General features: G+C 32.8%; 7 protein-coding genes and 1 pseudogene across 10 annotated transcripts; 5 read left to right on the top strand and 3 right to left on the bottom strand.

Annotated features, from left to right (window-relative positions):
- Window positions 1–2,812: 2,812 nt before the first annotated feature.
- Window positions 2,813–9,582, top strand: LOC129900255 (myb family transcription factor PHL7-like). The gene is made up of 7 exons (XM_055975185.1): window positions 2,813–3,063; window positions 5,813–6,032; window positions 7,468–7,544; window positions 7,629–7,671; window positions 7,809–7,866; window positions 8,052–8,121; window positions 8,822–9,582. Exons 2-7 carry the CDS (start codon window positions 5,822–5,824, stop codon window positions 9,359–9,361), a joined length of 999 nt encoding a protein of 332 aa, XP_055831160.1. The 5' UTR covers window positions 2,813–3,063; window positions 5,813–5,821; the 3' UTR covers window positions 9,362–9,582.
- A 3,939-nt stretch (window positions 9,583–13,521) lies between these two features.
- On the bottom strand, window positions 13,522–14,120 carry LOC129901620 (proteinase inhibitor PSI-1.2). The gene is made up of 2 exons (XM_055976866.1): window positions 14,004–14,120; window positions 13,522–13,859 (listed from the first exon to the last, which is right to left on the bottom strand). Exons 1-2 carry the CDS (start codon window positions 14,047–14,049, stop codon window positions 13,660–13,662), a joined length of 246 nt encoding a protein of 81 aa, XP_055832841.1. The 5' UTR covers window positions 14,050–14,120; the 3' UTR covers window positions 13,522–13,659.
- A 7,308-nt stretch (window positions 14,121–21,428) lies between these two features.
- On the top strand, window positions 21,429–23,691 carry LOC129900458 (myb-related protein 330-like). Its single transcript, XM_055975433.1, has 3 exons — window positions 21,429–21,772; window positions 22,081–22,210; window positions 22,886–23,691. The coding sequence occupies exons 1-3, from the start codon at window positions 21,640–21,642 to the stop codon at window positions 23,460–23,462; spliced, it is 840 nt and encodes a 279-aa protein (XP_055831408.1). The 5' UTR covers window positions 21,429–21,639; the 3' UTR covers window positions 23,463–23,691.
- Window positions 23,692–31,277: 7,586 nt separating this feature from the next.
- LOC129900095 (uncharacterized) lies at window positions 31,278–34,351 on the top strand. Its single transcript, XM_055975057.1, has 6 exons — window positions 31,278–31,355; window positions 31,427–32,058; window positions 32,142–32,215; window positions 32,333–32,673; window positions 32,830–33,012; window positions 33,395–34,351. The coding sequence occupies exons 1-6, from the start codon at window positions 31,278–31,280 to the stop codon at window positions 34,349–34,351; spliced, it is 2,265 nt and encodes a 754-aa protein (XP_055831032.1).
- A 471-nt stretch (window positions 34,352–34,822) lies between these two features.
- On the top strand, window positions 34,823–35,632 carry LOC129900093 (secreted RxLR effector protein 161-like). Its single transcript, XM_055975056.1, has 2 exons — window positions 34,823–34,999; window positions 35,093–35,632. Exons 1-2 carry the CDS (start codon window positions 34,823–34,825, stop codon window positions 35,630–35,632), a joined length of 717 nt encoding a protein of 238 aa, XP_055831031.1.
- Window positions 35,633–43,499: 7,867 nt separating this feature from the next.
- LOC129898608 (TMV resistance protein N-like) lies at window positions 43,500–55,385 on the bottom strand. 4 transcript variants are annotated; one of them, XM_055973204.1, is made up of 6 exons: window positions 54,906–55,257; window positions 52,401–53,487; window positions 49,213–49,506; window positions 47,298–49,111; window positions 44,765–44,885; window positions 43,500–44,486 (listed from the first exon to the last, which is right to left on the bottom strand). In XM_055973204.1, the coding sequence occupies exons 1-4, from the start codon at window positions 55,121–55,123 to the stop codon at window positions 47,390–47,392; spliced, it is 3,321 nt and encodes a 1,106-aa protein (XP_055829179.1). In that variant the 5' UTR covers window positions 55,124–55,257; the 3' UTR covers window positions 43,500–44,486; window positions 44,765–44,885; window positions 47,298–47,389. The 4 variants fall into 4 exon arrangements, with proteins under 4 accessions (XP_055829179.1, XP_055829180.1, XP_055829183.1 ...); XM_055973205.1 differs by lacking the exon at window positions 44,765–44,885 and having other exon boundaries at window positions 43,500–44,259; window positions 44,349–44,486; XM_055973208.1 differs by lacking the exon at window positions 44,765–44,885 and having other exon boundaries at window positions 54,906–55,385.
- LOC129900092 (uncharacterized mitochondrial protein AtMg00810-like) lies at window positions 44,181–44,675 on the bottom strand. Its single transcript, XM_055975055.1, has 2 exons — window positions 44,371–44,675; window positions 44,181–44,259 (listed from the first exon to the last, which is right to left on the bottom strand). Exons 1-2 carry the CDS (start codon window positions 44,673–44,675, stop codon window positions 44,181–44,183), a joined length of 384 nt encoding a protein of 127 aa, XP_055831030.1.
- A 2,407-nt stretch (window positions 55,386–57,792) lies between the features above and the next one.
- LOC129900332 (TMV resistance protein N-like) lies at window positions 57,793–59,737 on the top strand (annotated as a pseudogene).
- Window positions 59,738–62,928: the final 3,191 nt, after the last annotated feature.

Here is a 62,928-nt window from a genome sequence, read left to right as displayed (position 1 = left end):
CAATGAACTAAAAATGAGAGAAAAATCCTCTATTTATAGACAACAAAGGGTAGTGTGAACATGTGCTTATTGTGGGTTATCGGAAAAGTCACAATCCTTCACAAAAGTCACAACCTTTCACAAAAGTCGCAACTCTTTAAAAAAGTCATAATTTTTTAGAAAAGTCACAACCTTTCGAAAATGTAACAACCTTTCATTTTCCATTCACACCTTTAAAACCCAACATTATAATTAACTAACATCATGAGTTTCTATGCATTAGTAATGCAATGGGTTAAAATAACACGGTTAATGACACAATTGTCCCTCAAAATCTTTTCCACATCCTTTCCATGGCAAACAAATATTTTTTTAAAAAATATTATGCAATGCTTTTTTTTAATGCATCTTAGGCATATCATAAAATAAATATCAATTTGAGACACAAAATCATTGATTAGTCTCAAATAAAATTGTGTTTGTAGTGTTTAGACGGTTGAAAATGATAACCAGTTCCAAATAAGCTTTTTATTAAATTTGATCAAAAACTTATTAAGAACCGGCTATCATTTTCAACCTCCTAAACACTAGATCAAGTGTGATTCAATAAAATTGATAGGCTAAAGCTAACTTCTAATAAAAGGTCCCAATTTTTTTTAATCCGTACTCACTTATGTATATTGTGTAATACTTTTATAAGGTGTAATATTTTTAAGTGTACAATAAAAATCTGATAGTAATAATGCTATTAGGGTTATTTCAAGTTAATAAGCCAGCCGTGTGTATGTAATTTATTACCTTAGATCTAATTGCATAAGACATTTTATCTAATAATATGAAGATTTGAGTAGTTTACTTCAAAAGTCTAAAACATTTTTACTATTGCAAAAAAGAAAAAAACTTTTTTCCTTACTTTTTTTATAAAGATTTTGCACTCTCTTTTTCTTGCAAATTTTAATATTTTTTTAAGTAAAAATAAACTGATAAACCAATATTACAAATTTATTTTGGGATTATAATAAAAGCTTTACTAGTCTCTACTATCACATAATTCAATATGGTGTCATCATATGCATAAGATGATTTGGACTTTGAAGTTTATGATATTCATAACGATCTTAAATTAATTTATACAACATAAAAGAGTCAAAAGTATCCCTAATGTATGAAAAATGACTCACAAATAACGTCTTTCAACTTTTAGATCTAAAAATACCCTCAACCTTTAATTTTTGGATTAAGAATACTCCTCAAATAAATTCTGAATTTGAATCAGATTTTGCTCTTTAAAATAGTATGTGATCTATTATGATTTGTCACCTTTTAAATTTAGAATCAAATAAAATTCACTCACATTTTAAACTCACCCCGCTAACTCCTGACCCATTTTTCCTTAAACCCTCTTGGCAGTAGTTGACCAAACACTTTCGGCTTAAATTTTTTAAGAAAAATTGTGAATGTTCTCAAAGGCTCATTACATCGATAAGTTAATCACTTAAAATATGTCATCTCCTTTAATTATACAAATTAGCATCAATAAGCCGTAAAGCCTCATGTTTATTCCAATTGACAATGATGTGTATAATTAAAAGAGATGACAAATTTTATATGATTAACTTATCTATGTAATAAGCACTTGAGAACAAACACAAAAATATTTTCAAAACTTGAATTTATAATGTCTAATAGGAACTTCAGATATTCAATCGAAATAAATCGTAGTTCAAATGTCTAAATGAAATTAGTTGACAAATTTAAAAAGTCATCGATATATTAAACCTTATTAAAATACAGATTATAAAGATAAAAATAACTTACAAAATAAATATTTAGAGGTTATAAACTGTATGAAATAAGAAGCTATAGTTGTTAACACTATACCATACTCTATCCGAGAAGTTCAAATGTGTCGAAAAAAGGCTTAACAGTCGAATTGTTTACACTGAATTAATAAATACAAGATATTTATCTTTGTTTGCAAACATTTTTTCTCAAATACAGAAAATATACAACAATCATAAAAAATCAAAATAATGATTTTATTAATCAAGATTGTGAGTACAAAATTATTTTTCCCTTGATTCTTTTCTATTAGGATTTCTCCATGATTCGAGAATCATTAGAGACGTATTTCTCGAATTAGGATGATGAGGGCCTTCATGAGATTTCTTTGATCTCCATGAAATGATTTTATGGATCTTCTTGAGTATTTACTCGTCAAGAGGAGTCCGACCGCATACTGATCCCTCTTTGTGAATATTTCACAAATTTATGGAATTTTCAAGATGTTTCTTCAAAGGAATACATTACTTTTATATATGCATGAACTAGGCTTTAAGATAGAGAAGTTTCCAAGAATCCTAACTGAAATTGAACTCATAATTTTAATGTCTACAATATCGCATATATACTTTTATCACCTAAAAATGATTAAACAATATGCACTCTTACTTTAGTTTATAACTTCTAAGATTATAAATGATTGAATCGAGGGTAAATAACAAACTAAATAAAAACTTTCCAATGAAAGTGTGTCAACAAGGAGGGTGAATAGAAACAATAATAATATTTTATTTAGTGTAATCTGGGGGTGGGGAGGGGGTTATGAAGATGTTAAAGGGAGGATAGTACACTTATTGTCAAAATATCTTTTTTAAAATAAGTAGAAAAAATAAAAATAAAAACACAAACAAGAAGTTGGAAAATGAAAGAAAAGCATTGGAGAGAAGAGTGGTCCAAAAGAGCCAATTCCAATCAAAGAAAAAGCCAAAAATTGCAAAAGAAGGACTTATTAAAATGATTCATGATCACAATGTGCCGGAATATTACAAAGTTGATTCCGGGCCGGCCCAGACTAATTAAACAACAATGTCTTTCTCAGCTGGGGCAATCTCTCCGGTCAACTAATCCTGCCCGCGGTCAGTTTTAAGTTTATTTTACTCGGAGCCCCTCCTTACTTTTCCCCTGTAATAATCTTTTTCCTCAATAAATTTCAACAAATTCAAAAAAATCGCTTTGTAGTGAAAGAGTGAGTAATTCGAAGATCGCATCGAGGAAGAAGTGTATCTGCTATTATCTATCACTGTAAGAAGCTTATATCTTAAGAAATTGATCTTCTTCTGTGAGCTCGTTTGTTGGTATTTCTCAATTTTTTGATCTTGTTTTTGTTTTGTTTTGTTTGGTCAATTTCTTGATTTTTTGTTGTGTTGTGTACTCGATAGTTTAAAGATTGAATTTTTATGTTTTAATTCGATGAATTATGTGGAGTTTAGACATGTAATTTAGGGTTATGGTAGATAACTTGAGTTGACTACTTTTTCGTTTGAAGCTTTGGAGAGGAAAATTTCAAGCATTAATTGTGTTATGAGCTGAAATGTAATGTTTGATACAAGAATTGAGTTAAATTAAATAGTTGGGGAAATGTAATGTTTGTCACGTATTGAAATTTGGGGTTGTTGTTCTTGTATACTCCTGTACTTTATCTACAACAATCACTATGATTCAGTTTCAAACTAATTTGGTGTTGGGATATGAATTTCTCTAAATTCATTCCATACTGTTTGGGCTCGTTTCATTTAAATACTCAATTTCAGAGAAGGCGAAAGGCGCATTAGCATAAATTCGCGTTAAGATGAAATGCAATATAAGATACCAGGGGAGACTTGACCACGTGGCGAAACTACTAGTCCTAATATATAAATTTAGCTCATTTGAAACCGGGAGTGTTAAGTTTCAAAGAATCTCTAGTTTCTAAATTTACTAGTAAAATGAAATAGATATGTAGAGTATAATGAGCATGCTCACTGAAGGACATTGCTAAGAACAGTAGCGGATCCAGAATTTTCATTTAGGGGATTCAATTTTTTGGGATTGTTTGAATTTTTGGGATTAGATCAACTCTTTCAGCACTTTTTTTTAAAAAAAAGTATAATTAATAGTGAAAAATTGGGTCAGGCTAGTGGTTGTTCCAGAAATTAAATGAAAAAAAATAGCTAAAAACGTAATGGTCACAATGAGGTTCGAACCCTGAACGCAGGGACACTTAGAAAGGCACTTACCACTGCGCTACACACTATTTCTTGTTCAAGGGGTTTAAAATTAATATATGTACATAAATACAGAAAATTTACCTTATATACAATGTAATTTTTTACCGAGGAGGTTCGGGTAAACCCCCTCCCGCCCCTGGCTAAGAAGCTAAGAAGAAAAGGATTAGGTTCTGAATTGAGCTACACAGATGGAGTAAGGCGAGAGAAAAGATTGGGAGAGAGTATTATTGATCTGATCATGAATGAGCTTTACAGTGTAATGAGCTGGCTTATACCCTTAGCCTCTTTTATTTTTACAAAAGTAATTAATTTCATTAAAGAAGTGGCAGCAAGGGCCCTTTATACTAGTAGTATATTATTAACCATCTTTTAACAACCCCTTAAAAGCCTTATTAACAAACTATTAGGTAAATGACTATTGTAACCCTTATATCTTCTTAATTGGACTATTATACCCATCTCTATTTACGTTTACAATCAGCTTATAACATTCAGATAAGCAATGTCAACTAGTTTCGAGTTGAGTCATAGTGATTATTGTTGTTGATACCAGGGAATGTCGTACTTGTACACTATTATAGACTTGTCGATTTTGGAGTACGAGGGCGAAGTCTGATAGCAACAGTGGTGGACTCAGGATTTTAAAGTCATGGATATTCGACCGGCTTTACTAGAGTTGCTATAGGCACAAAGTATTAGCGAACAACTATTTGAAAGTTGATGGTGCAAATATTTAACAAGTAAACTATAATTAATATTATAGCTAAAAAGATTTTTGTAAAATTTTCCTTGGCATTTACATATCTTAAAAACATAAATAGTCTCATCATTGCTTTCACTGAATTCATTTCCAAAATCAAAAGTCATCGCAAAATTATTAGCTTTAGAATTGCATAACTTGAAAGTTCCTAAATTTGCAAAAAACGATTTGAACTATATTTAATTGGTCTGTCTCTCAGTCTCCGAAGTCAAATAGAAAAAAGTAGAGGAAGGGGGAATCACCTCCGTGGAAAACCCAACTGTTGAGACCACCGAGAGGGATAAGAAGAAAGTTGAAGTTTCATCGGGGAAAAGGAGCTCTAACAGAGGAGTAAGAAGGAGGTTGTTGAGGAAGTAGTAATTTCTCATAGAAAGGACAAAAAGAAAAAAAAGAGGTGGTTGTTTTGGTGTAGAGTGGATCTGAAAATTGGGAAAGAAAGTAAAAATAGAAATGAGAAACTAAAAAGGAAAAATATAAGTAAAAAGAAAGGGAAAGAAAAATCATCATCTGAAAAAGACAAATTGCTCGTGGGGAGATTTGATCCCACAGCACGAGGAAATAAAAAGTTGCTTCATCTGCCTTATTAACCAATGTGCCCACTGACTTTTTTGAGTCTTTGGCTGCTTACTCATATTTCAGCATTTTGTGCCTCTATAAACATATAACTCCCCAGTCAAAAGCAATTGGTGCTCAAGCCACCGCTGAGTTCCATGTGGGTCCCTGTAAAATTTAGTACTTTGATGGTTAAGTCAATTTTAGTACATGATGAGTTAACTAAGGTATAGGAGAATTAGTTGGTCAGAGAATTGTTAAAATAAATGTAAAAAGGGGGTATCTGGTGACAATTTTTTCACGTGGAATCAAGGAAAATCGGAGCGATTTCAAGATGACTAGATCTTTTGCTTCCCTGTGTATTGAATTTCAGGAAGTAATGCTCTTGTATTTGTTTTGCTGATTTTGAAATTCTTACAGTACTTTTGAAGTCTCTATCTTATGATTGATGAATGCTTCATTACTTTTGTAGATAAATGAAATGTATCAGCCCAAAGGCGTTCCCAGTTCAAGCTTAGCCCACAACAATACTGCTGTCAATAGTCAGTCATTAGACTGTGGTGGTGGCTCAATGGACCCGACCAGTGGAGGCAACAACAATCCTAGTCTTGCCTCGAAGCAACGTCTGCGTTGGACCAATGAGCTTCATGAACGATTTGTTGATGCTGTAGCACAACTTGGTGGCCCGGATAGTAAGTTCTGGAGTTCCACTTTGTTCAGTCTCCTTGCCCCCTCCCCACCCCCGCCCACCCACACAAATCCCCTCTCTCTTGCCTATGGACCACAATGGCTAAGTCGGAGTGACTTGGGATGCTACCTTTTGAATAGTCGGGACCATTAAAACGGGTGTAGGGCCCTAGCTGCATATACCGAAGGGTCACCAGCAAAATATACAATGTATTTAGGTCAAATATTATTTTCTGTTCATATATATTTAAACTCCACGACATACCCAGTGAAATCCCACCAGTGAGGTCTGTGGAGGGTAGAATGTATGCAGCCCTTACCACTCCCTCATGAAGGTAGAGAGGCTGTTTCCGAAAATTTTGACTTCGTTGCGGACTCTGGTGCACAAGATGCTTCCGCACAAGCATATACAAATCATAAATAACCGAGGGTAGATTGCTACGTAAATGCAAATGTGCTCCCAAGAATGAGGGTTTGGGGGGGGGGGGGGTGGCGGAGGGGAGTCAACTTTCACTTGACCCCACTATTGGTTATCCTTCCATATATTTGCTCAAGCCTTAGTTTTATGCTACCTATCGGGAAAAAAGAAAATGACAGCTTTATTTCTTTTTGGTAATAAGCTGTAAATATTACCATACAAACCAAAAATGAATACACACTTGATGCCTCGACTACCTTCTTGGAAGGGTGCAAGACAAGCAAGCCTCAAGAACTAGTTAGAAAGCTTCTCAATCAGCCAATTACATTTCCTAGCTTTGCTTTAATCTTCTTGCAATTGGAGATATATGATCGAACTATGTTAAATTTGCAAGGTGCTATAAGTTTCAATTTGTATGTTTATATAAATTTGTGATCTCCATCAGTTAATCATTAAATTATCCAGATTTGACAACTGCCATAACTAATAAACCTTTTTCCCAATTCATATTTACATTTTTCCTTTTCTGAATGTACCAAAACGTCTGACAATTCAACTAAAAGTACTACTACTCTAATATAACTTCTTCAAGTTTCAGAATTCATATTTATTTTAGTTATCAAAATTTAAGCTTTAATTTTGATGATTTCTCTTTCAGACTAAAATCTCAGCTTATATAACATCTAGTCCACTGCAACTACTACTTATATAATATATAAGTCAAACTATCTTATACTCCATGCCAGTCAAACAATGTTAAAAAAATAAAGGACGGAGGGAGTAATAAGTCTTTGAGGAGTGTACAAAAGTATCCAGTATTTCCTTGTGTTTAGTGTTTACATGTGGTGTAGGGGAAGTATGCAAGAAAATCCAGCCTTTCCTTTGGATTTTTTGGCCCTGATACTGTAACTGCTGTCCTGTTAGGACCTCTTGTACTTCTGACGTACCTCCTTGGTACTCTTCATTAATAAAATTAGCTTTCCTTATAATAAAAAATTCTTAGATTCTTTTCTATCGTTCAGGAGCTACACCGAAAGGCGTTCTTAGAGTCATGGGTGTACAAGGGCTTACCATTTACCATGTAAAAAGTCATTTACAGGTAAACAGTCACCATATTTGTATAACCTATCTTTCGGGGATGTGTTCTTGTAACTGACTTGCATTTATTTTCCTGTTGATTCAGAAATATCGACTTGCTAAATATCTTCCAGATTCCTCATCTGATGGTAGGTTCTGATGGAATCCAAAATCTTCATGGTCTTTACTCCTTATATTTTGAACCTAGCTTGATTATTTGAATGTGCTGAGGTTGGGTTTCTAGTAATGGTAACTTACTGATGTGGCTTCGTCTTGTGATTGCAAGGGAAAAACTCTGACAAGAAAGAACCAAGAGATATGCTTTCAAGTTTGGATGGTTCATCGTGAGTACATTTTCCTTGTTGCTTGTGTAGATCTCTTTTGAATGCTCACTAACTGAGAATGCATCTGCACTAGTCTTGTACACTAACATGACCATTTTAGACAGTCTTTGTTTGAAAAAATCTAAGTGGTTTGTATTTTTAAGGATCTTAAATATTTGACCTGAGAGAGAATTGTTTGTTAACAGAGGAGTGGAAATCACTACGGCTCTAAAGCTGCAGATGGAGGTGCAAAAGCGATTGCATGAGCAACTGGAGGTATGTTCTTTTAATGCTTTTTAGATAATTGGTATGGTTATAGGGAAGGGGAGCCTTGGAGTAACTGGTAAAGTTGCTGCCATGTGACTAGGAGGTCACGGGTTCAAGCCTTGGAAACAGCCTCTGGCAGAAATGCAAGGTAAGGCTGCGTACAATAGACCCTTGTGGTCGGGCCCTTCCCCGGACCCTGCGCATAGCGGGAGCTTTAGTGCACCGGGTATGGTTATAGTCCCCAGGAAGGCATTTAATTGGCATTTAAAGGAAGGCAGAGGAGAGTTTATTTTTGCTGCTTGTGTAGCAAGAATGTTCCTTCTCTTGTCCTATGGGAAAATAGGCTTTTAAAAGGTGCAAAAATAATAAGCAAATGATAAGCACCGACTTCTAATTTTTGCTTCAACATTTTGTTTTCAACATGCCACTTAAACAAAGACCTGCAAGAATCTTTTCATCACTCACCTTGTCTCAAGAAAATTGAAATGTATCTCTGAGTATGTTGAGTCGCTTAAAATGTGGGCTTATATTAATGCTAGTCATGAAAGCAGAGCAATGTACTAACATGATATACACTAATCCTTGTATTGTAGATGAAATGGTATAATGTAACAGAAAGTATACCAACTTTTCTTGGTTTCTAGTGGTGGAGATACTAAAGTTTTATGCTTGTAAGTGGTAACCTCCCCCTTTTTTCTTACGTTAACAGGTCCAGAAACAGCTACAACTTAGAATAGAAGCCCAAGGCAAGTATTTGAAGAAGATAATCGAAGAGCAACAGCGGCTCAGTGGAGTTCTTTCAGAAGTTCCTGGTTCTGGGGTCACTGCTCCTCCAACTGGTGACAATGGCCCAGAATCTGATAACAGGACTGATCCAGGGACTCCTGCACCGTCATGTGAGTCTCCTCATGTTGATAAGCCTGTAAAAGCGCATGCTCCAACCAAGAGCCTTTCTATGGATGAATCATTCTCCTCACATCATGAGCCTCTCAGTCCAGACTCTGATTGCCAAGAAACTTCACTAATGGAGAGCCCTAACGGTGAGAGGTCGTCAAAGAAACAAAGAGTGGGCACAAGTGCAGCATTCACAAAAAACAACGTGGCACTTCCACATCAGATATTGGAATCAAGCTTGAGCCCACCATACCAGCAACCACATTCAGTTTTTATGATGAGGGACCAATTTAATCATACATCAGGATTATCTCTTGGCATCGAGGATCAGAAAGTTTCTGGTAGCAACATATAGTTTTTCGACGCCCAGATGCTGCTTGTGCAACATGACTTCAATTCATCTAATTGTGTAACCTTTGAATATATATATATATATATTACTCATTTGGTCACAGATACACTTGGTTTTTAATGTAGTAGGTTTAAGTTGCTCTTTCATCTGCAGGGGCTTAGCCACTTCTTTATGACAAATATAGCGGCAGTTTTTATTTATTGCTATATTGGATATTCTGCATTCTTGAGGCTAGTAGTTTTGTTTATTTGAAAGTTTGCAGTCTGTCTACACAGCTTTTGTCAATGTCAATGATGTGGGACTGCTGTTAATATGCTGGTGGTAATTTTATGTCATTCCTGCTGGACCAGTGGTGGCGAAGGGTGTTGAAGGTTTAATATTTACGTATAAGAAGTTATTTTCCCTATTTACATAGTAGGGTATTCCACTGATCGCTCTTCACTCTATATGGCCATGCCTTGTGCCGCTCATTAGCTTTATCACAGTTTATATGCCACGCCTCAATGTTGCAGGTAGCTCCTTTATGACTGAATCTGCCTATATGTGTTGTGGGGTAGTGTAAACATTTGGTGAAAATTCCAAATGTATGTTCCTTGTTTTTTTTTTATGTTCGCCACATTTTTAACGTATTTTTCATCTCTCTGTATTTGTATTATGAGGATTCATCATGAAATTGATGAAAGAGGATCATGACAGGTGTGACATTGATCACAACTAGCATAGAAGAACTCTACCTATGATGTGAAGCTTCACTCAGTAATATATAAGAAGATTAAACTTTTTTAGCTTTTGTAAAAGCTTAGTCAAGGAATGTCAAAATTCCATGACACATTAAAGATTGATCACCTCAGGAGCATACATAATCCCTCAGGCCTTATTACATTGTAGTAAATATTTTAGCTTAGGTAGTTGCCTTTCAACTAATTAATAATCAGTTCCAGTACAAATGAGATCACCATTCTCTTTGAAAAGTTTGCAATTTTCAGGCAAAGTGAAACAGTTGTGACAGTAGGATTCAATCAACTTATGTCGTCCATAGCGAGTTGGGCAAACCATGTAAGCTGCATCACTGATGCAACCACGAGGACATGACTTTTCCTCATCTGCCACTTTGCTTCCTACTACAATTTGTGTTCCTACAAATGCACGCCCATCTTATGAATTATAAACCTCCACACTACCTACATTGAACGTTTATATCAAACTAAAAAAAATTAATTACCACCAGAATTGTTAAAGTGACAATACAACAACAAAATATCCAGTTTAATCTCACAAGTAGGGTCTGGGAGGGTAGGATGTACGCTAACCTTACCCCATAACATACCCAATGTAATCTCATTGGTGGGGTCTGGGAATAAATGTGTATGTCAAAAAATATGTCTTACATTCATCGATTTGATGCAAATGCCCTATGTCGGCTTGGGTAAACTTTTACCACCTCGATGCACATGCACTATCAAGTTATTATAAGTGTAAAATTTTTGTACATTATAGTATGAATGTATTCTAACTCTTTTTAGCAAGTTATCAACCTTACTTTTCAAATTACTAATCATTTATTAGGACGTTTATCTATGGTTATCTTCTGGATCACCTAATAGTATATGTAAGTTAATTTTCTTAGAAAATAGCTTGATATAACCCGTTAAGTACACTAATAATGTAAAAATTAATCAATATATTCCGTTATTTGTGTATATAAGTTAAACCCTCTACGTTAATCTTAGGGTCCTAACTACTACCTTTCATTCTATTTAAAGTAACATATAGTCAAACAAAAACACAATTTGACATTACAAAAAAAGTATTTCACAATAGCACAATCAAGAAGATTAACCATGTTTTGTCCAGAGCTATATCCAATTTCGTTATATATTTATGCAATAACAAAGTATCACTTTTAGTCTATATATTAAGAAAAGAACACAACTTGTGATGATGCCTCTTAGAAAATTTAAGCTAGGTGAGGAAAAAGTGTATTGGACATATAATTAATTAGTTGATTTCAGAGATGATCACTTTCTTTGTTAAAGAAAATTTGAATCTAGAAGAAATGCGACTTGAACGACCATATGATAAATCAACCTGATGTATATTTCTATATGTTTTTAGTTACAGAATTAGTGAAATTGGCTTACCAAGCAAAAGGAGGAGAGCAAGGAAAGCGACTTTGTGAATAGCCATATTGCTTTCTCCTGAGTTGCTTTAGTACTACTTTGTGCATAGAGCATGTTATACTATCAATCTGTTTATAGTTGATGAATTATCTAAAGAAGGAAAAAACGAAACACAAGAACATCTGAGGACTTTATTTCATTCCAAAAATATATTTATTTTTATCGGATTATAAATACGCGTCGAAATATTTTAATTGATAAAGTACTGGCCCTGTTGATACGATCTACTGAGATTCAAATTAATCCAGTGAACAAGCACTCATCGTTCAATTGTCAAAGCTGTTTTTCTCTCTGTTTGAGCCAATTACTAGGGAAATGTGTCTTTAAGTTTCATAAAGAAGTTTAAGAAATTGAATTTCGAAATTTGATGATTTAATTGAAAGACCAACAAGTTTGGCAGCCATATATTGGTCTACCTTGTAATAACAAGTGGTATTCACTCGAGGAATATTATTAGAGACATTGCTAAAGTACTTTTTCTGTCTTAAATTATTTATCATAATTTTTTTATTCTCTCATTAAAAAAAATATTCATTATATATGAGAGTTTTTTAATTGTTTAACTTTCATTTATGTCTTAAGATACCATCTTTCTTCATTGAATATTTACTCTATTTATGTGTCATATTTTCATAGTTAAAATGTTTGTACGTAGTTTTAAAAAATAATTACTACTATAACTAAGGATAAAATGAAAAAAGAATAGTTAATTTTGTCTTAAATTTTTAAAATAAAAAATAATTTGAAATAATTAGTTTTAAAAGTTATGATAAATAATTTGATAATGAAGAGTAAAAGTTGCAACAATTTCCCTCCACAGTTAACGTTAGGACTGAACCAGTACTATTACAGCAATGTGGAAATTAAGAGTTAACAATATCCACATGGACTTAATTTATTAACCATGAGACTGAAATTTTTTCAAAAAAACATAATTAACAGGTTGTCGATTTGTTTTTTCATATTATTTATTGCACTTGTAGGGATATTTCTTACTCATTTTATTTGTTCATTTTAAATTTTGCACTGCTCTTTAAAAAATAATGATTAATATGATTATTTTATTACAATATTTATATTAATTAATGTATAGTTTTAAATTTTGAAAAATAATTTGACAAAGAAATAATTAATGTTGAGAAAAAATAGAAAAGAAATAATTATTTTTTCTTAATATATTAAAAATGATAAATAAATAAAAAATATTTTTGAAATCGTGAATAAGTAAAAGTCAATGAAAGGCAGGCGTAATAAATATCTTTTTATACTCAAGTTACCAATTTTGGACAAGACACAGTTTAGTGAAGAATACACCATGACTTTCCTTTCTTTTATTTCCCTCATTAGCAATAGTATGCAGCACTTTCATGTCTTTTTCTTCTTTGAAATAATTCACTATGAGAAAGTTATGTTTTCACTTTCAATTGTCATATTCATTAAGTTGTAGAAGTCAAAAAAGTAGTTATTTAAGTGTACGTCAATTAGTTAAAAGAAGTGGTCACTACTCATGAGATTGTGTCAAACAACTATCGATGTTGGTTCCCGTTTTGTCATTTGGCTTATGTTCTTTATGTAGCATTCAGACCGAATGACTTTATGAAATTAGGTCGATACTTCCACATATTATGGATAAAGTACGAGACGTGTAAAAAAAAAAGGAATATTACTAGCATATGTTAATTAAAAAGAATTTTTTTTCGACAAACAAACTTTCTCGTCTATTAAAGATGTCTAACTTTCTTCTCTCATTTCGAACATAAATTCGTCTAATGTAGTAACATGAATCCTTTGGAGGCTTGCCCACTGTCATGAGTGCCGCACGAATATATCTCTTGCTATAATATTACAAAAATATGAATTATGATCAGGAGAATTAAATAACTAATTGAATTTTGAAAATTTACCAATTTAATAAAAGATTCACCACTAACTGTTTCCATATAGTACTCCAATATAAGATGACTAAGATATTCATATGTCGAAAAGTTTAATTAAACAAGCTGCGAGTGGAAAATACCACACTCATTACATATCACAGAGTATGAGCCTATATATAAGCTCAAGCTTATTACACAAATATTTATAGTAGCTAATATATAGCAATTAATTGACAAATCCTTATTAAGTTCCAGTACATTTTACAGATCCATTATTACGGAAAAGTTTGCAACCTTTTCTTGCAGAGCAACAGTTGACACATACTTGTTTAATTATCCTGTGTCCACTTGATGGGCAAACCATGTAAGCTACATCTGGATCGCAATTCCTAGGACAAGCCTTCCCATCTGCTGATTCCACTTTACTTCCTAGTAAAACTGTTCCTACAATTAAACGCAATCATGTTAATAATTAAATAAACGATTTGTTCACAGACACAAATTTTTCAGAAAATTAATTATTTATGATTTGACATAAAAGATACGGAATCATGGTGATATCACAATCAAGAATTAAGAGTTTATTACCAGAGAAAAGGAGGAGAACAAGAAAAGCAGTTCGGTGAACAGCCATGATTAATTGTCTTGACAGAGTTATTTGCTTTTAATTTGCATATTGGAATTTAGATGTTATTCTATATTGTTATTTATAGCGAACGATTCTTACTAAAAAACAAAGCAATAAATAGGAGTAAGAGACATTATGACTCAGTTGGTATTCATAATTAAGTAGAATTCGTCATATTTAACTTGCCAAATAAATTTATTCAAATACACACTCGAAAGGATAACGAATGTAAATTTCCTTGAAAATAAAATAGTTGTAGTGATGTTTCATTCTAAATTTAGATAATGTCGATATTTGACTAGATGGTATCACGTCAAAGCTTCCTACTTCCTCCGTCTCATTAAAGGCATCGTATTTCTCATTTACTCGGTTACAAACAAATATATTTTCTCATGTACCATTTCATTTATGCTTAGTAAAATATTAATTTTTTAATTAAATAAATATTTATAATTAAATTTTAAATTTTCTATTTATTTTTTTTAAAAAAATATATATTCAATATCATATTAATTAAGACAGAGCCTAAGCACGGTGCCTTGTTTGAACCAAACTATCTATATTTTATTTGAGATGGATGACTCATTTGCATATACTCCAAAACTATGACAAGTATTAAGATAATAATATTATGTAAGAAGCAAAATGACAAGATACGTGGCTTTTTAGTCTACAACGAAAGATCGGTAGTTTTGTCTGTATTTGCTCTTTTTGTGGTAATCTTTCAGTTTTAGCATCCAACATATCGAACACCCAAGCATATGTTCTTTATATTGTCTCTTCAATGAAAATGTTGATGGATCTTGCATATAGAAATTCATAAAATTCTCCTCGATCAGGTTATTTAAAGAGATTTATGTATGATGTGATGTGTGTGCGCGCAAAGATCCAATAGTAAAATTAATTAATTACCTTTAAAATTGTAAATAAAGAAAATTAAATTGTAAATAAAGAAAATTAACTATACTTAATAGTTTTTGTATTATGTCACGGTCCAACCCATCGGGTCGTGCGGACACCTACTCTAATATCTAGGTAGGAGAAACTTTGATCTCCAAAAACGATTATAATATGTGAAAAATAAATGAATTGTAAGATAACAGCTTGAAGAGATTTGAAATTACCATATATTAATTTTCAATTCATACTAACACACCAAGGAACTAGTCTAAACGGGCACAAGAGTTTCTAAGAATACAACCTATAAAAAAGAAATAAGACACAACTCTCACCACAAGGAAGGAAGAATAAAAGTTGTCGGAGATCATCATCATTTTTACCTATGAAACACCATCGATCCAGCAACCAGACTATGCTAAGTAACATAGCAAAAGTAGTATCATTAGTACAATCAACACGTACTGATAGACATCATCGGTTGATCAGAAACCCACCACACAAAATAAGGTAAATAATTGAAAGAAAACATGCAATAAGAAAATGCATCACCCCAACTACTCTAGTTACCACTAGCACACTTGAACTCAACCCTTGACTTATTCCGCTACGGACTTGATAATTTATCATAACCCTCCCACCCCCAACCTTCCAAAGCTTTTCTTTGCTATCTGAGCATAGCCTAGCCCTTCTATCCCATAGAGGAGTTTCTGAAATACAGGTCATCACTAAGTTTGCCCATCATTATAACATGCAATCATAGGACTACCGCAGAATCAACCTCTAAGTTGCCAAATCCCAAGCTAACGAAATATCAACTACTCTCCACTTGATCACACACATCATACCCGATTATATGAAATATGCGTAACAACCACAACATAGTAAAGCAGACGATACACAGTCATATTACGAATATAGCATCACTCGGACTTTCAATTGTTAATTTGAATTAGCTTACACAATGAGCATGACCAATCACAATTCAACAACCAAGTAATGATTCTCTTATGGAACCCACACCCAAATTATTAGTGTATCGGCGTGGTATCCAATTCAATTATAGTTAGTGTACCGGCGTGGTACGTAATCGATCCAATAATATGTCAATGTGGCACTCGTTTTAATTGTACCAAAGTGATACCCGATCCAAATGTGTCGGCGTGGAACCTGATCCATAGGAAATCACAAGTTGCAATCACAACTCACAATGCAACACCCACACTTGAGACCACAAGTAAAATCAGACTGCAGGTTCATTGCATAAAATTATAAACATGAAGTTATACACATACAACAATTATTCCCTGAGTACACGTTACACAAGTAATTCACATGGACAGTCACATAAACACACACATGTATATACATATCCATATGCTTACACATAGTCATAGACCGGTAATAGACTCTTTTATAGACAAGCTCTTGTTCTTAGGAATTACCAATCATCTCAATAGGAGTTATTCAGGTTATCAATCAAGAACTAATCACCTACTTCTAGTCAAAGAAAAGTCATAACCACCTAACACACTCCTACGCTAGACCACCATAACAACACATTCATCCATTCAAACTCTGTGCCCAAAGGCCTAGACATGAAATATCCCGTCAATCTACGATATAATATGCATTAATGATATCCCGTCAATCTACAATATAGTATGCAATATAATGAGGACGGATCTATAGCTATTCACCTAAGAAAACCTATGGGCACCAAGCAGAATATTCCAGCACAATTTTTGACTTTCGAGAGCCAAACCGATAGAGGTAGGCCTGAAATTCGTGGGTTGTAACTTTTCTTGCGCTAAGATCCCTTGTCTCTCTTTTTCCCAAGCCTAGAGCAGCTTTTTGAGAATTTTTAGGGTGACCCTGTCTATTTTTCCACTGAAGGGGAGAAGGAGAATAAAAGAATTCGTATTTTGGAGTTTCTGTCCCGACGACCTCGCTTTGAAGGCCACCATCCTGCTATGACGGTGCCCGTTGTGGCGGAAATAATTCAGCTATGGTGGGATGACACTAGTTCAGATCAAGCTTAATTCTTGAAATTTTCGACCCTTCATCCCAAATGCTTCGCATCAAACCCCTTTTTCAATAACGACATTTCAAGTCATTACATACTATTTGGTCTATACCATGATAGAACTTATCAAGCCAAGTTAGGTGGATTGTGTATAGTAAACTTACAGTTGTAGATTTATGAAGATTGTTTATTCTCACATGCATCTTGATTAACTTGTTTTGATGAATGATAATTGTTTTCTTGAGAATCACGTTCATCGATTGAACAATTACTTGCAACCATCCTTGAACCAGTGTTTAAGATGTAGTTGTTAATTTGAGTCTGTAAAATGAGGGTTATAGAGTTGTAACTATTCCTATTAGTGTTGAGTATTGGTGAGGTTGTGAGAATTGTAAAAGAAGAGAGTTTGTCTTCTTTAAGAGCAGTGAAGCAGTTAGAGTTAATTGTTAATTAGAGTTAGTTTTTTAGATTATAAAGTTGTAATTTGAAACCGTTTATTTGAAATTAGTAAAGTTGGCTGAAAACCCTACACACCATAGATCATGATTTTTACTTTCTTAAAAAAGAAGATTTTCCACGGAATTTTCAACTTAAGGAACCAAGTTCCTTAATATTAGTAGTTGGTGCACATCTTATTTCAACAGCTAACCTGCTGCTTCCCAATTTTACTTTGCGATTGGCTATAATTTTTAATTTGCATTGAAAAGATCCAAACAAAGAAAACTATCAGACAATTATACTAATAATCAAAGAGGAAACAATAATGCTTAATTTTAATTAGACAGAGTGGAAAATACCATCATTATCATTAAATGGGATACCATCTTAGTGACAAATAGTCCAAGATCACTTTAATTTGATTACTGGAAGCTGAGTAATAATATGAATTTTTAAGAATTCTTGAAAAGGAGATTAATTAAGTTCCAGTACATAACAAAGAACCATCTTCACGGAAAAGTTTACAGCCTTTAGATGCTCCACAGCAGTTGATACATTTTGGAAAAGACTTCTTATTTCCTGTAAATGGACAAGTCATAAAAGCCACTTTAGGATCACAATTTTGGGTACAAAACTTGGCTGCTTCTGCATACTCCACACTGCCTCCATGTAGCAACATAACTGTTTCAAATACAATATATAGAGAAGACATTAACTAAATTCATATTCTGCATCGAAAGTACTGAATTCAAGATGCAACAATGCTACGTCCGACTCTGAAACAAACATGTAATGACATCTTGTCATATGCGTTTCAAGTATCCAAATTTGAAGAATTAAGGGACAGAACATTGCCTAGTCTTAAAAAAAAAGAAGTAAAATTTATTTTTAAAAAATGTTTAATTATGAAGTAAATTAACTAGAATATGTGCTAAATATGCTTCTTATGCATGTAATGAAAAGAAATTAAAATGTGCATTGGGTATTTAAAAAGACATACCACATAGAAAGAGTGTGAAGATACCAACTTTATTAGTAGCCATGCTTGTAATTTAGTGTTATCTGCTTGGAGGATGTTAAGTAGTATTTATAGGAAGGAAATATTAGTACTAGCTAACATATATAATTTCATGCAATAAAGTACTAGAACAGATTTTTGGCAGTAGCTGTTGGCACTACATCCTTGGCTCAAATGGCATAGCAATTAATAAAAAAGATGGCCGGCTTTCTTCTCATTGACCAAATTCCACGTGAAAGATAGTTTATGAGGGCAAGTTTATTCAGATCTTCATAAAAAGACCACCGGTCTACTTCCTAATCAGTTTGGGACTCTAACATCTTTTTCGTGTCCAAACCTAATTGGATTATGGACAATATAACTTGAAAAGCCAAGACCTGGCTCTAATACTAAATAAAAATATAGTCATTATATTGGACATACTTCAAATATAAAAACTAGTTCATGAGGAAAAAATTTCCCATGCCATAGGCATTAGTTACTTTTTAGTGATCGTGTACTAGTTTGGCTTGCATGGAAACTCAACTTGTAACTTTTTACACATCAATGATCAATGAAAATGACTTTTAATTAACAAAAAGAAAAAAAGGGAGGGGGGAGGGGGGATGGGGGGTAGTAAAAGATGTTAGGCAAATAATGTAGGAAAAATTACTCGAATTGGCAAACATTACTATGCGATAAGGATATAGTTTTAATTAATTACACAAATTGGTTATAGTTTAATAAAATTTTCTATTATACAAATCTGGGGGCTCATATACAAATCTGGAAGCGAATATATACCGAATTTACAAATCTCTAAAGCAAATCTGGAAGCGAATATACAAATCTTTTTAAAAACCAATTTATATAATGTAGAGAGATATACAAACGAAAAAACCCAATTTGTATAATGAAGTAAAATATACAAACGTTAATGACCATAGCAAACATAAATATAGCTAAGGAAAATAATTAGAAAAACTATACACATAGGAAATTATTAAGTTTAATATGTTCGTCATTTCTGAAATTTTCCCATATATAAACTTAGGCCACTGGATTGGGCTTATTGTTCGAAACCTATAAAGCTAGTAGAACTTCTGCTAGTTGGGCCGATCCAGTTCAACTTGACTTTTCTAATTGCTGTACCATATTTTGCCATTCATTTTGGAATTTCATAGTATTTTTTTAAAAAAAAATATAAACTAGATACTCCTAAATTTTAAGAAATTAAATTAATTTAATAATTTAAATAAGTATATCAAAAGTTTCCAATCAAACTATCCCTTTACAGTATCTACAATATGGTATGAGTCAAAAATGAACATTTTAATTCTGATGGTTTATTTTGAAGTAGCTGAAATAGATTTTCAATAATAAGTTCAATCGAATCAGTATTTTTGACACAAAAATATTAATGCAGATATCTTTCCGTAAAAAACACAAAATTTTAACTAACTTTAAGTTCCAAACTCATAGTTTCAAAGTTATTATGAGTTATTACAAACATAAAAGGTGGTACCTATCAAATTCTGGGAGAGGGATGGGGTGTTGATTCTAAGTTTCTTATGAAGTTCAACAAATGGTTTTAATAAATGAAAGTATAATGAAGTTCAAATATATTATCTCAAAAATATTTAGATATAAATTTTACAAAAATAATATTACACCTAACATGAAAAATACTATAATCAAGAATCGAATCAGAATAACGAATTGTGTTGTAGGTCAAAATCAGATATCAAGCTAGATCCCAAGTCAAGAGTCAAAACCCAAATCAAAATCGAAAACCATGTCCTAAGTCGAGGTTGGATTTCGAGTTTGGAGTCTAAAACAAATGGTGCGGTCTAAAAAAAAGTTTTAGAAAATAAGTTATTTTTCTTAAATTTGAAGAAAATAAGAATACACCGGGTCAATATCTATAGTGGGGCAACTCCTAACTACATGTACGGTCCACGTGGCAAGTGATAATGTGCAAGTGGTTCCCACAGATTAATAAAAGAGGAGATGGACCCACTTGGAAGCACAAAGGACAACTCATCATAAAAGAAAATCTACCTACCAAATCCAATTTCTTCACCACTTTGATAGTGGAGGATGTATATGTAACTTCAAGTAATCTATATATGTTTATTTCCACATATATAAATTCCTATATTGTTAATATGATTTTTACGCTATTAATATAAATTATATTAGTTATAATAAGTTATTACTGCTATTTCTTTCAGTTTATATGTTGTATTTTTTAAACTGTTTCAAAAAATATTTAATGATAATTTAATTTTAAATTTCTCTTTTTACTTAATGAAATGATTATAATCACAAATATTAATAAATTTTTTTTCTTTTTTTTCTTTTCATCACATAATTAAATATTATCATATACACTAGATCTGAAAAAAATATTTTATTTTAAGATTATCAAATTAGACTTGATATGAAAGGTTATGTATATTATTATAATTTTTTTTTCTTTAATCATGTAGTATTGGTGGCCTGCTAGGTAAAAAATTCTCTATATTATCAGATGCATTAATCATAAAATTCTTAGATTCATATTTAATATTTTTTTTCTTAAAATCACAACAAATAAAAAATAAAATAACAATATATTCAGTATTAACTTATAATTAGGATTTGAAAGTGTAGGTAGGTATACGCTATTTTATCCCAGTTTTATAGCATAAAAATGATGTTTTTAATAGATTCTTTATCCCAAAATTAATTAATTCCTAAATTATTTATTTATTAATTTTAAAATTAAAAATAATGAATGTTTATCATTCCAACTTATCCGGAAGGTCTTATTACAATTTTAAATGGTTGTTACTTGGTGTTGGCCTCGCCCTCCCTTGCCCACGCCGACCCCTCTCTCAACTCGAAGAAAAAATCTATAGAAAAAAGAAAAAAGAAAGGCCCTATCAGTTAAACAAAAAGGAATAGTTCCAAAGTCTCTTCCAATAAGCAAATTAAAAGCTTTACCCCACACCTCCTACCTAACACTTTTTAAGCCTACCCCCACCCACACCCTCAAGATATATATCTTTGTATTTCCCTTTTTTCTCCCATCTCCATTAGAGAGAAACTAGACTACAAGTACCAAACAGTTTTAGTCTTATCAACAAGAAAAAAAGGAAAATAGTGAAAGAGAGACTCTTTGCTTCTTTTTTTCTCTATTAGTACCAAAACTCCAATTCTTGAATAATAAAGAGAGAGAAAAAAAATTCAAAGCATGGGACGTTCACCTTGTTGTGAAAAAGCACATACAAATAAAGGAGCATGGACTAAAGAAGAAGACCAACGCCTCATCAATTATATACGTGCTCATGGAGAAGGTTGCTGGCGTTCTCTCCCTAAAGCTGCAGGTATTCATCGTCAAAAAATTATACTATATTATATATATTAAAAATCTTGTATTCATCACTTATGTCTGTACCTTTTAGTGGGGTGTTAAAATTTTGAACTTAGAATTACAAAAGTTTTAAAAAAATTGGATCTGCTGCCACAGCATAATTACCCTGATCAGGGTTCATCCCACATAAAAAAAGATTATTTTTTTTTATTGATTTGGTGTTTGTGGAAAAAAGATCCAAAGATTTGATACTTTTTTTTCTTGATTTTGTGTACATATTTATTTTTTCATTATTATTTATAGATTTTTTAAATATTTTAGGATTGTCAAGATGTGGAAAGAGCTGCAGATTGAGATGGATAAATTATCTAAGGCCTGATCTCAAAAGAGGGAATTTTACTGAAGAAGAAGATGAATTGATAATCAAACTCCATAGTTTGCTTGGAAACAAGTATGCACTATTATATACCTTCTATATATGATCTTCTCTTCTTCTTCTTTTTTGGTTATTTTAATTTTTTTTTGGTTTAACTGTTATAAGTAACACTAGTAGTATAAAAAAATGTGTGAAAATTGGAATAGAAAGTCAAATTTCTGTTTGTTTAGCCAATTTGGGACCACATTAAGAAGTTTAAAAAGAAGACCTTAGATGTTCTAGAGAAAAAAGTGGTTATAGTAGTAAATTTTTTCAACAAGTGGGGAAACACTTCTCTGTTTCTTGGAATACCAAACCTACAAAATCTTGAGATTCTAAAGTCCTTTTTAATTATTAAATAAAAAGAAATTCAATAATTAAAGCTTAATTTTGTGTAATGGCTAATTGGTAGAAATTTTTAAATTAGGTAAAATTCACAATTTTTACAAGTAAAACTTCAGTTGAATGTTCTAGACAATAACTATTTTTTTTAGATATGGTCAAAAAGTGATTGGTGTTAATTTCAGCAAAACAATAGATTAAAAGTTTCTTATAAGACAAGCATTTGAAAATTTTAGCTCAAAATAATTTTTTATTTTTTGTTGGTATTCTCTGATTACAAATCTAATTGATTTATATTCCAATATCTGCTGAGCTACTTTCCTTGTTTTTTCTTCTTTTACATTTTCTATTAATATTTTTTCTTTGCAGATGGTCAGTTATAGCTGGAAGATTACCTGGAAGAACTGATAACGAAATCAAGAACTACTGGAATACACATATTAAACGAAAACTCATCAGCCGTGGGATTGATCCTCAAACTCACCGTCCACTCAACGCTGCCGCCACTAACTCTACCAGCACCGTCGTCACAACTACCACTGCCAACAATAAAAACATCAGCATGGATTTCCAAAACAACGTTGACCAAAAACCCAATATTATTATTGCCACGTCATCATCATATGATGAAACAAAATGCAACAGTGGTACTACTGAGGAAACAAAGCCACTTGAAATTGTTATTCCAAAAATACCCTCACAAGTTATGATAAATCTTGAACTTTCAATTGGGTTGCCATTACTTACTGATCATATTTCTTCACCCGAGTCAACGGCCTCATACAACTTCTTGACCTCCGTAGCACCACCGCCGACTGCGGAAGTACCGGCGGCGGAGATGGTGGCGAAAACAGTTTGTTTGTGTTGGCAAATTGGATTTCAAGGTGGTGGTGATCAGCTTTGTAGTAAATGCAGAAACACAAATGGATTTTACAGATATTGCTGACCTGGCCTTTTTGGATTAATTAAGTACCTAGTACTAATTTTTTTTTTCTTAAATACTACTACCATTTTGTGATAAGTGAATATTTTATTTTTTAGGTTTAGAATATTTTTTTTTTTTTGTTTTTCATTTTTTGCCTTCTAATTGTAATCATCTACTCACAAACCTTTGCAGTACATTTGTTGCAACAAATTACCACGTTATGAATTGGAGCATGTATTTAATTTTCCAATTTCAGTCTATTTAATTTTTTATTTACTATAAATTAATATATTGTTGTTAATTTAAGATACAGGAAAAGGATTTAAAATATTTTTAAATTATATAAAATTGAACAAAAGTGTTCCCCCTTAATAATTTGATTTTTAAATGTTATTTTTATCAATACTTTGATAAAAAGTGTCAAGATTGTAAAAAAAAAAATCAGAATAAAATAGAACAATCGAGTCAAAATTTAGCTATTCAAATTCGACTAGTGACCTTTCGTTTTGCTTTATGCTTTTAGGGTTCAATATCGTATAATAATTGAGTTTCTTCTATTTATTTTTTAAAAAAAAAAATCATATAGTAATTTCACCTAACAAAATTTTTGGTCATGTGAGGTATTTTCTGCCTACGTAGTGTCCATCACAATAATTGTCTTTCTGGTTTGGCAAAGGGCATTTTTTCACATAAATTCCGTGAGGAAAGCCAAATTATTTTCTTTTTCTTTGGTCCAGTTCATCACAAGTATCTTTATCACACACAGTTTACTTCTGTTCTCCTCATAAAAGATGAAACTTTAATTTTCGAAGTAAGAGAGTCATAATACGTAAAAAAAAAATCGTATAACTTAGAGAAATAAAATTAAAATATTTAGGATTTAGAAAAAAAAAAGAAGAAAAGAAATCACATATACCGTGGTTCAATTCGATAAAATATTACAATATATATCTATTTGACTTTGAAAATAGGGAAAAAGATCAAAAATGTCCTTAAATTATTTGAAATGAGCAAAAATATCATCCGTTTATAATTTGGTCCAAAAATGTCCTTGCCGTCAATACTTTGGTCCAGAAATGCCCTTACGGTTATTTAATGGGTCAAAAATACTCTTTCAAATAAATATATTATTTATTTTCTTTTTGAACACATTTTTTTTCTAATAATATTTCTTTTACTAGCAAATGTTTATTCTACTTCAATTTGAAAAAAAAAATAAAAAATTAAAAATATTTTATATTTTATTATAATTATTTTTTTATCGTTATTTGAATAAAAATTAATGATGGATTTCTTATGATTTTATATATATGACATATATTATCTGTTAAAACTTAGAGTACATAAAATTATTCTTTTTTAATTAATAAAATAAGATTACGACGAATAAAATAATTTCCTACATTTTAATTACTTAAAATGGTTTAAGAGAAAGAATATAAGAATAGAGTTCCTTAAAACTAATATTTTTATAAGGTACAAGATTTGTTTTTAAAAAAAAAAATATATTTAATTGGAAAAGGGCATTTTGACCCATTAAATAAAATAAGGGTATTTCTGAATCAAAGTATTAACATCAAGGGTATTTTTGGACCAAATTAGAAACAGAGGACATTTTTATTCATTTCAAATAATCTAAGAGCATTTTTGATCATTTTTCCATGAAAATATTAATAGCGTCACTTTTTTTTTTTTACGGAATAGTCTATTGTTCTTCTTTCCAAAAATCCTTTTTTTTTTAATTAAAAACAAAAAAGAAGAACTTTTGACTAAGGAATTGAAAAGATTCGACCCAACCAAATCTTATCTGGAAGAATTCATCTAGCGATAGATTCTAATTTTGACTAATAAAAAAAGCGCATAATTTTATCAACTGAGCATATATATATGGACAATTGAGGAAGCAATTAAAAGCCTATTTGGATGGACTTAAAAAAAAGTAATTTTTATGTATGAAGTGCTTTTAGAATTTTGAGGTGTTGAATGTTATTTTTATAAATAAACAGTTGAGTGTTTGGATAAAAGTGTTTAAATGAGAAAAAATGATATGAATTTTAAGATTAAAAAAATAAAAAGGGTAGTTTGAGAATTTAGTTAAAATATAAGGGATATAAAAGTAATTTTCATGGTTAAAGAAAAAGACTTTATGCACTTAGAAAAAAAAAGTTAAGAATCCCAACTTTTCATTTTTGACTGACTTTAACAACTTTATGGCTTAAAGTTAGCATTAGGCAAACACGTCCAAAAGTTAAAAAAGACTTTAAGTTGATTTTGACCAGCCCATCCAAACGGGCTCTAAAATGTGAAGATAATAAAAGAAAAAATTACTTGATTGATTGTTTTTTAAAAATTAATTACTGATTTTAGCGATATTTTTTATTTATTACCATTTATAGCAATACATAGTAATATTATGATAAATCTACACTTGTATTAAAAGTGAATTATGTATACAATATAAATGTATTATAAGTGCTTTAAAATATATATTATGTTTGTATAGTAAGAAACTGACATAATGTATTATAAGTCTATTAAAATATGTGATAAATGTATTATCTATCTATAAAACTTGTATTATATATATTTTATAAATAATTCTCTGCAATATATATTAAAACTGTATTATAAATATATTATAAGTATTCAATGAATTTTTTTTATTACTATAAATGATACATATTTTTTAATATTGTATATTTACGTAAGTTTTCATAATAAAATTAAGTTTGGTAAATGGTCTGGTAGTGGCCGCAAATTTATGAGCCAACAAAGTCAGCTAAATTAATAAATTATATATATATATATATCTGTTGAAAAAAATAGCAAAACTAATTTTGAACCCAACATTTATTCTTATCTCGAAATGGCCAGTCAGATATATATTCATCCAACTACTTTAATTTGTACTTAGAAACATTGAATAACCCAAATTAAATGGTAGATTTCTTCGACATTATAATTTTGTGCCGCCGTTTTTTTTTTTTTTCAGTGGAATGGTGAAAATTTGATGTACAAGTTCAATGTTTAAAAAGGTGGAGGCACTAGTGCGATGTTTTATCAAATAATGGGGGGTAAGTACACAAGTCTCAAGACATAGGTCTTAAAATGAAGTTGCAAATTTAAATTGACTAAAATATGACAAAAGTATATAAAAGTAAACTAAATATTATATATATATATATATATCACTTCACTAAATAGATTATAAGTTGTAAACAATAAATTAGAAAAGTTATACTTCCTTTATTCTAAATTAGTTGTCATATTTTAGATCTCAAAATCTGAAATTAAATTAAATTTGACTAACTTAATATTTATATTTAAAATTTAGATATTTAACAAAATTATACGATAAGTACTACAAAGTTGCACCACTTTTCATGTAAAATGCTAATAGTTAGTATAGTTTGATATTGGAGAAGGGAATAAAAACAACCAATTATATATATCAATTTATGGGTAATGAGGGAGTAGTAAAATATGTAAAAGAAAATTTAAAAATTAAATGCTATGTAGTGTCAAGAAAGACAATTCAAGCCATAAAAGCACAAATGGATGTTCAATGGAATATAATTTAATAAAAAAGTATCATTTGGAATTGGATCAAGTGGCGTTTGGCCAATGGTTAATCTGTCCAATGTTTGTTTATATATAGTACACATTAATTAATAAATGTGTAATGTGTTTGTTGGGAATCCAGTACTGCTTTATATTAAGGTTCCAGAAAGAATGGCGGATTTTCCTCCACCTAATAACACAACTAACTCACAATAAGAGAATAATAATAATAATAATAATAATATTATGTTAGTTGTGTGAGATTTTAGTTTTGTTTGGATTGAGTGGGAAATAAGGGAATATTCCTTCTATTTTTTTTAATATCCAAACAAATGAAACTAGATCAATATAACCCCCATTACTTTTATTGGTTGTGGTTGTTAGCTTTGAACTAGGGCGGAGTCAGGTAAGCTGCTAAAAAAATATATTATTTATGATTAATATTATTTTTATAAATATATAGTAAATGTTGATTCTCTTTCGACTTCTTTATGAATGTACTTATTAATGAAAATTCTGATATCGATACTCTTTGGAACACAATATAATGTGCTTCTAGAAACAAAATAAGTTAAACAAAAAAGGCATAAAAAAAGAAGGAAGAGGGAAAGAACATGTGACATGTTTGGAAGGTAGGTAACCCAACCTCTGGCTTAAAGTAGTAAAAAAGGAAAAAGAAAATTGAGAAGAAAACAATGTGTTAGTTAAAGGTAGGTGGGTAGGCATGGGTGGCGGGGATGGTCATGTGCTAATACAGTGTAAGTATGGGATTCTTCATTCCTAAGTCCTATTTTAATAGGTCAGCTAAAGAAAAAAAAAACTTCTTTTTTAAGAAAGTCCAGTTGGAAATGACAATCTTTTGCCTCCAGTCTGTTCCATATTTTCCCCATTGTAAATTTTATTAAGTGCTATCATTGATGGTCTAAAATTAAAACGTTACAAATAGTCATTGCTTAAGTGATTTTATAGAAGAATCGTTTTATATGCGAGTAACATTATCTTTTTAGATTATGTTAAATTCGGGTGTAATATTATTCATATATATATTCATAACTTACCAATTAAAATATTAGACTTATGTATAACATTTGGTATAATTTATGAAGTTTAAGATTCTAATCTAATATTTTCTTATAAAATTTTATATTTCACATCAAAAATAAAATATTAAGTTCGGCGGCAAAACACTTGAACCGCCCCTCATGTTACACACAAAATTTCGTTTTCTTCATTTGAATACTTAGCTCGATCTACCTAATCAAACTGTCAACACTTTTATTTTATTGTCAATTCAACTCTTACTTACACATCCTACGCCTTGCCAAAAAAAATAAAATTAGCTAAACCATCTTTAATGTGATGTGACAAAGTCGTGCCGTAAAAATATGAAATTTTAAATGACTTATCACAATAAGAAGCAAAAAGGAAAACATTAATAATTCCTTCTAGATAAAAAGATAGATATATACCCGGAAGATAAATTAAGTGAACTTTGGCCTCAAATAGTTATTTGGAAAAAAAAAGTATGGAGAATTTTTTCATTTTTCTATTGAGCAAAACTTTTTGACAAATAGTTTTTCTAAACAAGTTCTTAAAAATAAAGTAAATGACTATTTTTAATAAAAAAAAATAGTGAAAACAATTTACACAATGACTTTATATTCCGCATTAATTAATTATGTCATCTTCACATTTAAACACATCATGTCACTCTATCTATATCACTCCTTTTTATGAATATGATATATATTCCCACCCCTATTTTTATCTCTCCTGATATTTATTTATATTATATATAAATAATTTTAAAATAATTTTTTTATTTGCGTATCAAATATTAAAAATATATATTTTTATCCATATAGAACACACATCCAATATGTAAGTTAGCTTAGAAGAATAAGAATGTGCATGTGCATGCATTTAGGACAAGCACGTTACGGGCAGATGGCGTTTATTCTTTTAATAATGTTTTGTTTTTATTGTATTTGTTGTAATCAACACTCAAAACATCCGTATTCTCATTATATTGCAAATGCAATCACATGCTCTCATCTCTTTTACAGCCATTTTTTGTTTGTTTAATTATATTTGTTATCGGAAAGTTCTATTTCAATTAACTCGGAATTGCTTAGAGCAGTAGATCGACTCATAAAAGGCGGTATACACACATCTAGCTGCCACAATGACAATTCATGTTATCGATCGTTAAAAATTCATACAAGAAGAATGAATTCTTTTTAATAGTCATAACATGTATGAATATACATTATCAATAGAATTTAGGGGGAAAAAACAAGCTAACAGACTAATAATTAACGTCTCTTGAAAATAGACCCGACCCAATAACTATTTCCCACCATCACTTTATTCTTCGATAGTGTTTGTTTTCTTTCCTACCTAACCCCTCTCATGCACTACTTTGCTGCGTCATATCTGGAAAATAACAACATGATTTGTTGATGTAGATAAGACTCTTATTCCATGTGATGAGGCTCTTCTTTGTCTTTTGTTTCTGACACCTCTCTGATTTTCTTTTCCTTTAATTTGCTCCTAATGACTTCTTTTCTTTATTTTTAGTCGGAATGATCTGAAAAACTTTTGTATTTTATTTTGTTTGTTAGTTGAATTCTTTTATTTATTATTTTGTTAATTGAATTTTTAAATTTATCAAAATACTATATTTTAAATCTTTTTTTTATCCGAAAAATATTTTAAAATATTGTGTTTTGATAGATTTAAAAATTCAATTGGCAAAGTGATATGTAGAAGGGTCCAACTGACAAACGAAATCAAGTACAAGTGTCTCTCAGATCACTCCACTTTATTTTTAATTATTCAGTATAAATCGACATCTCCAATATTATACATTATTCATTTTCAATTTTTAAACACCTAAAATTAATAAGATATTGCAGCAATCTTTCAAAAAGAAAAGCAAAGGTCAATTCATAGTTCATAATGAAGGTAAAAGTAAACAAAACAACAAAGATAAGACAATAAATGTAAAAATATAAAAGAAAATAATGTTTGTATGTAAAATCTCAAGCTACTATTAAATAATCAGGGATAAAAAACAACTATGTTGAATTGATACCCTTTTACTGCAATATTGTTAATATCCTGTGTTTAATACCGATAATTTCAAATTATACTTCCCAATAAAGTATAAAGATGCCATTATTCAAATATAAAATCCAACCAGGTTGGAGTTGAATCACTCGAATTCCAAAGAGAATAAGACGAGAACGCTACTTATAGGTGTAGTCGAAATGAGTGATCTTAATTTCTAAATCCCTGCAAAAAGTAAATTAAATGTTTGAATGAATTTAGTTGGATTATGCTTAGAATTAAAAACTTGTTTGTTGTGAATAGGAATGTGAAACTAAAATTGTGGACTTCCGTATTGAATTGTAACATTAATCTAGTTGCTTTCGTGGAACTCTAGTTATGTAATCTTCGGATAAAACAATTAACTTGTTTTAAATACACCTAGAGTCCTTCCGATGCTTTTAGGAGATATCACCCAACTCATGACATATGGGTGTTGCATTAATAACTGCTAATTCAGGTTTAAGGTGAATTATTTAATCCTTAGATAGAACATTCATTTTAAATTCCTGTGCTTAATCCTTTTTCCTAATCTTAATTTTTTTTTCCGAGCAAGTGAAGAATACATGTAGGTTCTATTGTAGGCATCACTAAAATTCATACAAAACGAAAAAACTAACCATACTCCAAAAATTACTGTCTAGAATATCTAATACGCAACTATCTATTGAGATGTAACAGAATTAGTTAGGAATTAGTTAGAAGCAGGGGTATTATGGTCATTTCCAGCCCTCCTAGTTAAACTAACTAACTACTAATTAGTTAGATGGTTAGCATAAGTAACTAGCTATATATATGTAGCTATGGTTGTGCAGTGAAGGATTAGGGCATTTGAGCCCCAAATTGTAAGCAACTCTCTCCAGAAAGTTCTCTCAATCTCCCTTCTTCTTCTACATCTTCTTCATCATATTCATCACTCACTCTTACTTTACTTTCTGTAACTAGAAAAGATCATGGTATCAGAGCCGTCAACACAGTAGTTGTTGTGAAGAATCGATCATAGTCGAGTTAAGGACTCTAGACAAGAGTCGAAGATTTATCCGATTACAAGTTTTTTTGAGTCAAAGCTTAATCGAAGCTGAAATATGCAAACAACAAGTGGTTCCTCAACAAAACTTCAAGGAAAAGGTTGAAGAAAAATGAAAGGTCCCGATCTAACTTAAAATGGTAATCAGACTCATGTCAATGTTCAACGAGTTGGTGTACCTGTCTCAACAAGCTCTACAAGCAGCAATGGGCAAGGTATTGACTACAATCACCCTTTATTTCTTAGCCCTACCGATGTGAGTGGAATTAGTATCATATCTTTCCAGTTACAAGGTATAGAAAACTACACCTTGTGGAATCGATCAATTAAGCTTCCGTTGTTAGGAAGAAACAAACTAGGGCTAGTGGATGGAACATGCAGGAAAGAAATGTTTGGTAAAGAACTATGGGGCCAATGGAAAAGGGTAAATGCAATTGTGCTGTTGTGGCTGATGAACTCAGTTTCAAAGAATTTACTGAGTGGGATTGCATTTGCCTCAAGTAACTCAAGCGTGTGGACTGACCTGCAAGAGAGGTTTGATAGAATTGATGGATCAAGAACTTACAGTTTACATAAAGAAATAGCTATTCTACAACAAGAAGCATCATCTGTATTTATATATTATACGAAGCTAAAAATATTGTGGGATGAATTTGAAGTGTTAGTGCCTTCACCTGGGTGCAGTTGTGAAAATTCTAGAGGATATGTAGCTCACATGAATAGACAAAAGTTATACCAATTTCTAATGGGACTGAATGACTCATATCATCAAGCTAGGAGTCAGATTCTAATGATAGATCCTCTACCGACCATCAACCAAGCATATGCTATAATAGTAGGAAATGAGAGTCAAAAGGCTGTTGTTACAGGCATCAACAACTTAGGACTATACTCATCCATTCTGGATTCAGTTGCTATGTACTTTAGAGTTGGAAGCATTCAGGCAGCAGTAATAGATTCAAGAAAAATACATTTCTAATCTGTGAGTTTTGCAAGTGCAGAGGTCATACCAAAGAGTCCTGCTACAAGGTAGTTGGATATCCACCAGATTTCAAGTCCAAAAGGAAGATACAAAGTGCAAACATTGCATATGCTGACACTACTAGATAGGCTAATTTCTCTTAAGGATTGAATACAAATGTGACTGATGAATCAATGTGGGGCAGAAATATCACAACATGACATACTACAGCCAAAAGACCAGCTGAAGAGTCAACTTCTAATAATATTGTGAGCCAAGCAGAGAAAGATATCAAGCAACTACTTCAAGGTTGCACAAACACAAAAGATCAGTATGAACAAATTCTCAAGATGATGAGTCAACAGTCAGGTCCCAGAGTCACTGCTCCTGACTGCAATAAGGCAAATAATGCAGGTAAAGCCTTATTTATAACTGGAAACAGTGATGTGTGGATTGTAGATACAGGTGCAACAAACCATATGGTATCCAAGTTGGAAATGCTGCTAAAGGAGTATGTGATAAAAATTGACACTTCTAAGGATATGTGTCTTCTAAATGGTGGTGTTACTAAAGTAACTCACCTTAGGTCTTGCAGTCTACCATCTAAAAGTGTGATAACTAATGTGTTCCATATACCAGAGTTCAAGTATAACTTACTATCTGTTAGCAAAATAACTAAGGAATTAGGTTGCTTAGTCTCTTTCTTTCCTAATTTCTGTGTTTTCCAGGAGCTTTACACTGGAAAGATAAAGGAAGTTGGTAGAGAGGAGGGAGGCTTATATCTGCTGTGGAGACAACTAACTCAAGATAATGCAAGCAACACTACTACAGATTCTGCTTACACTGTAAATGCTGCTCAATCAACAAGCAAAGAGGCAGACATGGAACTATGGCATCAAAAAATTAGACATGTATCTTCAACTATACTTGCCAAGATGTTTACCATAAATAAAATTAGTATGTGTAAGGTGTCTAATTGCTTAGTTTGTTCATTTGCAAAGCAAACCAGATCTGTGTTTCCTTCCAGCATAATCAAAAGTAGTAGTTATTTTGATTTGATACATGTTGACATTTGGGGACTATATAATACAACTATCTATGATGGCATAAGTACTTTCTTATAATAGTTGATGACTATTCAAGAATGACTTGGATGTTCTTACTTAAACAAAAATCAGATGTGTGTGTATCTCTTAAATTTTTCTTACAGTATACTAAGAATCAGTGTGGCAAAATAGTCAAAGTCCTCAGGTCCGATAATGGTACTGAGTTTGTTAACTCAGTATGTGATAGCATGTTCAAATCACTGGGATCATACATCAAAGATCTTGTCCTTACACTCCTCAACAAAATGATGTGGCTGGGAGGAAACATAGACATCTGCTAGAAGTAACAAGAGCCCTCAGGTTTCAAGCAAAAATTCCTATCAGGTTTTGGGGTTACTGTGTGCTGGCTGCTACCTATCTGATTAATAGACTTCCAAGTAGTGTGCTTGAGTTCCACACTCCCTATGAAAGATTATATGATAGAAAACCAGTGTTGTCCCATCTGAGAATAATTGGGTGCCTAGCCTTAGCAAAGAACCTCACTAAACATGATAAACTCATGCCCAGATCAAAGATAGTTGTTCACATAGGATACTCTGAAGTACATAAAGAATATATCCTGTTTGATTTGGACAATAGTTTATTCTTTGTCAGCAGAGATGTTACCTTTAGAGAAGACATATTTCCATTTGTTTCCAAAGGTGACAGCTTTGCCCAACAACAACTCTTTGTACAGAATCTGCAAGGACTAAGTGAGATAGACCAACAATTACATCAACTGGCTCCATTAATACATCCAGGTAATGTTCCATCTGAGACAACAGCAAGGAATGCAGGTGTGGATACAGGTCCCTCTGAACAACTATGTGTGCAGCAACCTGAGCCACACACTGATGCAAGTGGCTCTGAGGCACCTCATATAAGCACTCCAACTATCACTAGAAGGTCTACAAGATCTAAACAGCCTCCTATATGGCTCAAAAATTTTATTTCCCTGAATGTTCAACATCCTATGTCCAACTATGTAAGCTATTTTTATCTCTCACCCTCTCATCATTGCTTTATTACTGCTACCTCATCTGTGATAGAACCAACCAGCTATGAAGAGGCAGTCCAGAATCCAAGACGGGTGGAAGCCATACATGCAGAGATCCAAGCTTTAGAAAGCAACAACACCTGGGAGATCACTTCATTACCTACATAAAAAAGGCCTATTAGTTGTAGGTGGATATACAAAGTCAAATACAAATCCACAGGTGAAATAGAGAGATTCAAAGCAAGGTTAGTTGCAAAAGGATACAGCCAACAAGAAGGCATTAATTACAAGGAAACATTCTCTTTTGTTGTGAAGATGGTGACTATCAGGACTATTCTCTCCATTGCAGCTTCTAGAAAATGGCACATTCATCAAATGGATGTGTTCAATGCCTTTCTACATGGATACCTGGAGGATGAAATTTATATGCAACTTCTTTAGGGATTTGTTAGTCAAGGAGAGAAGGTGTGTAGACTAACAAAGTCCCTCTATGGGATCAAGCAAGCTACAAGGCAGTGGAATCACAAACTCACTGAAGCTCTAACCTCCCTCAAGTTCAAACAAAGTCAATATGATTACTCCTTATTCATTAACAAGTCAGCATAAGGTATTGTAATTATACTGATTTATGTAAATGATATGTTAATAACTGGTAGCAGCCTAAAGCTGATAGAAGACACAAAGCAGGCTTTACAAAGAGCCTTCAAGATGAAAGACTTAGGGGAGCTCAAATACTTCCTAGGAATTGAATTTTCTAGAACCACAGAAGGTATACTCATGCATCAGATGAAGTATACTCTTGAACTTATAGCTGAGGTAGGAATGACTACAGCCAAGCCAGCAGGAACCCCTATAGACACTAACATCAAGCTCACATCAAGATAATACGATGATCATGTGAATAAGCAGCTGGAAGAATCAGCAGATCCTCTGATAGATCAATTTGCATATCAGAAACTCATAGGTAAGCTACTATACCTCAACATGACAAGGCCAGACATCTCCTTCAGCACTCAGACATTGAGCCAATTTTTAAACCAACCCAAAAAATCCCACATGGAAGTTGCACTAAGGGTTGTCAAATATTTAAAGAGGCAACCTGGACAAGGTATATTACTGTCCAGTCAGTCAGATAGGAAGGTCACTGCATTTTGTGATGCAGATTGGGTTGCTTGCTCACTAACCAGTAAGTCAGTCACTGGGTACATGATCAAGATAGGAAAGTCCCTAGTCTCATGGAAGGTCAAGAAACAAACCACACTATCAAGGAGCTCAGCTGAAGCTGAATATAGAAGTATGGCTTCTATTATATCAAAACTTGTATGGCTGCTAGGCATGTTGAAAGAAGTGGATGCAGATGTCGAGCTGCATGTTCAAATGTATAGTGATAGCAAAACTGCAATTCAGATTGTAGCAAATCCAATATATCATGAAAAACAAAACATATAGAAATAGATTGTCATTTCATTAGAGAAAAGTTGCAACAAGGCTTGATCAAAGTAAGCTACCTATCATCTCAAGAACAACCTGTAGACTTGTTAACCAAAGGATTGTCAAGAGGTCAACATGAGCATCTTTTGTCCAAGCTAGGAGTTTTGAACATTTTTACACCTCCTAGCTTGAAGGGGGGGGGGGGTTGAGATGTAATAGAATTAGTTAGAAGCAGAGGTATTATAGTCATTTCCAGCCCTCCTAGTTAAACTAACTAACTACTAATTAGTTAGATGGTTAGCCTAAGTAACTAGCTATATATATGTAGCTATGGTTGTGCAGTGAAGGATTAGGGCATTTGAGCCCCAAATTGTAAGCAACTCTCTCCAGAAAGTTCTCTCAATCTCTCTTCTTCTTCTACATCTTCTTCATCATATTCATCACTCGCTCTTACTTTACTTTCTGTAACTAGAAAAGATCACTATCTCATTGTTACTCCCCCTTTAGGGCTCCACAACCTTAGCTATGGGTTTAGCTAGTTACACATAAAAGGTGCATCAACTGAATTATAAATTAAAAATGCATGGTGTTGATAATCAAGAATCAAAGAATTAATTAAATTACTTACTATCTACGAACGAATTCACAAGTATAAGCCGTAGTTTACCAACACTTAAACTCGCTAATAACCTATGCAAAGACTCAAAATTCCAAAATCCCAATATAATTCTAAAACTGGTGCGCATAATTTCTAAAAGTATCAAATAAAAACCAAAATAAAATAGACTTCACACACGCACTGCGATGCGGCATCAGGGGTTGCAATATCAATAGCTGCATTGCTTAGCACAGTGATTCCTCGCGTCCAACGTGCGTTGAGTGATTGGTGACATTGCAACATCGCATCTGGAGGTGTTGTCACACCACTTCGTCTCATAACTGGTTATTTTCAGCAACCATTCTGCCTTGAGTTGCGGTCTGTGAATTGGTGATGCAGCGTTGCATGTGGCCATGCTATCGCATCACTTCCACCGCATAAACATCAATTTGAGTTGCGGTCTGTGAATTGGTGATGCAGCGTTGCAACATCGCAACTATTTGCTTAATTCCAACTTCTTTTTGCACCTTTTTGACTTTGTTTCACTCCAAACACACGTTTAAATCATAAAAACATATCTTTTGTGGCTAAAACGTCATACCTATCACCTTTGCTCAGTTAAAAGAACGCAAAAATAAAAGCCTAAGGATAAGATAAGTTGGAAAATTAATTTGACTGGATCTTTATGTAAATTTTACACAAATAATGATTCACGAGTAATAGGTCAATTTTTGTTCGAGAAAAAACGGAAAACACATCACTCTAGCAGCCTATATGCAAATTTGAAAATTACACTAGAAAATTACTTAAGTACTTATTCATAATAAAATTGAATTAAGTACTTAAGTACTTATAGATATATTATGGCTATTGCACTCTCTGTATACTTGTTCAAAGGTTCTATTATATTAGAGAAAAATAAATTACCTTATGCTTTCCTGGTTTTACAAGTAATCATTCTAATTAACTAAATTTAATCATAAATGTTAATTACTAGTATAGTTACTAGCAAAATGAAATGTCTAATTAAGATATGCTTGTCAATTTGGCCCACCTTGTGATTGTGAGATATTTGGGGGCACAAATCAAATGGGCAAGTAATATGTTTAGCCTGCTGATTACAAGTAATTTCAACTCTAAGGGTGTGTTTGGTATGAAACAATTTTTTTTAACTGAATTTCTTACTTATTTTTTAATATTTAACTAGTAAGCAAGTAAAAAATCATTGGTATGTAATTTATTCTGACACTACGGTATATGATGTTGAGACTAGGGGGTGGATTTAGGGATTGTTGGAGTGTGTTGAATTTTGGGAGATAATAATTAATTAATAGGCGTCGTCGGTCACTTATAAGATTTATTTTCTCTACTTTCACACAAAAAAATTAGTTTTCTTATTTTTAAGAAAATTTATTTTCTTTAAGGAAAAAAATGTTTTAGAAAAAGTTTGAACATAAAAAGTTTAGAAAACATCTCACATACCAAACGCTCCCTAAATTCGAATTATACAGATTCTTAATAGCTTGTATCAACAAAATTATAATGCCGTCAATTGTTTGCTTTATACAATTTTCAAATTAAAATATAATCATATGACTCTTTCAATGGTCTGACCGTATAAGTTGTGTTATTATACTACTAATTTGTAGAATTATGATCATACAATTGTTTGGGACCTTGAGATCATACATAAGAATAATAAATAAATACTTGAGTGTAGAAAATCTAACTATATTAAAAACTATTTTAGTATATTTAGCAACGCATTTTATGAAATTATTATTCAAGATTGACTGTATAGGCATACTTTATATTAGACGAGTTCAATTAGTTTTGCTAATATAAAATGACATGTGTAGCATTTCATGAACGCAAGTATTTTGTAGCTTCTATAAGGTATATAAGAAATTATTAATTGCTTATTGATTGTGTGGGTGTATATATTTTTTGTTTTAGACTATTTCAAATCTGTTTTTGCCCGATAGGAATGTCATGCGTAGCATATAAATTAAGATTTTGCATAATTAATATTCTCTTGCCTCAATTTATACGACATAGTTTAAATTTCGATAGTCAAACTTTTTTTATTTTAATGTGTTCATTCAAGCACACAATTATTAATAATTTACATACTTAGAAATTACATAAAAAATATTTCAATTCATAAAAATTAACAATTAAAATATTTAAAGGGCATCCAAATAAACCGCAATCAAAATTTTTCTTATTTAATTCTAAAACTCCAAATTATATCATAAAAAGAAATAGTTATCATTAACGCTGCTTATGTTGGAAAAAACAAGATAATGTCAATTAGGTAACCACCTAATAACCGTAAAACATCATGTGATAGAAACTTTATTAATTCTTTTTATTAATTTTATTTTGAAAAAAAGAAGATATTGTGATCTAGAGATGTAGTCAATTTCATGATATCTATTATTGACCATAACAAACTTGAATAAAGTTATTATAGTTCTTTTTATATTTTCCGTCTTCGTCAAATGAAATCATCATTTTAAACTTTGACAAACAACTTTTGAGTGTCAACCTGCACCTACACACTATTATATTTGTTTCTTAAGATTTATATCCTACCAATTCTTTCACTAATTAACATGTAGTGATTAATTGTTATTTTAATTTCTTTATTGTTTTCTTCTAGAAGATCATCTCTATTTAAACAAAACAAATTACATTATTTTTTAAAGTGTTTTTTATTTTTTTTTTAAAAAAAAGAGAACCATTATTGCTAAACCTAAAATGTAGATATGTGTGTGAAGGCAACTAGAGTGAATGACAAAAACTTGGCAAAACTAAGGCAATTGACTTGTACTAAATTGTTCTAATACTCCCTCGTTTTAAATTATTTGTTTTATTTTGATTTGACATAAAATTTTAAAAAATAAAAAGATTTTTGAATATTATGAACTTAAATTAAAAATTTGTCAAATGTACAAATACTTATTAATCTTATGATCTTAAACATGTCAAATAAAAAGTGAATGAAATTAAATTTTTTTACTAAAACGGAAATTAAACCAAACAAATTAAAAGAGAGGGAGTACATAATTACCTAAAACTCCCCAAGGCCATGGATTGAAATACAAAGAAAGGACAATAAAAGTTGTGATGAAATTGATAAGTGCTTTATTTTTAATCAGAGGTTTTTATTCAAACCTTAAACATGAGATCATCTTTATTAAATAGCGTTTTAGCCAATTATAAAATTGTTCAATTCGAATTCAAATTTAATTGACATGAATGCAACTATAATACATCCTTAGTTTCTTTTTAGTTGTCATGTTTTACTTTTCGAAAGCCAGTTTGACTAATCTTCAAAATTATATTAAAATATATTCATTTGATTTTTTAAAATAAAAATTTAGTTATTCAAAAATTATATAAAAAATATTATAAATTGTAACTTTTTTCATATCATGAAAAAAATACTTTTTAAAATATTAGTGAAACTTTATATTGTTTGACTCTCGGAAAAAATTAATTACAATTAAAAAGAAACGAGGGAGTAAGAAAGGGACAAATTAAAAAAAAGAAGAGAGAGACAAATTAAAGGATAGATAGGCAGTGGTTGGTAAGTAAGTGAGCTTAGATATTACAACTGCCAATGTCTCTTCTCATCAATTCCTGGGGTCTACTACCTTCATGTCAATATGGTTTTTCTTCTTCTTTAATTTTTGGGGTGTAAAGTGGTTTGGGAGGGGGGTAATTTTACTTCCACATTAGTTTTTTCACCCTTACTTCCTTTAGATAATTATAGAAAATTATTGTATGATAATAAAAACAAGTTTACAAGATATTTATACACTTGTAAAAAACTAACCTTATGGTCCTTATTTTTATTTAACGGAAAATAACAAATGAGCTTATTAGTATCGTCTTAATAATTCAGATTTGTATTCAAATTGAAATATCTTAATCATAATACATATTTTAATATTCAGATATGTTTATAGTCATACATGTCTTAATTTAGTTTATTGGAAAAATAGGAGGGACCAACTCTGAAGGGACAAGTTACTTCTTTTTTTCATATACATGAGGAACCAAATCCAAACAAACCAAAATATACAAGAGCAAGTTGCTTTATAAGATATACATATTTAAGGAACTAAATATACTCTTTGGTCTTTTAAATTTTGTGACATCTCAAAAGGATTATAGATATATAATGCTGATAAGGACTTGTTGGACTCTTCCTACAACTTTTAATTACAAAACAAGGGCTAATTTGTAATTTTCAATACTATAAAGGTAGTCTATATAATTATCAAAAACTTCAAGGGGTATAAAGAAAATGTACTCTTTTTAAAGTACTTTTTGAGATTTTATTGGTGATATACATGATCATATGTGAATATTTAAATTCTTTGGTTGAGAATTGAGATGAGACAGTGAAATGGATAAGAGGAGATTTTTCAATTGTAGAACATGGCCCATAAAAAGAGCAAAGAGCCCATGTTACTCATACCTAACAAAGTTGGCTGCTTCTGCTTTTTCTTCATACTCTTAATGAAAAGGATTGTGAAAATTAAATTTGTGTTTGTGTCAACCCTTTTGGATAAAGCTTTCTCACCTAAACAACCATATGTTTTGTCCTACTATCGAAAATAAAACGAGTGATCACATGGGTGGTAAAATCAATTCCAATTCGTCCAACTTAACTCAACTCATTTAAATTTGAATTAGTTATTGACCCACTTATTTATTAGCTCAATTCATAGAAAATTGGGTTGATATGCAATCTAAATTCACTCATGAGAAATCTTGTTAAAATATTTTTTTAAAACTTTTTTTTAATTTGATATGTTATATATAGCCATAATAAAGATAAAAAATAATTTTCTTAGGTACTAAAATAATTTAAAAGAATAAATAAAACAATTAAGCTTAGTAAAAATTGGGTTGAGTTAAGTCTTGACCCGTTATATAACCCATTACCTAACCCATTTTGATCCAACCCATTTTAACCCAAACTAATTTGGATTGGATTGTGTCTTGATTCAATATGGAAAAATTACTTGATTGAGTGCTTTCTAAAAATTAATTACTGATTTTAGCGATATTTTTTTATTTATTACCATATATAGTATATATATAGCAATATTATGATAAATCTACATTTGTATTAAAAGTGAATTATGCATACAATATAAATGTATTATAAGTGTTTTAAAATATATATTATGTTTATGTAGTAAGAAACTAACATAATGTATTATAAGTCTTTTAAAATGTGCGATAAATGTATTATCCATCTATAAAACTTGTATTATATATGTTTTATAAATAGTTCTCTGCAATATGTATTAAAACTGTATTATAAATGTATTATAACTGTTTAGTGAAATTATTTTTTTATTGCTATAAATGATAAATATTTTTTTAATATCATATATTTATGTAAGTTTCCCATTCAATATTGTCTTAACCCATTATGATCTGTTCAAACTTGACCCAACTCGCCCAATTGTCACTCCTAGCATGATCATGGGTTTTTGGCTATTTTTTCCGTTTCATTTTATGCGAAGGTGGCTAAAGTGAAGGTGTTTAGCCCGTTAAATAGTTTTTTTCTTTGATAATAATTTTGTCAATATTTTTTTAAAATATTTTGAATTATTAATTACGTTGATTTGTAGTATTGTTTTTGATGTAAATTTTATTTTAAATTTTTTAAAATACATATCCGAATTTATAATTAAATTCAAGTATTTGGACCTTCGTATTTCAAACCCCCCCCCCCTCCCCTTCACATATTTTTGGGACACAAGAAATGTATAATTTTTTGATAGAAAATGTTGGGTGGATGAATGAATGACTATTGACATGTACACTAGTAGGTCCGTTAGTTTTGTTTTGTCTTTTTAATAAGGGAAAGCTACACTAATTAAATTTATTAGACAAAATATTTATTTAAATTGGACTCAATTCAAATTATTTACCTTGATTACACTCACGACTCAAACTATTTATGCAACTGCCCTCTTGTTCTATTTACGGAATTACTGCTTCTTCATCCTTGTTACCATTAGAATATACATACATATATATATATATATATATACACACTCTAATGGTATCAACGAGCAACTGAATAATGTTTTCACTGAAGCACTGTTTCTTCCTCTTTGATACCATTAAAGTATATATATAGTCTGATGGTATATATATTGTTTTTCTCTCTTACTTGGGACTATGACTTTTAAGCTGACGGTCTTTCGGAAACAATCACTCTATTTCCATGAGATAGTGATAAGATCTACGTACATCCTACCCTTCCAGACTTCACTGGGTATGTTATTGTTATTGTATATAGTCCGATGGTATCAAGCAATAAACGCGAATTAACAGTTAAAACAAAGGGTATGAAAATAAAAAAATAGCCGTTTTTTTTTTTTTTTTTTGAGTACAAATGTTCTTTTCCCTTTTAATAATGTACATAATTGATTGGGCCCCTCATGAAAAAGAAATAAAACAAGAAAAAGAAATCTACAAGATATTGTGGGGGATTATGCATTTTTGAAAAGTTTGGGGAGCCATTTTTTGAACTTTGCTTTCCCCCCTCCCAAAAGAATGTTTAATTATGTACACAAGTACTTTTTAAATGAAGGGGACAAGCAACCAATAATTGCTACTAGAAACTAAAATAGTTTTACAGTTTTGGAGTAATAAGTTTAGACTATAGTTTTCATCAGATGTTTAACTCTTACTATTTAAGGTTTATTGCAACCGTTTACCAAGATAATCAATTTGTATTATTTATTATTTAACATGTTCCATACTATGCAAAATATATATATGCAAATTTAAATTTTGAAGTTTATGAGTTCAATAGTGTATTATATATACTTATTAAGTGGATTTTTCAACAAATATATATAATTTGAATCAAAATTATTGAGTTCTGTTGAACTCATACTTTCTATACTAGTTCCTTACATAACCAAAGTTATTAGATTTTGCTGAATCCATACTTCTGATGCTAGCTGACTTATAGTGAATTTGTGAGTAACACTTTTTTTTCAATGAAATACAGATTGAAAATCGTAAAATATAGTTGAAGAAGCTTTGCTGGATACACGCTCTTTAATTTATTTATTTATTCTCTGTGTGTGTTCAATTATATAAGTTGTTATTGTTCTATTCCCAATTAATTTATATAATCTCAATCTGACAAACTTATCAATAGCTTCATTAAATATTGGGTTTGTTCGATAGAGTACAGAGGAAAAACTCAAGAATCAGAGAAATAAGGTAAGCTACAGAGAGAAAAAAACTGCATGATCTTTTCTTTTGTTTTAAACTTTTTTACAACAATAACAAAATACAAGATGTCCAAATATATAGGCTAACAGAGAAAACAACTATCCCTAAAATATAGATCTTATAACCCACTAAGACTCTATTTCAGCGACACTAATTAAACTTGAGTAAATATAGGAACCTAATTAACAGAATTCAAAAGCCTAGTTCTACCAAACTACCCATGTCCTACGTTACTTGTTCCTACTCCTTGTTCCTACTCTGTTTTGAATCATTATTCAACATTCCCTCTTTATTCAAAACTACATACACCAAACAATCCTCTGAAATAGCAGAATTTCTCCTTTGATAAAGCCTTCGTCAATACATCAGCCAGCTACTCTTGTGTCTTGCAATATTCCAACTATATTTCCTCCTTTGCTACCAAGTCACGGATAAAATGATAACAAATATCAATATGCTTTGTCTTGCTATGGAATGTTGGGTTCTTTGTCATGGAGATAGTTGCTTTATTGTCACAACATATCTTCGTTGCTCCCTTCTGCCCTTGTTGAAGATCTCCTAACACTCTTCTTAACCAGACTGCTTGACAAGCTGCTGAAGTTGCTGCAATATACTCAGCTTCTGAGGTTGACAATGTTGTTGTAGCTTGCTTCTTTGAACTCCAAGTCATTGCGCCTGAGCCTAGAGTGAAACATTTGCTGAAACACTTCGTCTATGATCCAATGAACTTCCATAATCTCTATCTGTGTACCCGTACAATCTGAAATTATTGGTGCTTGAGTATCAAATACCAAAATCCAAAGTTCCAGCAATGTATCGCAAGATTCACTTCGTTGCTCCATAATGTACCTTTAAAGGTTACTGCATAAACCTGGAAACAACACCAATAGAGAATGCAATATCGGGCCTAGTGTGCGTCAAATATATTAGACCTCCAACCAAGCTTCTGAACCTCCTTGCATCTGTCATCTCTTCTTCTTCATTCACCTGATGCAATGTTTCATTTATATTCATTGGTGTATTCGTAGGCTTGCAATTAAGCATGCAGAATTTATTGAGAAGGTCTTTGCCATATTTCCTTTGTGAAAGAAATATTCCATCATCGGTTTGGTGAACTTCAAGGCCAATAAAATAATGTAATAACCCCATATCCGACATCTCAAACTCATTCGTCATTTGAGACTTGAAATTATCCACAAGAAAATTAGAAGAGCTAGTGTAAATAATATCATCAACATAAAGGCATACAATGATGAAATTATTACCTTCCTTCTTCACATACAACGTGGGTTCATTCTCACTTCTCATGTACCCATTTTTCTGGAAGTAACCATCGATCTCACTGTACAGAGATGTTACTTGGTCTTTGATTTGCCAACCCAAACACTATAATCATCATATACTTGTCTCAAAATGAATTAAAAATATACATAAAGTATACTCTGTAATAATCAGCACTATCTTAGTGTGTTCTATTGATAAAAAATTTACCTTTCTGATCAAAATAAGCCTGCAAAACTTTACAGCTAAAGCTAATTCTTTTTTGATAACCAAGAAATCCTCTGGGGTTAGCAACACACGATCCCAAACTTTGTGAGAATGGGCGTAATCCTCTACTCTTCGCCCCCTAAATGCCAGGTTTTTTGTTTGCAGCAGGGTTCAAATCCATGACATGCCTCTAACACACATATCACTTGTTGTGCTCTTAAAACAAATAAGCACATTCAGAATATTGTACTATTTAAAATCCATAATTTCAAAATGGAATTAATGCCTTTATCAATTTCTTCTTGAGATAGGTGATACGTGATGCAAACTGGGACACAAATCAGACAGCAAAATTAGAACCAAAAATGCTCAATACTTGGTGTCAGTATAAGTGACACTATGCAATGAATCTGCTAAACAGGAATCTAAACCCCTAGCAAAAGCAAAATCAGGCAGGGTTAATACAACAGAAGAAACGGAAAAACTCAGCAGTTACGAGATGCTCAGCGTGGATGACGATAAACGGCTGTAGAAAAATGGTAGCATAACTTGCTTTAGCATCAAAGGAAATGCGCAATGAAAGAAAGTGATTCTTTCACTGAATAGGAAAATGAACCTATCCAAGTCACCAAAGGAGGTATGGTGTTGTAGATTTCCCAGACATCATCAACATAACTTAATTGGCAAAACAAGGACAAAAAGATTAAGGTATAGTGGAGGGCTCCGATCATCATAGAGGAATGGTGCTAATTGTGGGAGAGAGAAGTGGCACCTGCCACCCGAAATAGGAAAGAAAGAAGAAAACATTGGTTTGGAAGGCCGTGTAATGTCTCCTACTAGAAGGTGGAAGCTACTTAAGTCTCTACTATGATAGTAAAAACTCTGATACCACAAAAAAATAGGAAACTGTTTTTAACTGACTTTTGCTAATGAATAATATAGAATTGGAACTCCTTATAAGGAGTCTTAAGCTATCTACGACATGATAGATAATCACTCTCTATGCCTAATAAGATAAGTAAATTTTCTATTCATTACAACAACAACAACATACCCAGTGAAATCACATTAAGTGGGGTTTGCGGAGGGTAGAGGTAGGTTGTTTCCGAAAGACCCTCGGCTCAAGTGCATCAAACCCAAGTACAAGAGGAATAAGAAAACAATAAAAAAATTATAGCATTTAATAAAAAAAGCAGTGTAAAGTCTACAAGAAAGAACAGTAACATCAACAAAATAGTGTGATAATAAAAACACAATAAACAACATATGGCAAGAACTACCAGCGTACGACTAGTACTACACACCAACTTCCGCAAGGCAAGACAACACACTACCCCTACTAATCTTCTACCCTAATACGGGACCTCCACTCTTTCCTATCTAGAGTCATATCCTCGGTAATATGGAGATGCATCATGTCCTGTCTAATCGCCTCTCCCCAATACTTTTTCGGCCTACCTCTACCCCTACAACCAACCTCTCACACCTCCTCACTGGGGCATCGACGCACCTCCTCTTCACATGCTCAAACCATCTCAGTCTCGCTTCCCTCATCTTGTCCGCCACAGAGCTCACTCCCACCTTCTCCCATATAACTTCATTCCTTATCTTGTCGCTTCAAGTATGCCCACACATCCATCTCAACATCTTCACCTCTGCAAAATGCATCTTCTGGACAAGTGAGTTCTTGACTAGCCACCACACCACCCCATACAACAAGGAAGGTCTAACCACCACTCTATAAAACTTACCTTTAGGTGGTACCTTCTTATCACACAAGACTCCAAAGGCCAGCCTCCATTACATCCTAATCTTTAAATTTTCTATTCATTAAAAGCAAAATATCCTAAGATATCCTATCGAATAATATAATATTTTTCCATACATGAATCCAGACACATTCTCTTAACATTCAATATATACTTTCGCGTTTCCTTTACACAGGTAGCAATTATTGCATATTGAACATCCTTTTATCACTGAGATATCTTGTGTAAAGCAGACTTTTATTCAAAGTTTTCCCTAGGGGAACCTTAGTTTTCCATAACATATTCCATGGCTACTCCTAATTCAAATTTAGTTTTTAGTTTATGCAACTTATATTTCTATTAACCTATTAATTTTCACATATTAATGTCTTATTAAAATTAAGACAACAGGTAACTTATTAGTTTCACAACTTTTAATTTAATTATTATTTTGCCTAATTCCTTTTATTATTTATTTAACCTAATTCTTCATCGCATTCAAAATCTAATGTACTTGAAAAACTCATTTTACATTAGAAATAATAAGCATTTGTCGAGTTACCTTAAATTTGAACTCTTGGTAATCCCTCGAAGGCACCAACTTGTGGAGCTACTTCAGTCTGGCCTCAAGTGCAGGTGCCATAGGGTCATTCCTTAGATAGGGAGTCGGCAGCGATCGCAACCAGTATACGTTTGAACTGATTTTGCAAATGATTTTCGATAAATTCTCTGACGCAACTCTTCTAGACTATACTTGGCAAGCAACTCTTCTCGACTCAACTTCTTGGCAAGCAACTCTTTTCGACTCAACATCTTGGCAAGCAACTCTTTCTCAGTTCTGCTCTCGAAATATTGTCTTTCAGACTTGTAAATCAAATGAACTCCCCATTTTCTCGTTATTCTCCTTTGGATAGATGCCTCAAATAGGCCATACAGGTTAAAGTCTCTAACCTCTGGGTCAGACAACTGCAGCAAAGAATGAAAGGGTATGTAGGCAAAGCAAAAACACCAGCTATAACTTCTAGACGTGGTACTGACTTTACATTCTTTCTCCAGCACTTTAAGCTCTTCTGGATGATTATTGCATATCAATTTGGCTTTGATGAAAGTATGGTCATACTTCCCTGATAGCCCTGAATCAGGATCGTGGACACCTGCCCCCATGCAAGTGACACAGCATATAGCAAAGCCCTCGAAACTATTATCATACCAATCCTGAGGCAGTTTAAGCAAGATTTTTTCCTCAATACTCTGATGTTTAAACCATGTAGGAATTGCATGCTCAGGAAAGATTATAGAGTAAGTCATCCTTTCACCTATACTCTCTGAAAGAAACAAGCTGAGAATCTGATCCAAAACCGAGTTATCATTGCTCTTTTCTGTATATGATTGTTGATTAAAACTATAGTTGGTGAATGAGACCAAATACAACCTTCGGTATACCCACAGAGCTAAAATACTTTGTATGGCCAGAAAATCTTCTGCATACAGTTCCTTTATACTTTCAGGAAGTTTGGGAAGTTTTTTAAGTTCATGACAGTGTGTTATGTTGAGATATTGAAGTCGACAAAGTAGTCTGATGCTATCAGGTAGAGAAACAAACTTGTTTCTGCTCAGGTTTAGTTCCACTAAAGTAGTCAAGCATGTAAGAGCATGAATCGTGTCACCAGATAAATTGCATCCACTGAGATCCAAACTTTCCAATACCCTAAAACCATAATATGCACAAGGGCATATCATATCTGTAGAAAATTCAAATTTTCTCTCCTGTCTACTTTTTAATGATAGGATTTTAAGTTTCTTTAGCTTTTTCATAGAATCTGATAGTCGCCGAATGGCAGTGTTTCCAGCATAAAGCTCCTCCAACTCTTCTAGATCACCCAGGCTTTCTGGAAAGGTTGCCAGATTTGAACAGCCTTTAAGAATCAAAACTTTCAGTTTTCTCATCTTGCTAACACTGGCTGGAAGTCTTACAAGATTTTCACATGAATGCAAATCAAGTAAGCTGATGCCAAATAGCCGTCCTATTGATGATGGCAGTTCCCAAATTGCAGTACATCCCAAAAGAAGCTCTGATAGTAATTCCATATTCCCCTGAATTTCTGGAAGAGCTTCTAATTTCTCGCAACCAGTGAGGTTGAGGCTCTCAAGAGATTCCATTTGAATACTGCTCAGTAAGAACTTGAGATTTCTACAGTTCTTCATATCCAGAGAAATAAGCTTTTTGAGATTGCCAATGGATGGATGAACCTCAACCAAGCTTAAACAACTTTTCAGCACAATTCTCTGCAAATTTGGAATCTCAGAAAAATTGGGTGTTCGGAGTAAATTTTGTGAAAAACTTAAATTGAGAATTGTCAACTTGTCAAATGCCTGCTTATAAAAGGTGAAGGAAAAAAAATGTCAGCTTTAACTAACTCTTTCTGTAAAGAAAATTCAATGCCTAGAGCACTGTCAAGAAAAAGATCAACCAATACCTTTGGTTCCTTGCAAATTTCAACAAGAGAACTAAAAGTCATTTTGAGCCCAACAAGGTTTTGTGGTTGAAAACTTGCTGGTAAAGATTCAAAACTGTAGTAAGACCAATCAAGCCATTTCAAGCTACTGGGGAGATATTCGATAGTGTCAGAAACTGGTTCATAATGTCGGACCTCCTCCCCTTTGACAATGAGTAACCTAAGACAAGGCATATTTCTGAAAGCTTTGCTCCACTTGCATATATGTTGGTCTGAGCCAATTGGAACCATTATGCCTTTAACCGACTCTGTCCACTGAAAAGAAAAGAAAATTACTATGTAAACCGGAATTCACATCAAAGAGTAAGACCCTATTCTCCTTTGACAGCATAATGGCGTTAGGAAACACCCACTGATTTACGTCTGGCTTCAATTTGGAGTTCAATCAAATAGTTTTCTGAATTTATTAGATATTGCTTTCTATTATCATATTACTCGGTAAATCCCTAACCAAAGATGCATTCTCCAATGAACTTAATATTCTATGCCCCTACATTAGAAAAAGCTCTTCCCTAGAATTCCTAAAATTTACTTGCTTCTTCAACTTGAATGTAAAGTGCATACATGGAAGCTTTAAAAGAAAATTCATTCAAAGGTTATCCATGTAGGTAGCATCTAAGAATTGTTAAACCACAAAAAAGAAAAGCAATAGTGAAACTTTTTCTTTTTTTTGATAACCGAGAAATGGCCCTTTGGACCAACCATAGCCTTCTAAACTCGGTGGATAATGGGCCCACCCCTCTACCCTTCTCCACTTAAATACCAGGCTTCGCTTTGCATGGCGTGGGGCTTGAACCTGTGACCTAAGCCACAAATCTTCCACCCTTTGCCACTTGAGCTAAGTAAGTTCTCTTCTAAGAGGGATAAAACTTTGCAACAATCTAACTTACAAGAAAAATGTTCTTCTCAAAACAGTACCAAATGTCATCAGTCAGATTAGTTCTCAGACAAATAACAACATTACCAAAAAAGATGCTAAGAAGAATTACTTAGCAAGTAAAAGTAAATTGACATCACTCACTATCCACAAATAGTACAAATAAAATGAACAGACACATACACAGTTTCTCTTCGTAGCACGATGGCGTAGTTTCTGAATTTTATTCAACGCAAGGCTGGAATCTCTTTCTTAGAAGGAACTTAAATGACTGGGAAGTGGAAAGATTATGTCTTTTGTTTCAGCTGCTTAGCAAAATAGTTTTGGGCTATAATAAAATAAATTCTATCATATGGAAGGGACATCCCAGAGGTCTCTTTACAGTCAGAAGTTGCTACAGTTTGTTGGAAAGGGTTTCTTGGCCCTGGAAAAGAATCTGATTTAGCAAGGCTCCTTTGAAGTCTCTTGCTTCTCTTGGATTATGGCTAGGGAAGCTTGTCCCACTCATTCCAACCTCCAAATGAGGGGATTTCAGCCTTGCAGTAGGTGCCCACTGTGTGAAGAACGCTCTGAAGATGTTGGACACCTCTTCTTGCATTGTAAGTTACTAGTCAGTTGTGATGCATGTTTTTAGCAATATTTGGCATGTCTTAGACCATACAAAAATCCATTTTTCAGCTACAGTAATCCTGGAACAAAGAGGAGTTGTGCAAGAAATCACGGAAGACTTGGAATACCATTCCTCAAGCCATATGGTGGACCGTATGGCTTGAAAGAAATAGCAGAATTTTTTAAGGCGACAAAAGGAACATACATAGCCTTAAACAAAGATGTATATTTTTGCTAGCTTTCTGGTGCAACCTGGTTATTGTACATGATGAAGATGCAATCCTAGATACAATAGAGGATCTGCACAATCTGTAATTATGTTTTGTGGCACTGGCTTAGTGCAAGTATTTATAAAATCTTTAGTTACTTGTCAAAACAGAAAAATCACTAAAGTTTGTAGAGTTGAATTGTGATAACACACAAAATGCACATTAATGTTACTTTCAATTTTACTTTGTTTTATTTTATTGGCAGGAGATGTTAATACTCAAAACAAATGAGAGACGCAAGCATGCAAAATAGCAAGAACATGCACATTCAGAGTTACAAGAGCATGCTTGTCGCCAAGATGTTGCAATTGATTTAAGGGAAAAGGGCCTGGTATATCCCTCAACTTTATCATTTAGAGCTGATATGCCCCTCGTTACGAAAGTGATTCATATATACCCCTACTGTTACACAAATGACTCACATATACCCTTTTCATCTAACGGAAGTGAAATAATTAATTTTAATTTTATTTTTTAAAGTTTATTATTAAAAAAAAATAAGGATATATTTGATCCTTCTCACACATAATTTATTTTTTTTGACTTTTTTGATTCAACAGCTAATTTGAATTTATTATTTTGATGGTCAAATTTATTTTTCTCACTACTTTTCTTGTGAAATTTATTATACATACCCTAATTTTTTTTTATAGATAAAAAACTAAATTACAATATAGCAGTAAAAACAATTAGTCTGAAATTACAATATATCTGCAAAAAAATAGTTTTAATTTTTTCTTATTTTTTTCTCTTTTTTCCATTCACACTTCATTTTTTTATTTCTCTTATTTTTACACTAAAGAATGAAAGAAAAAATAAAATAAAAATTAGAAACTCAAATAATGATAATCAAAGAAGTCAAAATATTATTCATGTGTGAAAAAGATTAAATATGCCCCTAAACTTTTCTATAAAAAAATTCATGTATACATATATTTGTTTATTTTAGTTTTTTACTTTCTAAAAAAAAAAATAACCCCATACATGAATTTTTTTTCAAAAATTAAAAATAAAAAAAAAAGTAATTTTTTCACTTCCTTTAGATGAAAACGGTATATGTGAGCCATTTTTATAATGATGGGGGTATATGTGAGTCATTTTTATAATGATGGGGTATATGTGAGTCATTTGTGTAATGATAGGGATATATATGAGCCACTTTCATAACGGGGTATATCAGTTCTAAATGACAAAGTTGAGGGTGTATCAGATCTTTTCCCTTGATTTAATTAAGAAACACCCCATAGCATCAAGTTCACATAAAGGAAAAATATTCTAGCCCTAAAAGGTTGTATACCTCGACATCTATTGTCTAGTTTTTAGGAATCCCGAAAGAATGCAAAGGAAAATGACAAATCTGAAGCATCCTCAAAATGATTAGAGGACATACATACCTGATTTGTGGAAAAAACAGTTTCTATATCTTTTTCATGCCATATTCGACTGTGATTCCATGGTTTGTCCTGATCAACATCATGTGCCACTTGCTGGCCCATTTGTTCTATCAAATCATGCATCTCAACCATTCCATCTAAAATATAAATAAGTGACTTTTTAGTAAGAACATCCATTCCAATCTCTGATTTGAAGCCAAAACTATTTAGAATTGTTATCACGTCATCTCTCCGTTTTCCCCTGAAGAAGCATGCAATATCAAGAAATATGTTCTTGTCTTCATAGGCCAATCCATCTAGACTTAAGCTGAGCTTCTTAACAATTTCTTCGTATCCAGTATCTTTAAGTCTATCCAATGCACTTCTCCAGTCAGTTATGCCTCGTTTGTAGAGAAAAGAACCCAAGACCATAAGAGCTAAGGGCAAGCCTTGAGCATAATCTACTACAGATTTGGAGAGTTCAAAAAACTCTTTATCGGGAGTCCTTCTCCGAAAGGCATACCAACTAAAAAGTTCAAGAGCCTCGCATTTAGCCAATTCAGGGACAGAATATAATGTGTCATGGAAACGAAGTAAATCTGCATTTCTGGTTGTTGTAATGATTCGACTGCCATCACCAAACCAATCATGCTGTCCAACTAAATACTCCAACTGGTGGTCATCATCCACATCATCAAAAACAATTAAAACCTTCCTGAGACAAAGCTTTCTTTTTATCACGTCAGCTCCTTCATAGAAACTTGCTATATTCATAGATTTTTCGTTTAGGATTCTTGAAAGAAGTGTCATTTGCAAGTGTTTCATCCCATGCTTCTTTGAATCTTCTCGAACATTTGCAAGAAAACAAGACCCTTGAAACTGGTTAGAAATATTGTCAAAGATTTTTCTTGCAACTGTTGTCTTCCCCACGCCACCCATCCCCCATATCCCCACAAAATGGACACCACCTAATCCAACTTTCAACAAAGATTCCACTCCACCAGTACGAGATTCAATTCCCACTAAATACTTCTCATTAGCTGAAACTGTGTGGTGCAGATTTTGAAATTTCTCGTTTATAATCTGGTCAATACATTCTGCTTCATTCCTGTGCTTAGTTAAAATATAATAACTAATAAGAAAGGTAGTGAAATATATTCAATGCTAAGCAAAGCCCATACTCAATGTTATTCTTCTTTGAAACTTGTATAATATGCGCAAAGAAACAAGATAGTTTAAGTAAAACGAAATCCTGTTAGTGTTTTTGCTCTAAGCTGCCCTTTAAGTAAAATGAAATCCTGTTATGTTTTTGCTCTAAGCTGCCCTTTGTGTCACCCATCTTACAGATTCCAGCATACAAACATTTTTATTCCCATTTTGAACAAAGATCACACTTTGTTCGAACAAGATGCAATTCAAACCAGATTTTCATCATTATGTAGTCAGTTTTTTTTGTTTTTTTAACAAGGTAATTATGTAGTCAGCTTAATGCAATTTGAGTTGTTTTTTCTATGAATAAAAAGAAATGTGTGGAGATAGATGTTGACATGTGAAAACAAATCTTGGTTGTAAAAGGCATAACATTGTTTGCCGAGCTTTAAATTCTGAATAAGAAAAAAGAAATTTAAAAGATAAAGCAAGATTATTCCAGACAGATAGTCATCTGCGCCTCTCACTCTACCGGTGCCAAAGCAGATAGACTAATTTGGTAATTGGTCTAATGAGCACATGATATTAGATATATTGTATTTTTAGCGAAGAAGCGGGAGGTCAAGATCAACACAATCTAACTTCTTTATAACAAGTTCAACACATTTGGAACTCTGCTCATATGAAATTTGAACTGAGCTCTTATCTGCAGCTAGAACTAAGGTCAAGAAACACTTTCTAAGTGCTTGCTCAAGTTTAATTGTAACTTCTTCTTTGAAGAAAATGTTCATTTGCTGTTTGTGTGTTCTTTTCTGCTCTAGACTTTTCAAACCTTTTCTTTCCAAATAAAAATTCCGAATAACCCACCAAAAGCATGTTGGGATCAATTCCAATATCTTTTTTAATCTGCCACCAAGTACCTTCCTTTCCAAGCATACGAATAGTTTCGTGACAGTCTAAGGCATCATCCATATTCGAGATGCTAAAAGATAAGTGTACGAAAAGATGGTCTTTATTTTCAACATGTCTTCCACGCATAAAGCAGATATCACACATACATGGGCGAATTTACATGAAGCACGTAAAACTAGATATCTTATGTACTCTATATATTCTCTAAAATTGGTATACTATTATTTGTCGGCACATATGCTACGACAAGGCTAAATGGTTACCTAGAGGACTAGGGATTTACAACCCTCATATCTGTAAGTTGTTTTGTGTTAATACAACTTCACAAGTAGTCAACCAGCAGAATTAATGATGGCAAACCAAACCAAAGATTGAACTTTTAATCAGTTTGATTGCTCTTTTAATGATGATGGCGATAAGATTCAAAACTCATAAACTAGTACAATTACACTCTTATTTACTTACCTATTAGCAGCTTTACCAACATCCCATCCTGCTATATTGGCTGCTTTATAGAGAGCATCCTTCCAACTCTGCACTTTCCCCAAATCACTACCCTTGAAATCTGCCTCGAGTTTAGCCAATGCTACCGCAACGCTATTTCTTTGCCAGCGTACATCTGATGGGTCAACATTGTGGAATATTGGGATCGCTTCCTGTCCCTTCTTTTCAACACAATCCATAATTTTGGTGAGCTCCTCCAAGCACCATTTGGACGAAGCATAGTTCTCGGAGAAGATGATAATTGCAATTCTCGATTCTTCAATGGCTTTCAATAGTTCTGCAGAAATGGGTCTTCCTCTTTCAAGTTTCTCATCGTCTTTGAATACATTGACTCCTCTCTCTTCCAAGCGTTTGTGGAGATGGGAAACGAAATTGTTGCGGGTATCTTCACCTCTAAAGCTCAAGAAAGCATCATATTTCCATTTTTGGTTCAGTTCTTTTTGGTAACAGCTGGCAGAAATGCAAGGTAAGACTTTGAAGTGCTATTAAAATATAAAACTTTTAAATTTTTATTTTTCAATTTTTCAATTTCTCTTTTTTTATTATAGATCAATTTTATTTCCTTTTTCTTTCTTTCTCTGCCTTCTTTTTAGGTTCTCTCCGTCAATCTTCTTTCTTTCTTACTCCTTCAATCCATCTTTTTCTTCATTTTTTTTTGTCGTCTTCGTTGATGTCACCACCGTCATTCTTATTATCACATTTTTTATTTATCTTTTTTGTTTTTATTTTTACGGACTATATTGTTTTAATTTTGAAAATTTCAAAAAAAAAAAATAATCATTGAAAAAAATTTATGCAGAACATCAAGCAACTATAATAGTTGTTGCAGCAATTTCAATAGTTGTTGTAGCAACTATGATAATTGCTACAGTAATTACGATAGTTACTACAAATAGTTGTTGCAGCAACTACAACAGTTGCTTTATTTTCTACAACAATTTGAACAATTGTTTGAATTGTTGCAGCAATTGTTGAATTATTGTAGCAATTTTTGCATAGTTACTGCAGCAACTTCGACAATTATTTAATTTTTTTTTATAAAAAATAAGGTGTACATAGGAGGAGCTGGTTAATACGATACTGTTGTGGTAGAGGAGAAGGTTGGTAGTGTTTGTGATGATGGTGAAAGAAGAGGTGATGGTTGTGGTGGCAATAGTGAAAGAGGAAGAGAAGGAGGAAGAGGTGGTGGTAGAGGAGGGAGAATAGCGTGGTAGTGGTGGTGATGTAGGAGGAGGGGGAGTTGGCGGTAGTAGCAAAGGAGATGATGATAGTGAGAGCGACAGCGGTGGCTCTTTCTTAGTTTTGAAACTTTTTTTTATCACCTTTAATAAAAAATCTCAATCAATTATCCATGGCCTAAAACTAAAGGACCAGAGTCAACTTTGCCCCATTTCCTTATTTACGTCTCACAAAATAGTCATGCATCATTCGTATCTTGTTCCGCTAAAGTTGTTATGTCTCGTCTAATCACTTTTTTTTTAATACTTTGTTGACCTATTTCTACCTATTTTAAAGCCGGCCATAGCCAACCTCTCCCACTCCATATCGGAGCATCTGTACATCTCCTCTTCACATGTTCGAATCATCACAATCTCTCTTTCTATATCTTGTCCTCCATCGAGGTCACTCCTATCTTATCCCACATATCATTATTTCTAATCTTATCTCTCCTAGTATATCTACGCATTCATTTCGATATCCTCATTTTCACAATTTTATCTTCTGAATGTGAGAGTTATTGACCGGTCAACATTTCGTTCTATATAACATAGTCGGTCTAACCATCACTCTGTAGAACTTGCCTTTAAGTTTTAGTGGTATCTTCTTATCATACAAGACTCCGGAAGCAACCTCTATTTCATCCACCCTGCATCCAATTATCGTCAATCTCCTCATTACTTGGATAATAGACGTAAGATAATTAAAACTTCCTTTTTTTGAATGATCCGGGTATCAAGGCGCATTTTCACGTTAGGTTCGTGTGTTACGTCACTAAACTTAAAATTAAGTATTTTGTCTTGGTCATTGTGCCTTACTAGACTCCAGGATTTGTCTGTAGACCTCGAACTTAGTGCAAACTCCGCCGTTAATCTCGTCAATCAAAACTACTTCATCTCTAAATAATATGTACCGTGGCACCTCATCTTGGATTTACTGCGTCAATTCAACCAGACAAATAAAATGGGCTGCACTAAAATGGTTCTCTGCCAATGACTTACAATCATCTATTCCTACAAGAACTTTGTAGGTGCTCTTGAAATCAAGCAAAAATAAAGCAAGCCCTACACTGTACGAACTTATGTTCTTTCTCTTCAAAAGTTCTCTTGGTCCTTTTTTGCCGGCTAGTGCAGAACATGCCTTGTTCTTCTTCTCCTCCTCTTCCTCATGTAATGATTTTATTATATATTTACATTCTGAATAATTTGTTGTGTATTTTTTAGTGTTGTTACTTCTTTTGCTTTTTCCCCTTAAAAGTACTTTTACTGACGATGATTTGGCACTAGTTTATAGTAAATTGTCTTTTTAAATAGTTTGTCACAAAATTTTCTCCCTCTTACAGAATAAAATTTACGAGGAACTATTATTTAAGAACATGATATATGACCTTCTTGATTTATAAAGAGCTTTATTTATTAAAAAAAAAGTAATGCAAAATTGTTCAATGTAAAGGAAGTGGAAATAAGAATATTTGAAATTCTAAATTAATTTATAAAATAATTTGATAGAACTTATAATGCAAACCCAGATATAAATCTTATACCACCAGTACTATCCTAACCTCGTTATACCCTATCAATTCCAACAAAAAATGATCTTTATTAAGATTTTGTATATTAAGGAGATAGATTCTATGCTTGGAAGTATGTTCTGTTTGACAAAGTTAATTTAATATCTTTTCCAGAGGACAGAGTCAGTTAAAGGAATAAATTGGCTCAGACCATCATATATGCAAGTGGAGCAAAGCTTTCAGAAACATGCCTTGTCTAAGGTTACTAATTGTCAAAGGGGAGGAGGCTTGACATCATAACCCTATTTGTGATCCTATTGAGTATCTCCCCAGTAATTTGAAATGGCTTGATTGGTCATATTGCAGTTTTGTATCTTTACCAGAAAATTTTGATCCAAGAAACCTAGTTGGGCTCAACATGACTTTTAGTTCTCTTGTTGAAATCATCAAGGAACCAAAGGTATTGTTCATCTCCTTCAAAAAAGAATCATATGTAAAGAAAAGAAATGACAGTTAAAGTTGATGTTTTTATTCCTTCTCTTTTTTATGAACAGGCATTTGACAAGTTGACAATCCTCAATTTAAGTTTTTCAGAAAGTTTACTCCGAACACCCAATTTTTGTGAGACCACAAACCTTCAGAAGGTTATACTGAAAAGTTGTGTAAGTTTGGTTGAAATTCATCCATTCATTGGAAATATCAAAAAACTTTTCTTGAATCTGGTAAACTGCAAAAATCTCAAGTCTTTATCGAGTAGTATTCAAACAGAATCTCTTGAAAGCTTCAACCTCTCAGGTTGTCAGAAATTAGAAAACATTTCAGAAATTCTGGGGAATATGGATTGCTAATATGAGCTCCTTCTGGCACGTACTGCAATTTGGGAATTACCCTCATCAATAGGACAGCTCAGTGGTATCAACTTGCTTGATTTGCGATCATGTGAAAACCTTGTAAGACTCCCAGCCAGTGTCTCTGAGATGAGAAAACTGAAAATTTTGATTCTGAAAGGCTGCTCAAGACTTGCAATTTTTCTTGAAAATCTAGGTGATCTAAACCAGTTGGAGGAGCTCTATGCTGGCAAGACTGCCATTTGGCAACTACCAAATTCTATTGGAACCTTAAGCAAACTCAAGATCCTATCATTATGAAAAGGGTGGAAGGTAAAGCGACAATCTGCTCGCAGTTTGAATTACCCCCGGTGTTTCATGGTTTGAGGGAATTAAAAAGCTTAGATCTCAATGAATGTAATTTATGTGATAACCAATTTGCTGCTCTTATTAACTCAACTTCTTTATTGGAACTGAATCTGTGCAGAAATAAGTTTATTTCTTTGCCTGATGCCTTCAACCGACTTTCTCACCTTTGATATCTCAATATAACACACTGTCAGGAACTTAGGAAACTTGCCAAAGTTCCTCAGAGTATAGAGGAATTATATGTAGAAGATTTTTTGGCAAAAGAAAGTATTGCAAAGCTACCAATGTACCCAAGGTTGAATTTAGTATCATTCACCAATTATAGTTTTGATCAACAATCTTATACAGATGAGACAATGGTAGCTCACTTTCGAATGAGATTCTTAGTTTGTTTCTGTCAAACAATATGGATGATGTGATCCTCCCTTCTCTTAACTCTGATCATAGGGTGACTTGTTCCATTGTCTTTCCTGAACTTGCAATTCCCACGTGGTTTATGCATCAGATTGTTGAGGAAAAGATCTTGTTTAAACTTCCCATTAATTGATATAATGATAAGTTCAAGGGCTTTGCTATATGCTGTGTGACTCTCATGGGAGCAGGTGTCTGCAGTCCTTAACCAGGACTATCTGAGAAGTATGACTATGCTTTCATCAATGCCAAATTGATATGCAATGATCATTTGAAAGACCTTAAAGTGCTAGAGAAAAATGTAAAGTGGGCACAACATCTAGAACGTATGACTGGTGTGTTTGCTTTGCCTAGATACCATTGTATTCTTCACCAAAGTATCCTGAAACAAAGCTTCCGTTTCGTTTACCCGCTCAAGAAGAGAACAAACTAATTAAATTTTATTACCTCAACTTGCTGGGGCAATAATTTTTCTATCCGATGAGTTTGGGCTTTCATGATTTCTTAATGATACTCTTGGTGTAAGAATTTTGCTTCTAACAACATGAAAAAAAATAATTGATCAAACATACTAAGGTAAATATCTACCGAACTTCCTGTTGGAGAAGAGGAATATTGCACCAAAGCAAAAGAAGAGAAGAAGAAGAAAATGAAAGCAGAAGAAGAGAAGAAGAAGAAAATAAACACTGCAGAGCAAAGAGAAAGGAAGAAAAAGAGATGAGGACGAGCATAGAAGAAGCTGAAGAGTTTAAGGCTCTTCAGCATACACGTGGAGACTTCTCCTCCACATAACATTATATATATATATATATAATATACCACAAGCAAATTTAAAATGTACATTTAATATATTTAAGCCCATATAGTTATGGGCATATAGAATAGAATTTTGTACAGATTTCAGCCCATATCTTCTTGTCTCCATTGTATAGTTCTATATAAACTAAATGTACATGACATAAATACACACAGAAAAATTGATCTCAGTTCTTCTCTCCTTAATTTTTACATGGTATCAGAGCATTTCTAAGCTCAATTCAGATCTGTGTTTGTACCATCATCATCATCACCTTCAAGATCTACATCATCATCATCTTCAAATCCCTGTTGAAACAAAATGCCTGAAGCAGCTCAAGATAAGTCAGGAAGTGGAGAGAAAGGAACCACGTATGAAAGCAGCCATCCTTACCACCTAAACAATTCCGACTCACCTGGTATGACTTTGGTCAACAATGTTTTCGACGGAAGAGGATATCCAGGTTGGAGGAGATCCATCCTCCTATCCTTATCAGCCAAGAAGAAACTTGGTTTCATCAATGGAACCTGCAGGGCTCCAGAACTGGAATCTGCAGATTTTGAACAATGGAGTTGTGTTAACGACATGATCATATGTTGGATATCAAATGCACTATCTAAAGATATTGCAGATAGTGTAATGAGTTCCAAAACTGCTAAGGAACTTTGGGACAGTCTGGAGCAGAGGTTTGGGAAGTCAAGTGGTGCCAAAATCTACCACCTGCAGAAGGAATTAACAAGTCTAATACAAGGGAATAGTGACATTGCAGGTTACTTCACCAAACTTAAGAGACTATGGGATGAATTGGATGGGATAAATGTAATTGTTTGTTGCTCATGTAAGTGCACTTGTGATGGGAAAGCAAAATTAACAAAATCACTAGAAGATCAAAGGTTGATTCAGTTCCTAATGGGACTGAATGATGTATATGCTCAGGCAAGAGGAAATATACTTATGATGAATCCCTTACCTGGAATGGATGTTGCATATTCATTGCTTTTGCAGGATGAGAGTCAAAGGGAAGTGTATGCAAACACAAACTACATCTCTGATTCTGGATCATTTCTGGCAGCAAGTCAAGCAAAACAACAGGACAACAAACTGATTGCTGAGTTTGCAGCATTCATGGCCAGTGGACAGGGAAGAAATATACAGAGATTCAAACATCAAGCAGTAACAGGAACAAACACATACCAGAGGTATAGCAATCCAGGTCAGAATCAGAAACATGATAAGTCACAGAACAGATTTAAGGGTAAGAAGAAATATGATCCAAACCTGTCATGCACTCATTGTGGGAAAACAGGGCATGTGCATGATAATTGCTACAGACTGCATGGATTTCCTGCAGATTTTGAGTTCACCAACTCCAGAAACTATCACTCTCAGATTAAAGCAAATGCAACCCTGACTCAGCAAGCAGATGAAGACATTGCCAGGACAGATCCTGGAATCAGTGATAGAAATTTTGAGGAACAGTTCAGCAAGCAGCAGATTGCAGAGATGATACAAATATACAAGCAAAGCAAATTGACACAGACAGGAATCAATGCAAATGCAGTAGCTGGTACCATCTTTAAATACTCAAATTCTATACACACTAATCTTAAGCAAGATACTTGGATAATTGATTCAGGAGCCTCAGAACACATGTGTTTTGACCCCAATTCCTTCTCGTTTCTAGAACCCCTGACTGTGCCTTTGATCATTAATTTACCTAATTCTTTCAAGGTAAGTGTGACCCATATAAGAAGCATCTCTATTTTGCCAGGACAGGTCATAACTGATGTGCTGTTTGTGCCAGATTTTAAGTATAATTTACTTTCAATTCACAAGTTCTGTGTTCAGTTTCAGTGTGATGTCCTATTCACTGCTACTGGATGTTTCTTGCAGGACCTTTCAGTAAGGAGTCCTCAAGTTTTTGGTGAAGTTAGAGAAGGACTCTATTTATTGGATTCCAACACTAACAAGTTTAGAAATAGTTTCAATGATGTATCTCCAGATCCCATCCCACAATCATTTTCAGTTTTTAATTCAGTACATGTTAATGCCACTCCTAGTATAAAACTTTGGCATGTAAGGTTGAGACATCTTCCATTTTCAGCAATGAAACATTTAAGTTTTCTTTTATGTGAATCCACTTCTGATTTTGTTTGTGACATATGTCCTAGAGCTAGGCAAACTAAACAACCCTTTCCTACTAGCAACATCAAATCCACACATATTTTTGATCTCATTCATATAGACATTTGGGGACCCTACAAGTATAGTACTTACAATGGTTTCAGGTTTTTTCTCACCATAGTAGATGACTACAGTAGAGGGACATGGACATTCTTACTAAGCACTAAAAGTAATGCTTTTCCTGTACTAAAAAGCTTCCTATCCATGGTAGAGAGACAATTCAATCTCAGGGTTAAAATGATCAGATCTGACAATGCTTTAGAATTGGGGAAAGGGACACAGGAATCAGCATATTTTTCTGCACTACCCTTGATACAAGGAAAGTGTTTGTATCCAGAGATGTCAGATTTCATGAATCACATTTTCCTTTCAGCTCATCTAATAGCTCCCACACACCTATTTTTCTGCACTACCCTTCTTCCTCAGATCATGATCTTAATACTTGTACCTACAGGACCCAATCCGAATCCACACTTCCTCAACAAACATCTCCACCTACATCACCAGACACTCCTGCCCCTGCTCCTGTCACAGAACTACCAAGAAGATCTAGCAGGATGTCTCATGAACCTGGCTACCTAAAAGATTACATTTGCAATAGTGTCATATTCACTGATCCATGGACAACCTGTTTTGATCACCCTCACAATCCAAAAGGATATGCTTTCT

Source organism: Solanum dulcamara, chromosome 8, assembly GCF_947179165.1.
Source record: "Solanum dulcamara chromosome 8, daSolDulc1.2, whole genome shotgun sequence".
Classification (NCBI taxonomy): Eukaryota; Viridiplantae; Streptophyta; class Magnoliopsida; order Solanales; family Solanaceae; genus Solanum; species Solanum dulcamara.
This window is presented reverse-complemented; position numbering and strand designations above follow the sequence as displayed.

What these genes read in the sequence shown, in the direction of transcription:
- LOC129900093 (XM_055975056.1), top strand. Translation starts at nt 34,823, where the DNA reads ATGTTAATAACTGGTAGCAGCCTAAAGCTGATAGAAGACACAAAGCAG. An exon ending in CTCTTGAACTTATAGCTGAG is followed by an intron (nt 35,000 to 35,092) that starts GTAGGAATGACT and finishes GTGAATAAGCAG; the next exon opens with CTGGAAGAATCAGCAGATCC.
- LOC129900095 (XM_055975057.1), top strand. Translation starts at nt 31,278, where the DNA reads ATGGTAATCAGACTCATGTCAATGTTCAACGAGTTGGTGTACCTGTCT. An exon ending in TACAAGCAGCAATGGGCAAG is followed by an intron (nt 31,356 to 31,426) that starts GTATTGACTACA and finishes ATATCTTTCCAG; the next exon opens with TTACAAGGTATAGAAAACTA. An exon ending in TAAATGGTGGTGTTACTAAA is followed by an intron (nt 32,674 to 32,829) that starts GTAACTCACCTT and finishes TGTGTTTTCCAG; the next exon opens with GAGCTTTACACTGGAAAGAT.
- LOC129900458 (XM_055975433.1), top strand. Translation starts at nt 21,640, where the DNA reads ATGGGACGTTCACCTTGTTGTGAAAAAGCACATACAAATAAAGGAGCA. An exon ending in TTCTCTCCCTAAAGCTGCAG is followed by an intron (nt 21,773 to 22,080) that starts GTATTCATCGTC and finishes TAAATATTTTAG; the next exon opens with GATTGTCAAGATGTGGAAAG. An exon ending in CATAGTTTGCTTGGAAACAA is followed by an intron (nt 22,211 to 22,885) that starts GTATGCACTATT and finishes TTTTCTTTGCAG; the next exon opens with ATGGTCAGTTATAGCTGGAA.
- LOC129900255 (XM_055975185.1), top strand. Translation starts at nt 5,822, where the DNA reads ATGTATCAGCCCAAAGGCGTTCCCAGTTCAAGCTTAGCCCACAACAAT. An exon ending in ACAACTTGGTGGCCCGGATA is followed by an intron (nt 6,033 to 7,467) that starts GTAAGTTCTGGA and finishes TCTATCGTTCAG; the next exon opens with GAGCTACACCGAAAGGCGTT. An exon ending in ATGTAAAAAGTCATTTACAG is followed by an intron (nt 7,545 to 7,628) that starts GTAAACAGTCAC and finishes CTGTTGATTCAG; the next exon opens with AAATATCGACTTGCTAAATA.
- LOC129900092 (XM_055975055.1), bottom strand. Translation starts at nt 44,675, where the DNA reads ATGACGAATGAGTTTGAGATGTCGGATATGGGGTTATTACATTATTTT. An exon ending in TCTATTGGTGTTGTTTCCAG is followed by an intron (nt 44,260 to 44,370) that starts GTTTATGCAGTA and finishes CAATAATTTCAG; the next exon opens with ATTGTACGGGTACACAGATA.
- LOC129901620 (XM_055976866.1), bottom strand. Translation starts at nt 14,049, where the DNA reads ATGGCTGTTCACCGAACTGCTTTTCTTGTTCTCCTCCTTTTCTCTG. An exon ending in TGTTCTCCTCCTTTTCTCTG is followed by an intron (nt 13,860 to 14,003) that starts GTAATAAACTCT and finishes GTTTAATTGTAG; the next exon opens with GAACAGTTTTACTAGGAAGT.
- LOC129898608 (XM_055973208.1), bottom strand. Translation starts at nt 55,123, where the DNA reads ATGGATTGTGTTGAAAAGAAGGGACAGGAAGCGATCCCAATATTCCAC. An exon ending in GTTGGTAAAGCTGCTAATAG is followed by an intron (nt 53,488 to 54,905) that starts GTAAGTAAATAA and finishes AACTAAGCACAG; the next exon opens with GAATGAAGCAGAATGTATTG. An exon ending in CTGTTTTTTCCACAAATCAG is followed by an intron (nt 49,507 to 52,400) that starts GTATGTATGTCC and finishes TTTTCTTTTCAG; the next exon opens with TGGACAGAGTCGGTTAAAGG.